This window comes from Coptis chinensis, chromosome 2 (genome assembly GCF_015680905.1).
Source record: "Coptis chinensis isolate HL-2020 chromosome 2, ASM1568090v1, whole genome shotgun sequence".
In the NCBI taxonomy this organism is placed as follows: Eukaryota; Viridiplantae; Streptophyta; class Magnoliopsida; order Ranunculales; family Ranunculaceae; genus Coptis; species Coptis chinensis.
This window is the reverse complement of record NC_141457.1, coordinates 9057204-9118151: the sequence shown is the minus strand read 5'-3', so window position 1 is coordinate 9118151 and position 60948 is coordinate 9057204. Positions and strand designations below refer to the sequence as shown.

The following is a 60948-nucleotide window of genomic DNA, read 5'->3' as shown; positions in this document are numbered from 1 at the left end:
TTTATTTAGTTTTTATATGTTTGATTTTTAGAAAAACAAAAAAAAATTACGATAAAGAAATAAAAATGAAACTCACTCCATAGAGAAACACTACTCAATCCACGAGAAAAAGTGCAAGAGATAAATGCGTGAGACACATGAAACGTAGACTAAGAATCCGACACTTACAACCACTCACTCCAAAAGGAGGGTCCGGTTGCCTTAATGGTGCACTCCCATAACATAAGATTGGAATGGAGTTCACCGAAGAATAAAATGAGTCTTTTATAGTCAGATACTCGAGACTTTATCTAATATATATGTATTAAAATGCAGTTTACCATATATCAACAATCGAAAAAGTTGTGGGTGGGTCTTTCCACAAATAATTAACATGGAATGCACCATCAAACAGAATTAAGCACCAAGATTTCCTATGACGTAGCTTAGTGGAATGAGAGCAAAGCCTTATAGATCTAAAACCTAATCGAGCATACATTTTCTTCTTTGTCCTCCCCTACGAAGGGATGCCAAGTAAATGAGCGGAGAAAATTGATGGTTGTGGAAGATAACGTAGGATGTGGATAATTTTGAGAAGGAAAAATGGAAAAAATGAAAAAGTGTCGGTGGCTTGTACTTGGGTGTTACTTCTTCACCAGTTGGTTTTAGATAGTTATGAAGCATAGGAGAAACGCCAAGGTCAAGTACAAACTCAATGGTTCTTTGAAAAGGTAGAGGGCGAGGAACATTCGTGATGGAAGGTGAATGAGTGACATGAGGATGTGAGGTGGGTGAATGGTATTCAACTAGTGTTCTTAGGTCTATATCATCAGAGGCCTTGAGATATGCAAGACATTCCTCAATAGGTGGGTAAGAAGAATCAATTTGGGATAGAGGGCGAAAAATTCTTCTTCCGTCATGGCGTCAAGAGATGAATGGATGTCAATAGGAGAGAACTCGCGAGGCGGCAAAGAAGGATTGCAAAAGAGTCGAAGGAAATCCTCCTTGATGTTATCTACGTCTAGGGAGTAGAAATTGTGATCCTTGTCTTCTTCCATAAGAGGGGTATCTACTAGTGTGGGAACTAAAGTGTCAGCCGCACTAATGTGAGGTACAAAGCTCTCAATGGACTTCACTTCCCCCCTCTAGTGCAAACCTAGTTGTCCCTATTTTTGTCTAAACATGTTAACTTCTACAGAAAGATTTCCAAAAGAAAGAGTCATTGAGCCATCCCGACAATTGATTTGGGCATTAGCGGTAGCCAAGAAAGGACGCCCTAAGATGATGGGAATGGAATCATGAGCAACTTCTATGTCAAGAATAACAAAGTCGGTTGGATAGTAAAAATCCTGAACTTTAACGAGAATATTTTCAACTACACCCTTGGGATACTTAATAGAACGATCTGCTAACTGCAAAGTCATTTTGGTTGGTTGAAGTTTTGTTAGACCTAGTTGTTTATATAAATAAAAAGGGAGTAAGTTAACACTCGCCCCGTGTCTAATAAAGCGGTTGTTATGAAGGTATCACCTAAGGTGCATCAGACAAAGAGGGCGACCGGGGTCCTTGTACTTAACAATTCCGTTATGTTCGGATAAAGAGGGATATTGTTCGAGTTAAGAATGCTTCGTGGGGTATGTTGGTTTTCCTCTTCTTGGTGCACAACTCTTTTAGAAACTTAGCGTGTCCAGGTAGACTTTTTATAGCTTCTAGAAAAGGTAGGTTTATAGTCAAATTTTTAAACACTTCCCTAATCTCATCAAAATTCTCGTCCTTTTTAAACACAACTAGTCTTTGGGGATATGGTGCTTTATCGCTATTTTTAACAGAAGGGATAAAAGTATTATTAGTCTTTGCTTTATCTCTATCCGTTTTCCATCTAGGTATCTATATTGGAACCTCTACAGGTGTAGGGTCTTCACTTTCTATTATTGGGTCTTGTAATGTTTGCCCTTTTGGTTGTGGTTTAACTGGTACTTCTACAGTTGTAGGGTCTTCAGTTTCTATTATAGTATTTGGTATGGTATCATTTTTAGTTTGTGGGTAATCTTTAGGCATAGTCACTTGGTTATCATCTACTCGCTCTGAAAGAAGGGTAGTGACTGTCTGTAGGTCCCCTTGGTTTATATTACCATTACACTGAATACTTTTTATTTCGAAGGCGGTGTTTGTTGACTTAGGATTAGGTAATCGCTTGACACGGAAACACGCCGGGTTTGGTTATTATTTTTTGGTTAGAAGACATGTCAATAACCTTTTGGCACAAAGACCGCATCATTTGCATCGTTTGTTTCATCATATTAGAGTTTTGATTATCCGATCTTTCATCAAGTTGGAGTTTTGTTGCATAATTTGATTTTGTTTCTCCAACAAGGTCACTACTACTTTGTCTGTAGATGGTTGTATTAGAATTAAAGCTTGTTGAGCGTTCATGTTTTGATGTTGATAGTTCTGAGTAATGGGTACTAAACCTCTATTCTGGTCACCTAAGTTCCCTTGTCCTTGATGTTGAGTTAACTGGTTGAAGTGTGATGGTTGTGGTGGTGTTTGTGCATAGACAAAAGGACAATAGAAGTCGGAATGCTCAAGACTACAACAGACATTACAATGAGTAGAGTTAATGTTCATGACTGGAGTAGGTTGTTGTTGAACAGAGATGGCATCTACCTTTTTAGTGAGAGCATCGATAAGAGTTTTAAACTTGGGATCATATTTAACCTCAAGAGAAGAAGGAGAGGAGCGGGAGGAATCGTTACCTCCCCAATTGTTGTTCTTCTTAGATTGATCTTCTAAGAATTTATAAGCCTCCAAGGCTCCTTTACTAAGAAAACTACCGATACCATGATATCTAGAACCTCCTTATGACGATGTAAAATCCCCTTGAAGAAGGCACGAACAAGCGTGTCTTTCGCAAGATTATGATGCGGGCATTCAATGAGAAGATCAGTGAAACGATTCCAGGCCTCTGAAAAGGATTCATGAGTATTCGGCGGAAGAAATGAATCTTTTGAAGCATTTTTCATCTGTCTTTAGTGGTGGGTAAAATTGTTCCATGAACGATTGAACAAGTTGAGCCCATGAGTCCACAGAGTTTGGCGTTTGGGTAGTTAACCAAGACGCTGCCTTATCGGCTAAGGTGAAAGAGAATACCCTCAGTTTAATTTGTTCCGCACCAACCGTAGGATGGTGGAATGTTGTTAGGACTTGTTCAATCCCTACGATGTAGCCGATAAGGTTTTCATGGTCTAAACCATGAAAAACGGGTAACAAATTAAAAATATTTGGGGGGATTCGGAAATCCCCCACTGGGTCTGCTAGAACGATGCAAGATTTGGGGCTATCGCTCAAGGCTTTGTAGAAGTCAAAGAGAGGAGTCTCTCTTTCTTCAGCCATTATATCAGGTGGTGTGTGTGGAATAGTAGCTAGAGGTGTAATGGGTGGTATACTAGATAGACGTATTTGTCGACGTTGCCGTGTAATTACGTTAGTTGTTTTTCTTCGACCAGACCTTAATCTCATGCAAGACTAAGTCGAACTTAACTAAACATGCAACACTCCAAACAATTCTGATATACTAGTAGAAACCTCTAACTGGAGATGGGAGGTGTGGAAGAAAGGAATACCTGATTGCGTCCTTGCTTCGCTTATAAATAGTGTCTTGTTCACGCGTGTTCAGTGTATATAACAAGTTAGAACACTGAAAAACTTGAAAATTGAAAATTTGAATCAAAACTGTGGAAAGCCGACAAAATCAGCTGAGAGCGCGGGTGCGCTTCACTTGGGCGCAGGTGCGCTCAGTGCAAATTCGAGTTCCAGTGTTTTCAGCGCAGGTGTGCTTGCTTAGGGCGCGGGTCACACCTTAGGGTTTTCCAAATTTAGGCCTTTTATCTTACTCCAAAAAATTTAAATTTTTTACAGTAGTTTTCTAAGATGTCTATCAAGTAGCCTGTAAAATTTCAGATCAATCGGAGCTATGAAAGTCCCTCTACTGCCTTGCAAAGTTTGCAAAACAGTTTTCGGACACAATACAAACAACCGAATGGTTAACCCATAAAAACAAAGCCAAAAATTGCCAAAGTTTTACTGGAGACTCCTGACAGATCCTATTTGTTCCTGTAAAAATTTTAGAGCAATTGAAGTTCTACAACCTCTCCTTATCGGCTGGTGTTCCAGATATTAAGTGTTTGCAATACTGCAGAAACACACTGGAAACACTCTACTATTTAGGAGGTCAAAACAAATCAAAATCTCGTAAAATTTTTACTACAAACTCCTGACTTAGGATAGATACTCCTGTAAAAATTATAGAATTTTGAGAACTCCCTAAGTAACCTTACTCGTCTGTTTTTCAAGAACATACGGTGTGAAAACTGAAATGCAGCATTGTAAAGATCGTATTTTTTTTTTCCACAAGGTAAACCAACTTTGAAAAATCTGAAAATATTCCAATAAATCAACAACACATTAAATATTATGTCTGAAAATTTTCAGAATTTTCGAAAATTTAGAAATACCTTCACCGTAGTGTTTTTCTCTGTGAATCCGCAGCCCCTATGCCTAAAATAGTGAACAGTTCCGAAAATTCAAGAAATAAGAATGACAAATTAAAAGGGTGGGTGGGTAGAGAATGGGGGATTGCCCCTTGGATTCAAGCAATTGAATTCTTGTCTAGAACGAGATTAAGATGGCAGCGGCGCCATTTGATAACCCGTAACAATAATAGAATCCTAAATATTAATGTTAACAACACTAATACGTAATCCTACCGTTCTTACGTTTTAATCAATTCTTCTTACTCTCAAAACATAATCATGCAATATAATGAGTAAGGATTCATCCACTCTTAACTCTTAAGACTTAAACAAATTCAACTAATCAAACCCAAAAAGGAACAATGGTGAGAGTAATGATTTGATGTGAAATTTCTATACTACCATTCCCAACACAAGAACAATAATAACAATAAGACATAATTAAATTAAACTGAAATTAAAACTAATTTAGAACTAAGATTGTGAATAACTAATTATGAATTTAAGACAACTAAATCTAAATAAGAATTTAAGCAATAATCTAAATTGAAATGAAGAACTAATACTTTATTCTAAAAACTAAAATATGATTCTAAACTAACTAATTGAATGAATGTAAAAAACTAGATCTAGATCTAAAAACTAATCTAGATCTATCTTTTTCTAACCCTAAACTCCATTAACATTAGCTTCCTAACCTAACTGCCATTAACAAAGAGTCAAGCTTTTGTTTTTATACTTTCAGATCCAAAAATCGTGCATGGGCTTGGAGCCATGTTTTGGGCCGGAAAATCAGGCCCAAAACCCAATTTCTTTAGTCCAAAATGGGCTCTTCAGCTGTAGTTGGCTTCGACAGATGTTTCGTCCACTTCTGCTCCTTTGATTGGGCCAATCCTTAGACCATTGGAAAGCTCTTTTCGAGCTGGTCGTTTTGACATAGGGTAGGACCAATTCCGAGGTCTGAGTCCAAAGATATGGTCTTCGGAAGTTCTGCTGACTTTGTGCACTATTTCTGCCCGCGTGGACTTTGACTTTTCAGCTTTTGACCGGGCTTTACAAAGGCTTTGTCTTCTTGAAAATTGGCCTTCAATCACAGAACTCCTTAGCAACCGACCTTTTTTCCTTTATCACTAAAGTGGCACATTTCTGCACATAATGGACTTTGAAGCCTAAAATGCATAAAAACACGTAATCAATATTAACTTTTACTTATTATTCACATAATTGGTCTAAAAGTACGATTGTTAAGGGGTTAAAACTACAGTTTTGGCTCTTATCAGTACACACTTATCTTTTTATTTCTAAGATATTTATGATACATCTAACCTAATAGAAAGAAAGTTATGGGAGAATATATTCTAAAACATAAGAGAAACTCCACACTTGAGACTAACAATCAACAGTCAACAGAGCTTGCAAACGGGGCACGCCTTAGCTCCCCTCATATCATTGACCGAAATAATGGTCTACTCCATAGATTGAGCTTTGCCTTTAAAGTGTCTCCTGTTCCTCGCTAGCCAGAGGCCCCATATAAAAGCAAATGGAATGACCTCAAACTGTTAAAAGATGACTGTTTGCACGACTTATTATCCTCATAAACTTATTTACCTACACCAACTCTGATATTCATGTTGATAATTGAATCAGTGAAATAGGATTGGTTTATTTGACTCGACACAGTCAGGCGTGACAATAGAACTTTTCTGTTTCACTTGCAAGCTTAGGTACCCATTTAAATTTTATACTTAAACAGTTAACTCGGATAAACAATGAAAGAAATGCATGTACTGAACACTACTACAGAGTGTCCAACACACTTACCCTGATAAACCTAATACACAAATTCTATTGCAGTTTATTTCCAAGCAACAGAAAGTAATATAACTTGGCCAGCGGGTCACCTGGCAAGACCCTGGTCGAGGTTCCAAGAAATTTGAACTTCGAGCACATACATTGAAAGGGAAAAGTTGAAATAGGAATTCAGAAAAAGCTTAATTTTCAATTTTTTTAAAACACAGGGTACATAGAGTGTCTAACATGCATTCCTAAAAGATGGAGTTTTGCCACATCATGCATCATACATATGAGCCCGTTGACCACAACTCCCATAAATAGATTTTGTCGTGTAACTCCACAACTTCTAAGAAGAGTGGTGAAAGTAACAACATTTTGGTTCCAATCCAAGTTTCAAAACAGCAAAACCAAAATCCCCGCGACCCACATAACAGTAGCAATTGAATACAGTGTTAAGTGTAACAGTAATGGGTTCAATTCCTACAGAACTGACAATTTGGACAAATCCAATACGGTAAACTGGTAAAGTTGTGTTAGAAAATGACCCAATTCCTCATCAAGCACATGGGTCCCTGTTTTGCAGCTATTCTCTCACTATTTTCACTAATTGAATAGTGTTATCAAAATAAATAAACATAAAGAAGAAAATAATGGCGAAAGTAATGACCTCTAATTGATTCCACACCTGAGTGCTGACTGACTGGTGAGTGAGTTGGGTGCATTCTTGAGCGCAAACAGCCGCTGATTTTATTAGGCTTTGGATAATTCGATGGCAAATGTTGTGCAACACTCACAGTCAACTACTATTATATCTCGCACCCACTTGCTTTAAGACTTTAACCATTCCCGTTTACAAATAATCGGCAGTGGAGTAGAAAGGGGATCTCCGTTTTTTTTTTTTTTTTTTTGGCTTTGATCTTTTTTAAGAGAGAGAATGAGGGGAGATTTCTTTTTTGATAACTAAATGAGGGGAGATTTGAGAGAGATAAAACTCATATAAGAGAAAAGAGAAAGACATCTGGGATATGTTTTTTTTTGTTTTTTTGGCTTTTAGCTTTTAAGAGAGAGAGAAATGGGCGCATAAGAAGAGAAGAAGATGAAGAGAGAGACGGCTGGTTTCTTTTCATTTAAATTCGGTATAAATGGTAATAATTTGGCAATTAATGTAAGGCTAAGTCGCAAACAATTGAATAGTGGCGTATAGGGGTGATAATTTGGCCCTTAACCCAGCCCTCAAAAATGCGCGTCAAAACCCTCAAAAGTTGGCCCTCACAGATTTGACAGGCGGGCTGGCCTGGCCCTCATGCTTGTTAGGGGCGGGCTAGGGTCTAGGTTCTGGAGCATAGGCCCGGCCCGCATTTGGCCCTTCCAAACCCTCACTTGGCCCTCAGTATTTTTTTTTTCTGATAAGATATATTTTATTTTTTTACATTATATATGTAGGGTACCACAATTATCCCTATTTGAACTAAATATTTTCACTACAAATGATGTTTAATAATAATAGTTTACCACATATCATATGGGGTATTTTGTAATTTGAGTAAAAGAGGTCAAATATAAAAAGAAAAGTGAACTATGATTATTTTGTGTAAACCCAAAATAGGTGATAATTTATGTATTATACTATAATTATCTAAATTATATAAAATAATCATTAAATTAGTTTTTAATAGAAAATAAATTATAACATAATATAATATATGCACTTTTGTAATTGATTTAATGATATGTATATAAGTCATATATAAAGCAAATCCAACCTAACAACATAGTTAAGTATGAAAAATGTAGATGTTTTAAGAATATCATCTCTTCCACCATCTCTATCTATTTTTTTCTAAATATATAAGAATTAGTTTTGTATACTTATATACATATCATTAAATCAATTAAAAAAAATCACAAAAAAAAATAGTAAACTAGTGAAGTATAATTAGACCGGGCCTGACCCAGCCCTCATTTGGCCCTAAAAAATGAGGGTCGAGGGGCGGGTTAAGGGCTTGAGTTTTCATGCTTGACCCTACTCGACCCAGCCCTCAATATCAAATAGGGGTGGGCTGACCCGACCCTCAATCATGAGGGCTTTTATGGTTTGAGGGGAGGGCAAGCCAGGGCCGGCCCTTTTACACCCCTAGTGGCGTGTAGTTGATTTCCGACTTGAATTTATACATACGTCCTTAAAGTACTATGTAATCTTAAGGGTATAAATGGTAGTAAATTTTGAAATGACGAAGTAGTCCTTTTTAAAGGCATTGAATAATTTGTTTGAATATTTTATCAAGGGTATTTAGTGGTAGAAAAAAGGTTGTCCAATTTAAATGTCCATGTTAATTATGGCATACTCTACTAATTGAGATAAAGAGGTTATTGTAGTTAATTTCATTCAACACAAGAGAGCTTCTAGCTCAATTGGTTATGTACATCTCTCCTCATGGGAGATAGGGGTTGCGAGTTCGAATCCCACCAAATGTTGGTTGGGATTTCTTTCTCGTGTAATTATGTGATGGGCCTTTGGGCTAGAAACTGGGTGCTGCTACGAGTATGGGTGGACTGAGAAACGAAAGCAAGTCTTTATGGACAAAGTGGAGGCGGTTGGGTCTACTCAAAATGGTGTATTGGTGAGAGCCTTCGGGCTAGGTTCCCTTCGGGATCGATGAGGCTTCGGGCAACGTAATCCCTCGGGCTAAGAGGCCTTCAATGTTACAACATTGCAAACATTGACAGTCAAGTAACAGAAGTAGGACCAAAACATAATATTTCAACATTTCTATACCAAAGTCTAATTACCATAGTAATAGTAGGACCAATGTCTAAAAAACCCTATTAATTTCAAATAGTACTCTTCAAGAAAAAGATTTTACATAAATACATACCCTATTTTAAAAAAAAAAATTATTCTTTAAACTAGAAAGTAGATACACACCGGCACTTTTAAAAACTTGTTCAACAATTATAACTATACATATAGAATTTCTTTTAACAAATCGTTATTCTTGTTAGCATCGCTAACCCATTTTAATTTCCTGGAAGTTATAATTTCCATTTTTTGGGCTGATACATACTATATAGCATGCTGTTGAGCACCAAGTTTAGATCTGCCAAAGTATGGATGGTACATACTATGTAGCATCCCCTCTTGGGCCTCGAAGAAGATCTGAACGACATCGTCACATCGTTTGGCTCATAGACACGCGATCTGAGAAGGTCGTTAAGGCCCGTTTCGTCTGTTTTGGATGGTATATAATATGTAACATCCATTTTTTGGGATGATACATAGTATATAACATCCTGTTGAGCACAAATTTTTGGATATGCCAAAGTATTGATGGTACATACTATGTATCATCCATAGCTAGTGATAAGAGCCCAAAATTGTAGTTTTAACCCTATAACAGTCATACTTTTAGACCAATTATGTGAGTAATAATTAAGAGTTAACACCGACACGTGTTTTATGCATTCAGGGCTTCAAAGTCCATTATGTGCAGAAATGTGCCATTTTAGCGAGATAAAGGAGCAAAGGTCGGTTACTAAGGAGTTCCGTGATTAAAGGCCAAGATTCAAGAAGACAAAGCCTTTCTAAAGCCCGGTCAAAAGCTAAAAAGTCGATGCGAGCAGAAACAGCACACAAAGTCAGCAGAACTTTCGAAGGCCGTATCTTTGGACTCAGACCTTGGAATGGGGCCTACCTTATGTTAAAACGACCGGCTCGGAAAGAGCTTTCCAATGGTCTAAGCCTTGACCCAATCAGAGGAGCAGAAGTGGACGAAAAGTCTGTTGAAGCCAAGTGCAGCTGAAGAGGCCTTTTTGGACTGAAAGAATTAGGTTTTGGGCCTGATTCTCTGGCCCAAAACATGGCTCCAAGCCCATGCACGATTTTTGGATCTGAAAGTATAAAAACAAGAGCTTGACTCTTTGTTAATGGTAGCTAGTTAGACCTAAAACAATAGATAATTCTAGATCTAGTTTTTATTTAATTAAATTAAGTTTAGTTTATATTCAATTCTTGTTTTAGATTAAACTCTGAGAATCATTGTTCTTAATTAGTTTGATAAATAAAATAGCTATTTGTCAATTTCGATTCTTGTCATTTACAATTGTTAGATCTAATTTCATTTATTACTTGTTATTCAATTCTTAGTTATTAATTAGAATTTAATTATTGTTTAATTTAGATTAGTAAAATTCAATTCTTTATATTATGTTTAGTTATAATTTAGTCGGAAATGATTGCGTCATGATTCTCGGCTAAACCTCCATTAGAGGGGGTTGAGAAGCCTTGATGAAAGCTTGATTCCGAATATCGTAGAGTCGTCGTAATTTCCCTTCCACTCTAGAAACGATTAGTTCACCATGAGAATGGGTGTAATCGTTCACATGCTAGTTATGAATTGGTAGAAATGCCACGTGTAATTAGGGATTAGGAGTAACCAGATTATTCTCATGGGCAGCTTTAATTCGATTCGGATTCTGACGATTAATTCGTCGTTAGTAGGATTAAGTCGAGTTAAGGTGGAATCAGTCCCCCCTCTAACTCCTTATCATAGAATCGACGTAGCATTCCCATAGTTGTTCTAATAGTCGACTAGTTGCATCTCATGGGTAGTTGCATCGTAGTCTAGTTGCCATTTCATAAATCTCTCATTAGACTTAGAGTAGATTACTTATACGTAGAGAACACAGCATGCGGAAGGACTAGGAGTGGAACGAATCATCTACTCCACTATATCTCATAGGATTGAGAGTAGAATCTTTGATAAAATATAGGCACATAAAATAGTTTAGTTTACTTACGTTTTGAGTTTTGAGTTTTGAGTTTTATCGTTCATTTCGTAGGTAAACTATCATTTTTATCGTTTATCAAATGGCGCCGCGCCGCTGCCATCTTAGTTTCACTTTCGCATTGTTTTCGTAGTATAAGTACTTTTCTTAAAGTCCCATTTCACCCACCCACCCTTGTTTGATTCATACTGTGGTTGTTCGTTTGAAAAGTTCCGCAAAATTACACCGAAGCATTCGCCAGCGCAAACGGAGCGCACTCGCTACCAAAAGCTCGAACCTTGAGCGCGACCCGCCCTAAATCACTGTAACTTGAAGTTACACGGAGCGCGACCGCGCCCTAGGCGAGCGCACCCCGCACCCTAAGCTAAATTTTTCCGGATTTCTACAGTTTTGATTCGAACTTTGATTTTTCAAGTCTTTCGTTGTTCTAACTTGTTATATACACGAACACGCCGCGAAACAAGACGCTTATTCATAAGCGAAGCAAGGGCCTTAATCAGGTATTCCTTTCTTCCACACCTCGATCTCCCGTTAGAGGTTTATACTAGTATATCGATTTGCTTGGAGTGTTGATGTGTTTAGCTAAGTTTGGTCTTAGCCTTGTATGAGATTAAGGTCCGGTGGGAACAAAACACCGAACGTAATTACATAACAACGCCAACAAACAAGTCTATCTAGTATACCACCCACTACACCTCTAGCTACTATTTCACACACACAACCTGATATAATGCCTGAAGACGAAGAGACTCCTCTCTCTGACTTCTACAAAGCCTTGAGCTATAGCCCAAAATCTTGCATCGTTCTAGCAGACCCAGTGGGGGATTTCTGAATCCCCCCAAATATTTTTAATTTGTTACCCGTTTTTCATGGTTTAGACCATGAAAAACCTTATCAGCACATGCGTAGGATTGAACAAGTCCTAACAACATTCCACCATCCTACGGTTGGTGCGGAAAAAATTAAACTAAGGGTATTCCCTTTCACCTTAGCCAATAAGGCGGTGTCTTGGTTAACTGCCCAATCGCCTAATTCTGTGGACTCGTGGGCTAAACTTGTTCAGCTGTTTATGGAACATTTTTACCTACCCCTAAAGACAGATGAGATGCTTTCCAAGATTCATTTCTTTCGAAAAAATCCTCATGAATCATTTTCAGAGGCTTGGAATCGTTTCACCGATCTCCTTATAGAGTGTCCACATCATAACTTAGCGAAAGACACTTTAGTTCGTGCCTTTTTCAAAGGACTTCTACACCACCATAAAGAAGTCCTTGACATAATGAATGGGGGTAGTTTCTTAAGCAAAGGAGCCTCGGAGGCTTATAAATTTTAGAGGATCAAACTAAAGCTTAAATAACAACTGGGGGTAGTGACTATATCCACCGCTCCGCTAGTTCTTCTAATACAGTTAAGGCCGCCGGTATGTTTGAAATTAAACACGATCCCGAGCTTAAAACTCTAATTGAATCACTCACTAAAAAGGTAGAGGCCATTTCTATTCAACAAAAGCCTATCCCCGTCATGAATGTAAATTCAAATTCATGTAGTTTCTGTTGGAGCCCTCAGCATCCCGACTCAATCGCCCTATAGCCTATGAACAGGCTTGTTCCATTAATAGTGAACCTAAGGCCCCTTGGAGACAAAATCCCAACTTCGGTTGGAGAAATAACCAACACGTCACAACTCCAGGGTACAATAATCAATATATTAGGCCAACGCATAGTTTTAACCAAGCTCCACCACGACAAGGATAGGGTCAGGGTAATTTTAATAATTATAACAACCAAGTGCAACCTCGACAAGGTCAAGGTAGTTATAATAATTATAATGCTAATAGAGGTATCGTTCCGGTAAATAATAATTATCAAAATCCACCCATAAATAATTCCACGGAAATAGTTCCATCCACACCACCCGTGACTACTACACCCACACAACCGGATCGTCTTGACACCTTCATACAAGTGAGCCAAAAACTTTTCCAAACCATGGCTCAATCTAACCAACAACTTCTTCAATCCGTTAATAATTTAACCCAACAGTTGGCCCAAGATAAAGCCCAACCCAAAGGTGTGTTGCCAGGTCACGCAATACCTAATCCTAAAACAACAAACACAGCCTTTGAGGTAATCGATAATACTAGTAATGAATATGAAAATGTAGGTGAGCTAAATGCCATCACCACTCTCCATTCTGGCAGAGTGGTTGATAACAAAGTAACTATGCCTATAGTTACCCCACCAGTAGCCCCTACACCTGTTATTTTACTAGATACCGAAATAGAAACTGAAGAGCCTACCACTGTAAAGGTACCAGTTAGAACACAACCTAAGAAACAGAAAGCCACGGTTAAACATCCAGGTGATACCATTGCTAAATATAGACAGAAACCACCGTTTCCACAAAAATTAGCCATGTTAACTAGGGATACAAATTATGAGGAGATTAGGGACGTTTTCAAGAATCTAACTATAAACCTTCCCTTCCTCGAAGCTATTAAAAAGCTACCACACCATGCTAAGTTTCTTAAGAAGTTGTGTACCACTAGGCGTAAGACCAATATACCAAAAGACGCCTTTTTAACAGAATAATTCCCAACTTTATCTGAACATAATGGAATTGTTAAGTACAAGGACCCTGGTCGTCCTATTGTACAATGCACATTAGGAGATTCCTATACGACGACCGCGTTATTAGACCTGGGGGATAGTGTTAACTTACTCCCATTTTATTTGTATAAACAAATAGGTCTAGACGAGATGCAACCCACTAAAATGACGTTGCAATTAGCTGATCGGTCTATTAAGTATCCTAAGGGTGTGGTCGAAAATGTGCTGGTAAAACTTCAGGATTTCTACTATCCGGCTGATTTTGAAATCCTCGATACAGAAGTCGCTAACGACTCTGTCCCGATCATCTTAGGGCGTCCTTTCCTGGCAACTGCCAATGCGCTCATTAATTGCCGCGATGGTTCAATGTCCATGTCTTTTGGCCATCTTGCTGTGAAGTAAATGTTTTTAAAAAAAAGACACATGTACCCGATTCGTCTATGGATGGAGAGGTTAGCATGATCGAGAGTTTCGCTCGAGACTATTTCAACAACACGTTCCCTGATAATCATATGCCCAAATTTCTTTCCTTTGGAAGTTCAGACTCCAACATTTTCATCCCTACACTAGTCGATATACATATTGTGGATGAGGACGAGATAGATGACTTTCTCAAAGATATAGAGGACTATCATAGTAATGTGGATATGACCAACCTAGATGAGGAATTCAATGAGTTTCTTAGAGCAGGTGATGATTCACCCTATCAAGAACTACTTTGCACAACATCCACCTCGACTTCCCTCCTTCCACCCTTTCAAAGGAATCTCGAGTTTGCACTCGATCCTTTTGTTTCTCCTGTGCTTCATAATTTTTTAAATCCACCTAGTAAACAAATACTTTAGAAGGACAAACCATTTGACACCTTCATTTTCAGACTTGAGACAGTCTCTACCTACACTATGAATGAGTTTTGTGCTAAACCCACATCCTCATTTTTTCCGTGCTTTCCTTTTACAACTTATCCATATCCACTATATTCTCCACAACCATTCACTTTTCCACACTTATTCACTAGGACACCCTCTCGTTCAAAAATGAAAAGGAAGGTGCATGTTAGGTTGCGTTATAGGGTTATCCGTCTTCGCTTTCAGTTTACTAGGTTGCGTCATAGGAAATCTTGGTGCTTGATTGTGTTTGGATATGTTTTCTGTGATATTTATTTATGGAATGATCCTCAACTATTTCGGTTGTTGATATATGATAAACTGGATGTTCATACATATGTTTAGATAAAGTCGAAAGTATATCGACTATAAACGACTCATCTTTTGTGTTTGGTGCATTTCCTTTCATTTCTGTATATTGGTGAGTGCACCATTAAGGTAACCGGGCCCTCCCTATGGAGTGTGTGGTTGTAAGTACCGGATCCTAAGTCCACGTTTAACATAATTCACGTTTTCCACTCTTGCATGTTTTCTCGGATTTTTGAGTCATGTTTCTCTATGGGGTGAATTATGTCTTTCTTGCTTATTATTTTTCCTTATAAAAGTAAATATATATATATATATATATATATATATATATATATATATATATATATATATATTAAATAATAAACATAGTAATCTAGGGAGTCTCGGGAATCTGACTTTAAAAGACCCACTATTAAAAAAAAAAAAAAAAAAAAAACAAATTTTCTAAACTTTGTTGTAAAAAATTTATTTGGGGATGGGGTGTTCGTGTTTCCGTCCTAGAATGTTTTATGTCCCATTAGAGTTGCTTAGGCCGTTTAATTGTAATTTGATTCGGGTTGACATAATCTATGAATTTAGAGTTGATCGTTAAGATAACGTCGTCGCCGCACACGACTTTGAGGCATTTTCCACTATCTTATATGTCATCCACGGTCGGAATAGAGTGTTTTATGGATAATTGGATTGGAAATTCTCTCCTGATCATTTCCATATCTCATTCGCAAAAATCGGACCGGTAACGAAACGGCAATTTTAGTTTGAAGTTTCGCGAAAAATCGAAAAATTCAAAAATTTCGCATTGGGCTTGGGCCCAACCCGCGCGCACCGGCAGCGCACCCGCGCCATTACCTTTGCCCCAACAATCGCGTTCATCCTTCCAAACCACCATTAACGCCCACCAAAGCTCCAAAACCTAAAAAAAAAAAAAAAATTAAAAAGAAACCTAAACTAACCCACGCCAACCATCAAAAATCCACTTCAAATCTTCTCTAAAACCAAACTACCACCAAATCCACCAACTTACATCACCAAAAACCACCAAAAATTACAAAAATCAAGTTGCCGCTACCACCACCACCTGGTTGTTTCATTTGGTTGACTTAAATTCCAACCCCACATCCCATTTAAACCCCCACTACATTCCAAACAAGTCAATGGCTCAACAACGCCGAATTTTGCCGAGCAAGCATTTATGGCGACCACTTTCTACCGTTTTACGGTGACGAAATGATTAGTAGAGACTGGAATAGCTTGTGGTACTTTCGACCCAAGCCTTTTACCATTTAAGACTTAGTCCGACGGTTCTACAACACGAGGGAGTTGGAGGGGACTAGAATTTTGTTATGGTGGCTAAGAGGAGGAAGGAAGTAACCACTTGGGTTGTTGTTGAGATTCTAGGCATTCCGCCTAGAATCCATCCGATGTCACGTTATAGGAGTCCCAATATAATGGGGTAGAGCCGTTGATGAACGCGGCGGTTACGCATCGAAGTGGAACTACAATGCGAGATCGCATTGTGTTCGCCAGGCATCCCTCAGAACCAACCAGCTAGCTGCAGCTCAGTGGATTGGTCGAAACGTCCTGGGGAAGGAGAAGGTCAGCGACATCGGTCTGAACTGCCTCCACATTTTATGGATACTCCAGGAGCAGATACGAGTTCTGTAACTTGGAGTTTTTGCTTAGCATGATTAGGGGAGTGGGAAAGTTGATGGCACCTCTCCCTGTTTTAATAATCAAGATCATGCTGAAGTTGAGAGCAGCTCCGGCGTTTGATAGGATTTACATCACCCTACACCGAAATCCTCGGATCTATAAGGATTGTGTCCAAGGAGTTTGGAGGTTACCTGAGGATAGAGAAGAGGACGAGGAGGATGGTGGAAATGAGAATGACGAGGAGGATGGGGGAAATGGGAATGACTCGGAGGATGAGGAGGATTTGACTTGTTTTGATGCGGATGCCTTGGAGAGGTGCTGGTCAAATGCAGAACGCATGGCTGTGAACGCATGGCTGTGTTTACTGGTTTGCTCACGTGAAGGGGTTAACAAGAGAGATGAAGTCCGATCAAGAAATACATCAACTATCCGGTGTGGTTGCCAAGCTAGAATTCGTATTAAGAAAAGAATGCATGAAGAGATATATGAGGTCAGCATTGCTCATAATGACCATAGTCACGGTCTGGTGACCCCATCGAAGAGAATTTGCATGAAAACTAACAAATATATGCCTGAAGCAGCGAAGTGCTTGACCGAGATATTTAGTGATAACAGTTTATCTGTTGGGAAAGTGGCATCTATTTTCCATGGAGAGGAAGTTGGGTTTACACAGAAAGATTGTTGGAACCATTATTATGGTTTGACCAGAAAGATGCCTAAAGAAGGTGATGCAACTGCCGTGCTGCAATATTTTATGCGTAAGAGGCCGAGGATCCCGGTTCTACTACGCTTATTGATTTAGATGAAAATGGGACTGCGGTGAACTTTTTCGGGTTCATGGGAGGTCTCGATGCCAGTATGACTATTCCGGGGATGTTGTGTCTTTTGATACCACATATCGTACCAATGCATATTCCATGCCTTTTGCCCCTTTTACTGGACTCAACCATCATTATCAGTCGATTTAGTTTGGTTGCGCATTGTTGCTTGATGAGACAGAAGATACATTCATATGGCTATTTAAGGCCTGGCTTGCAGCCATGGGTGGTCGTGCGCCAACTGCAATCATCACTGACCAGGATAGAGTGATGACTGCAGCCATTGCCAAAGTGTTTCCTAATACTCCTCATCGTTACTGTCTTTGGCATATTATGCAGAAATTCCAAGAGATGATGTTATTTACCAAATTTGAGACATTGGTAACTGAGTTGAAGAACACTATTTCTTTTTCGTATAGGATTGTTGATTTTGAGAGAAGATGGTGTACAATCATTGAGAAGTATGAGTTGTCTGAAAATCCTTGGTTGTGAGAGATATATTCAATGCGGGAGAAATGGGTTCCTTGTTATCTCGGTGGCACCTTTTTGCTGGTATGCACACGACTGGTCGAAGTGAATCGATGAATGCTCATTATGACCAGTTTGTCAATTCGACGACTACGCTTATGCAGTTTGTACATGGTAATGAGAAGTCTTTGGCATTGCTTCCTAGGAAAGAAAGAGATTCTGATTACCGCACCGAGCATAGTTCACGGATTGTGCCTAATGATGCTTTCCTCCTTATGCATGCCGCGAAGGTCTATACGATCTCAATATTCAATAAATTTAAAGAGCAACTAGAAAAGGCAAAGATGGAGTACAAAATTGATGGGGAACAGATTGATAGGTGTGGAACCGGAAGCTACATGGTGAAATGGAGAGACCCGCTGAAGAATTCTGTTTGGAGAGTGAGTTTCGATAGAGGAACCTTAGAGGGAGACTGCGAATGCAAGTACTTTCAGTTTATGGGTTTGCTTTGTGGTCATACCTTAAAGGTTTTTATGCGCTACGAGATTAAAGAGATTCCAAACCATTTTAGATTGACGCGGTGGATGCAAAAGGCTAACACTTATAGAGCGGAGTTTGATACTGGATTTGTGGTCGGGAATGTCTCAAATGAACCTTTGAGAGTGGCTCATTCTATCAAGGTTGCTTCTCAAGTGGCTTACGATGTGTCGCATACTTTTGAGGGTTATTCATATTTTATTGAAAAGATTGGTGAAATGGCTATTGAAATTTCAAAGTTTAATGAGACTTCCTACAAAAGGACGCCTTGCAGAGCAGAGCCTCGATTCAGAGCCTCTCGATACCTTCGGTTAATACATCACGTGTTTTTTTATTTGAGTGTTTAATTTGATATAAATTTAGTGTTTAATTCGGTGTTTAATTTGATATAAATATTTATTTTAATTCGGTCTTTATTTCAGCTATTGATTTTGAATCCCAACATTTCTCAAATAAAAGGGAGGGGAAGAAGAAAGCGGATAGATGGAAATCCCCAAAGAGATAGCCCTAAACAATTCAGGAAGAAAGTGTCACAGATGTGGACAGATTGCTAACCATGACTCGAGAAATTGTCCGGAGAAAAAAATAATAATCAATCGCCGATTGTAAGTATAGCTTTATTCAAAACTCTTTGATTCTAAATGTTCACTAGTTCTAATGATATTTTATATCTGGCGTCATGGACTTCATTGATGTCCGGACTTGTTAAGAGTGGTTTAGATATGGCAGCCTTGTTAGAGTTTTATCAAGTGTTGTTAAGTTGAACTGCGGTCGAGGGTTGTGTTCTATTGCATCATTATGTCCATTGGATAGTATCTAATGTTTGTCCGCTAGGCTCTAGATAGGAAATATCATAATGATAGACCGGTGCTTTTTTGATAACTTCTTTCTCCTTTTTATTTTCAAAGTTCAATATTGCTGGTTTAGGTTACATTTGGGGAGTTTAATTAGACCGAGTTCTAATCTCATTGATGTTGTAGAAAAGAGAAGTATGGCTCAAGGAGAAATGGAGACTCGGAGGCAAAGCTTTGCTTTAGGTAAAAATACGCCTACTCATCTTTTCGTTTTGCAGCCCCTCGACTTTGCATCGGTCGATCTTGATCTTTTCATCATTTCTCATGGGTTATGTTTCGATCGCCACAGTTCCACAAGATGCCACAAGATCACCGCCACCTTGACTATGCACCATTCAAGAAAGTGCATCAAAATTGAGTTATTAGCTACAACGGGAGAAATTGTCGTGGAAAGAGCTTGAGAGAGAAGAAGCGAAGTGTTGAAAGAAGGTGGAGAAGTTGAAGAGAGCTGAAACTTGGAGTGAAAGGCTTGAACAAGCCAAAGCTAGGTGCAGCAAAGCAGGCTATACTTGTTGCTAATTCATTCCGATGTGCTTAAATGTTGTAATACAGAACAATAATATTTGGGATTGCATAAAGCATTTTGATGTGCTTATTATAAATGTTACTGTTGTTACACAAGCGCGCCCACTTGCAATTTTGTTCCGTAAGTTGATATAATGTATTGATGCAGATACTATACCACCAGTATAATGCCAAGGTTTGTCAACAACAAATTTACCTCAACTCATATGATCATCAATCAACATCAACACAAACAAACCAAACTGATAAATTGCCAAAACATCAACATCAACGATATGGACTTAGTACGGCCATATCGTTTGGATTTGAACTTGGATAAAAATGGCGTGATTCTGTTTGGACTTAGTCCCAAACGGTGTGGCCACACTGTTTGGACTTAGTCCCAAACGGCATGGCCATACCGTTTGGTACTAAGGCCAAACGGTATGGCCATGCCGTTTGGGACTAATTCCAAACGACACACCATTTTTTCAAGTTCAAAGTCCAAACGATATGGCCACACTGTTTGGACTTAGTCCCAAATGGTGTGGCCATGCCGTTTGGAACTAAGTCCAAACGGTGTGTCCATATCATTTGGATTTGAACTTGGATAAAAAAAAATGGTGTGTCTGTTTGGACTTTGTCCCAAACGGCATGGCCACACCGTTTGGCCTTAGTACCAAACGGTGTGGCCAAACGGTTTGGGACTAAGGCCACACCGTTTGGACTTAGTTCCAATGGCCACACCGTTTGGCCTTAGTACCAAACGGTGTGGCCAAACGGTTTGGGACTAAGGACACACCATTTTTTTTTTCAAGTTCAAATCCAAAGGATGTGGCCACACCGTTTGGACTTAGTTCCAAACGGCATGGCCACACCGTTTGAGACTAAGTCCAAACGGTATGGCCATATCGTTTGGACTTTGAACTTGCAAAAAAAATGGCGTGTCTGTTTGGACTTTGTCCCAAACGGCATGGCCACACCGTTTGGACTTAGTCCCAAATGACATGGCCACACCGTTTGGTACTAAGGCCAAACGGTGTGGCCATGCCGTTTGGGACAAAGTCCAAACAGACACGCCATTTTTTTATTCAAGTTCAAATCCAAAGGATACGGCCACACCGTTTGGACTTAGTCCCAGACGGTGTGGCCATGCCGTTTGGAACTAAGTCCAAACGGTGTGGCCATATCCTTTGGATTTGAACTTGGATAAAAAAACGGTGTGTCTGTTTGGACTTTGTCCCAAACGGCATGATGGTTGGCACCGTTTGGCCTTAGTACCAAACCGCGGTGTGGCCGTTTGGGACTAAGGCCAAACGGTGTGGCCATGCCGTTTGGGGACAAAGTCCAAATAGACACACCATTTTTTTATTCAAGTTCAAATCCAAAGGATATGGCCACACCGTTTGGACTTAGTTCCAAACAACATGGCTGCACCGTTTGGGACTAAGTCCCAACGGTATGGCCATATCCTTTGGACTTTGAACTTGCAAAAAAATGGCGTGTCTGTTTGGACTTTGTCCCAAACGGCATGGCCACACCATTTGGCCTTAGTACCAAACGGTGTGGCCATGCCGTTTGGGACTAAGTCCAAACAGACACGCCATGCCGTTTGGGACAAAGTCCAAATAGACACGCCATTTTTTTTGCAAGTTCAAATCCAAACGATATGGCCACACCGTTTGGACTAAGTCCGTTACGGTGTGACCACACCGTTCAAGAGGCAAAAAAACAGATCTTTTGTGTTTTGGCAAAAACATTGCGTACTGCATTAGATTTTTGTGTTTTGGTAAATAACATTGGGATTTTTGTGTTCTGCATTAGATTATTAATAGAGATACTTCGCTATGACAAATTAAAATGCGCAAATTGTCGGAGAGCACAAGAAGAGCCATTGAATGGATATAAACTGAGATCTAAGCAAAGCACATACGCCAAAGCCCCGTAAGTAGTATAACTGCTTTTTACTCTAATCGACAGCCACGCCCTATTAAAATCAATGCACGCTTTAATAGCATAAACATAACCAAAGGCAATGTGACATGAAATACATGAAACCCTAGGATCTTAGGTGAACATGAAAAGAATGACAAGTCCAAAGCAAGATCACTATCATTTCATATTTCAACAATGTGACACCATGTGAAATACATTGTCCGAAGATATCGAACATAAAGCTAAGTTGCTACATATCAACAACTTGCACTTACAAAAGAGTCATAACATAACATTTTTGACTACAAAGAGATTTCCAATCTAACTTTCTGAATTTTAGTTGTATATCTAACTCTTTGTTCTTTATCTCCTTCCTGCAAAAAACAAAAAAATTGAATAAACAGATCGGTCAAGCAAAGTTAAATCAAACCGCTTTATTAAGGTCCGACAAAAAAAACTAACCTCTCCACTTGCTTCCTCATGTTCACCATCTTCCGCCACCACCATTTGCCTAATTACCCCAATAAAAACACATGAATCAAGTATAAATACTACCACATATGTCAAATCCAACACCAAATCTAGAAACCTCATTGATTGGAAAACTCTTGAACTTAAGTCATGATCAACTCTCAAAAGAACAAAGAAAGACAAATGCCAATAAACACTCCCCGCGATCATCTCAACTAACACAAACTGAAAAGTAAAGCAAAACCAAAGATCATCTCAAATGCCAATAAACAAATCATCTCAACTAACACAAACTGAAAAGTAAAAAGCAAAACCAAAGATCATCTCAAATGCCAATAAACACTCCCGCGATCATCTCAACTAACACAAACAAACCATTTCCATTTCCAACACTCGTCCCAACACAAGATAAAAGGAGGTAAACTAACCAAACTAACCACTAAACCCTAAACTAACCAAACTCAACATACCTAAATCCTATGCTCCTTCACGATATCGTCCTCCAATGAACTTGCACCGGGTCAAATTGTATGCCTCCATGAACTCATTTCGTGCATCGTCTGCGGAATCGCATCCCACCCAATTGCAGGCCTTGATTGAGCAAGTTTAGAAATTTCATCGATGACGGGTGCTGTCAAAATTAAAACAAAAACTACATTAGTATATACATTTACATTTATAAAATACCAAAACAAAACAAAACAAAAATTAACGTTGTAAGATATTAACTCACCGTGATTATGATATGGAAGACTCTCGTAGGGAGTAGTGACTAAGATGATCGGGGTTTATCATTCGAATATGACTATTGTTTTCGCATTACCAACTCATGTATCTACTACTAACACTCCCATGGATAAGACGGAATGGGTCCTCATTGTTCAAGTTGAATCAAGTGATTCCGCCAATTACTCCGATAGGAAGACGAATATTAAATTTCACATCATACCCCGGCGTCCGAAGTAGTTCGCGTCAAGGTCTTTGGTTTTGGGGATCCGAGGGTACAAACTGCATATGACCTAACCGACGACAACCCTCGCGAACATTGTAATCGCTTTCGACATTATCAAGAAAGCATATAAATCCCTCGAAAAATGTTATTTCATCCACCGGCCGTGTAGCTCGGACTTCAACATAGGGATACCATTCAACCTTTGTCAAATAGCATATGATCGAGGAAATTAATCATTAATCACATACTAATAATATCAATTAATAAATAAAACTATTTACATACAAAAATGCTTACATCGGTACAAGTCATATTATCAATGGTGGCTCGGTATACTTCAATGCAGGCTGTTGTGCTAGCATAAAAGATCGAGTAATCGAAAGTACCTATGAGCACGGGACATGCTCAAATGATAGTCCTCATTTGGGTATGGCCTGAACACTGGGAAGTACTCATAAATCCATGCCTACATTAATATAGACACCGAGTTAATATTGTAATAGATAGATAAAATTGACATTGAAAAGAAAAACAAAAAAACTAATACCTGTAGGAGAGTGAAATAGCCTGAAACACCCTTCACCTTGGCACTTGTGGCAGTCCCAAGACCCCTGTACAAGTAAGCCAGTAAGGCTGCACCCCACGCGTAGTCTCTGATCTCGGCAAATTTTGAAAGCAGTCTTAGATAACAAACGGGAACTGCAGTTCCAGACGTGTCGGTGAAGGCGGTACATCCAAAGAAAAATAACAGATAAGCTCTCACAGCAAACTGCACCTCTTTTTGGGTTGACGCCTTCTTCACAACAACCCCATTTTCATCACATAAATCTTCATCTGTTACCTTCCCAGCAAATTGCTTCATCAAGAAATCCATCCTAACTTTGGAAGTGAACTTATTGGATTTCATCTCCGCATCTATCTTATCCATGGGTATGCCAGGATTTTTGTGGAGGAGTCTTTTTGTCTGTTCCAAGGTCAAATCAGTGTCCCCACTCACTGCTTTGCCTCTGATCGGAACTCCTAAGAGTTGGGAAACATCGTCCAACGTGATTGTCATCTCGCCCCACGACATATGAAACGTGTTGGTCTCTGGATGCCACCTCTCCACAAATGCAGAGACCAACAGAGGATCCTGATGCCTGTATACACCTAAGACCAGAGCACATAAGCCGGTCCTTTGAAGCTCCACGTGAAAAGTAGAACAGTCTGAACACTCTCCGATGATATCCCATTGTACCAACTTGTTTAGGTGCCCATGGCACTTCAACACCCCTCGCTCGCCTAAAACAACAAAAACTTAGTATTAATGTATGCACAAGTTTCAGTAATACAAAATTTAAATACTAATAGACACTATATGATAATATTACCTGCCCTCCCAAACATCGCGAGCCCACCTTTGCAATCTGCATAGTCATACAACAGATGTGACACACAAGGGCCACCTCCATAAACACCTCTCTTGAACTCCAAGTCATTGTTAGACTTTCTCACAATATTCACCGGAGGTACAGTACATGGACTTCCTCGTCATCCTCCTCCTCCTCCTCCCCCGTCCTCTTCCTCCTCGTCGATCTCCTCTTCGCATCATCAACACCCTCTTCTTCACTATCGGATGACTTAGAACTACACTCTTCCCACGATCCATATTTACGCCATCGCCATCTACATCTACATCTACATCTACATCTCCATCACATAACTGTCCCCTTTCTTCTCTTTTGATTTCCTAACTCTACACCACTTACAACATTACCGGGATCATCCGCTTTCCGATCCCTCTACTTAACCGATGCGAAGTGGTTGTTCTCCTTCCTATCTTTTTTCTCGGGCTCCTCATCGCGACCCGAACTACTACTCCCCCACCTAACAACTTCTTAGCACCCGCGGAAAACACTTTTGCTGCATTCTTCACATTCACATTCTTTGTTTGAGGCATTGCTACAAAATAAATAGGAGTTAAAAATAAGACATTCAACTAATTCAAATTGTTGCAATACCAACGTGAAAAAACAAAGAACGAAATAAGGTGGTGTGCATGCCAATCTATATCTAAGGTGTGCATGTATCTAGGCAAACTATACTCCTCTATTAAATCCCCCCTCCACACACTAACAAAAAAAACCCAATCTAATTCAAGCATGCGAAATCAACTAGGAAAACTTTGCGAGAACGACTCATGTAAAACTTTAAAGCCGCCATGGAGATAATGAACATCGAAAAAAGAAGCACATTTGTAAAACGAAAATAGTCGACGCGGCATAAGAGAAAGACAATATAAGAGCTGAAGCTCGATGGGGAAAATGAAAGGGCCATAATCTCACGAGTGGAGGAACGAAGAAAGACCAACATCAAAGGTAGGGCTGGTCATGAGACTCGGTGCTCGGTTCGTTTTGAGATCGGCTCGTGCTCGCTCATGAAAAAATATGAGTCAAATATGAGCTTAGTTTTAGGCTCGTTTCGAGTTCGAGTACGAGTCAAGTAGCTCGCGAGCTACTCGCTATTTTATTAATTTTTTTTTTCTATATATCATTATATATCATATGTGATCCAGAAAAATACCCAGGCCCATAAACATATTAACCTAAAATGTAAAACCCTAAAAAATAGCCGCATTATCTCAAAAGTTAAAAACACATTCCAAAGCACCAAAATTTAATGGCGGTTCTCAGAAACCTTATAATTCAAACACCACCAACACCGTCTCAAAGCTAATCATTAATCAACTCATATCAAAACTAATGAACTTCAATTTCATCATTCTCATAGTTGTTTTTATCTGGTAAATTTCACTTCTTTTCATATTCTTTTTGTAATTAAACTTTGTTACCATCATCACTTACAACTTCATTATGGTTTTTGTTATGTTAGGGTTTCTTAGATTGTGATTCGAACTAGAAATTCTGAATTGTATGTTTAATATTTGATATTTAGTTTAGTTCCATGTGTTTTTCTTGGTTTTATTTTCTTAAAATCTTATAATTTCAATGTTGGTTTTAACTAGATATGCTCGAGCAAATGGCTTCAAATTCTGTTCCTCCTTCAACGGCTAGTAGCGTCATTGATGCCGAAAATGTTATTAACGTAAGTGGTGATGATGGAACTGATCATGTTGAATCTGCAAAGACTACAAACAAGAGGAAGACGTCGACAGCATGGGAAGATTTTTCAGAAGTAAATGAGGATGGACAAAAGAAGGCTAAGTGTAACCATTGTTTTAAAAAGCTTGTTGTTGTTACAGGATCCACCACTAGCCTTCTTAGGCACCAAAAGACATGCGTGATTCGGAAAACTAGCAAGTCAGGTAACCTCTTTTAGTTTGTACGCGTGTGAGTTGAAGTTTTACAACATCTAAACTTTAAAGAATTTCTTAGGCCATAAGCTTTTATTAAGGGGTGGGACTTTTTCACAGCCTTTAAAGCTTTTTGGTGGAATACTGCTGCTAGCAATCAAGGTATGTCATCAAGCATCAATAAACCAACTTTGAAAGCCTCAAGGGCGAAGTTCATTTATTTCGTGGAAGGCTTACATGAACATGGGCTCCCACTAAGGCCACTATTGCTTTGAGAATGCATAAATGAAACCCAATGTGCCCCTTATGCAAGAAGGAAGTGAAACTATTTCACATATCCTTCTCTACTATTCATTCTCTAGCAGATTGTGGTATGCATCTCGATCATGCATCAAACCGCCTACTTGGACTTGAAGAGAATGGGTGGATTGGGTGGTACTTTCGGTTCCGTGCCTTAAAAGCATGAAAAGAGAGCTTTATCAAATATAAAGCTATTCTGATCCGGGAAATAATGAGGCATAGAAATGATGTTGTCTTTGATCGATCTAAACTAAACCCCTTCGTAATCCTCGAGAACACTTCGAATTATGTGGACGGATATTTAGAACTTTGGTGCAGGCAACATATATAAACCTATTAAGAAATCTAATGGAGGTGTTGTAGGTTGGTGTCCTCTCGAATTCATTGGGTCAAAGTGCATTTTGATGCAGCAGCTCGTGTTATCAATGGCAAAGGGTAGTCTTTGCTTTGTAGGCAGAGCGGAGGATGGCAGTTTGATAGCGGCTAGAGCTAAGCCTTTCTTAGTCAGATCTAGTGAGGAGCCTGAGTTGAAGGCTGCAGAATGGGTCTGTAACAAGCAGATCCTTTTCATTATTTATTGTTGCCTTTCAACAATTTGTTTTCATGTCTAACCTCTTTTAGTTTGTACGCATGTGAGTTGAAGTTTTACAACATCTAAACTTAAAAGAATTTCTTAGGTAACGTTTATTTGATTTTGGAGCATATCAATTTTAGTAACTAGACATGTGATTAGCGTATTATTATTATTATTGTAGGTTTTCTTTTTGGGTGTGCCATAGTTGATACTCATGGTGGCAATGAGAAGTTAAAGTGTTATGGACTTCCAAAGCAAATGTAGAAGCAATTGAACCAAACAAGAGTGTTGCAGACCAATAAAGTTAGAAAATAGAGATATGGAAAAGTGATTTTTGTCATAATTTTGGCTATCTATTTTATAAGTGTTGGTATGTAATAGCTTTTGTAATGTTTTTGGATGTTGATGGTAGTTTGGATCGCTTCCTACATTGTGAAAACTGAAATGTAATACGTTTTTGGAATTTTTGTACTTAAATCATACAAAAATGGGGTTTATTCAACAATTTTGAGTATATATGCCATTGTTTCCGGATGCAAGCTCATGACCTCACGAGTCTCGAAGCTCGGCGGTCGAGCTTCACTCGAGCTTCGTTTTGTAAAAAACGAAGTCGAGTCAAGCTCGAGCTAATTATAATTCAAATCGAAGTTGAGTTTGAGCACAAAGTGGAGCTCGACATTGAGTTTGACCTCGGCTCGAACTCGACTTCGAAAACTCACGAGCGAATCTGAGCATGCCAATACAAACTCGCTTTCGACTCGATGACCACCCCTAATCAAAGGGGAACAACTGTCGATACTTTCGATCTTAAGTCTCTAACTCAAAACTAAATTGATTTATCAAGTATACAATATTTTTATTTTTATTATTTTTGGGTAAATTTTATCAAGAATTCAAGTATACATGAGTATGTACTGTTTTGCTATTGATGTTGTTCCAAAGGATGTGTAAGCTAATAAATCAAAGGAACACTTATATGAAGCTCAACAACATAGAGTTACTCATGACTTTTGGCGAGGATGATCTACACATCGTGGGTCGTGGAGGAGATTAAGTAGCAAAACTTATTACTTACCTTGTTTTGACCTGAAAGGTGTCAGTACTATTAACATGAATTCTATAAGAATTATCTGTACTTATATTATATATTTTTCTTGTAATAAAAGAACAGATTGGATGACATGGATTCTATAATAAAAGATACCATCTTGGTATCTTCCATATTCCAATCATTAACGACTTTCATAGAGTTCAACCACCAAGAACATAACTAGTTGAACTTGGATAAGTGAGAGCAAAAGTAAGAGTCAATTGAAGCTCGCATATCATTGTTTATTATATATTTTCTTAATAATCAGAAATTAGATGTTACTTGGGTTGTGACAAACCGCCTCCGTCCACATTACATCCTTTCTTGTGAAGTGTGATTTGGAACACTACTAATAAAGTTCCCAGGGAAAGTGCAACATGAAAGCCCTATAACTTAATGGAGACTATGGGCACCCAGTAAAGGGATTATGGGGATGGATGTGGATCTTACGGGCGATATCTATATATATCCACTATACTTGCGAAAATATAAATTTTGTTATACTTTCGAAATCTTGTGAAACTTGTGTTAGATGGATGACCACTAGCTAGGTTCAACTTTATTTTTGGTTTTCATGCATTCTTAACTTCATTTTAAGAATGGGTGATATCAATAGGAAAGTACAAAATGGGTGTCTAGAATTCAAAAGAATTAAATCAAACATAACATTATATATATATTAAAAAAAAAATAAAAAAAAATAGAAAGATAGGTTACGAAGCGAGCTATATATTTATTTTGAATCAAAAAAGCGATACTCGGTCGATATGGCCTCAAATAAAAATCTAGTGATATCAGCAGGGAGAGACAATAAGTTCATAACTTCATTGTTTGATTTAATGATTTATTTATTTTGAACTTGGATAAACATAACATTGATGTCTCTGTCTCCATTTCTATAAATCAAAAAATTAAAAATATAAATAACTTAAACAGTCAAAAATCCCAATGTACATAAAACTTTAAACATGTAAATAAGCAAACATCAAAACTCGGCGAGTTCACGAATATGTTACTTCACCGAACTTCGACAGAGTTCACCAAATATGCTAGTTCACGAACTCTAGTTCAAAAGAGTTCAAAACTCGATAGAGTTCACGAACTCTCGACGAGTTCACCGAATATGCTAGTTCATCGAACTCGACAGAGTTCAAAACTCGAAAGAGTTCGAACGGCGAGGGTTCAAAACTCGATAGAGTTCAAAACCGAGTTCACCGAATATGCTAGTTCACCGAAGTCTGAAAGAGTTCAAAACTCTGATAGAGTTCACCGAACTCTGACAGAGTTCAAAACTCTGATAGAATTCAAAACTCTGACAGAGTTCACCGAATATGCTAGTTCACCGAACTCTGACAGAGTTCAAAACTCTGATAGAGTTCATCGAAGTTCAAAACTTCGAGTTCAAAACTCGACGAGTTCAAAACTCTAGAAAGAGTTCAAAACTCGACAGAGTTCAAACTCGATAGAGTTCACCGAACGATAGAATTCAAAACTCGATAGAGTTCACCGAATATGCTAGTTCACGAACTCTAACGAGTTCAAAACTCGATAGAGTTCAAAACTCGAAAGAGTTCAAAACTTTGATAGAGTTCACCGAACTCGACAGAGTTCAAAACTCGATAGAGTTCACGAGTTCACCGAATATGCTAGTTCACGAACTCTAAAAGAGTTCAAAACTCGATAGAGGGAGTTCACGAACTCAGTTCAAAACGAGTTCAGTTCCGAATATGCTAGTTCATCGAACTTCGACAGAAGTTCAAAACTCGATAGAGTTCACGAACTCGACGAGTTCAAAACTCGATAAATTCAAAACTCGGCGAGTTCACCGAATATGCTAGTTCACCGAACTCAAAAAAAGAGTTCAAAACTCGATAGAGTTCACGAAGTTCGAATATGAGTTCAAAACTCGATAAAATTCAAAACTTCGGACAGAGTTCACCGAATATGCTAGTTCACCGAACTCGACAGAGTTCGAAAAGAGTTCAAAACTCTGATAGAGTTCAAAAACTCGAATTTAAAACTCGGCAGAGTTCACCGAATATGCTAGTTCACGAACTCTAACAGAGTTCAAAACTCGATAGAGTTCACCAAATATGGTACTTCACCGAACTCGACAGAGTTCGACGATAGAGTTCAAAACTCTTCGAAGAATCGGCAAAATGAAGAATATTTTTTCGGCAATTTATGATTTTGATTGCATAGCAGAAAAGGTTTTCCCAGCATAGATATATGATGAACGAAAGTTATCATGCTTATGTTGGTTGTCGTTCTATTAACTTTGGTGGTTGCCCAAAGCAAGCGTATGTCTCTCTTGAACATAGTGGATCCAATGGTCCGACACTCCGACTCTAAATTGTATATATGGTTCTCCTTCTTTAGAACCCCAGTTTGCATACACGAGAACTGTCTAGAAGAGGAATCAACTCCAAGGGTACCTCTACCATGTTGTATGCTTACTGCTTAGGCACCAATCAAATGTGCCACATTTGCTACCATATAAGCATATAGGTAGATTGGCTGCAATTTCTTTTCCTCATCGACTGCTAATGTTCCTCAAAATCTTAGTTATTACTTACTACTACGGATGTTCACTATTGCAGTTTGATGGACAAATACTCGTCAAAATCATCTATCCGCTTAGTATACTCAACAGGAAAAAAAATGGTTACTCCAGCTCCTCAAAACAGACAAGTCCGAGTCGTACTTTACAAGTTTACAAGGACTAAAATAGTACAAGATACAACGCACTTTTTTCTGAACCAATTGATACAATGTACATCAAGTAACTAACCAATTTATACAAATACGATTTCAGGCCAAAATAGAGAATAAAATGTGTTAATGGAAGCATACCTTAATTGGAACTCGAGAGAGAGTGAAGTTTAGAGAGCTCAGGTGGTCGTTAATGGCGATGGAAATATGTAATTACTATAGTCGATCCCTTTTTTTTTTTTGCTAGATCTGTTTTTTTAGGTGGTCGTTAATGGCGATGGAATTGGGTTCTGATAAAGTCGATCCCTCTTTTTTTTTTGTTAGATCGGTTTTTTTTTCTTTTTTTGAGAAGATGATGAAGAAAATATGTTTTTACCCTCATTGAGATCTTCAGATCTTGAGGGCGAGATCCGACGGCTCAAGAGAAGAGTGAGATAAGAGTGTCACTATAAGAGTGGCACTCTAGACAAACTGATATATATATATATATATATATATATCGGTTTGGCTAGGGTGACATCCTAACTATGACATCCTTATTGTACATCCTATCAAAAAGTGCATTTCAATAATGAATTAATGTATGATTTTTTGTAGATATAATATGCTCTTCATGGATTAGATCTCTACAAAAAATTAGCTCAATTTGATATTTCTAGCCTTGTCAAACTTAAAATTATTTCTAGACCGTTAGATAAAATTGCAAACTTAAACACTGGCAGATGACAAAGTTCCACATATTGGATTGAGCTAATTTTTTGTAGAGATCTAATCCATGAAGAGTAAATTATATCTACAAAAAATCATACACTAATTCATTGTTGAAATGCACTTTTTGATAGGATGTACAATAAGGATGTCACAGTTAGGATGTCACCCTAGCCAAACCGTATATATATATAACACAATGGTGTGGGGCCTGTAGGGCCTCCATCCAATGGTTGTCATTGTGTTTTAGCAAGTTGTGACATGGCTGTTTCAAGCTATCGTAAGTGGTGTGCTATTCTCTAACTTTAGGTACAGTTCCACAATATCATTTTCTTCTATAATATAGGGTAAAAACTTTTAGGTTCTCTTCTCTTTCTTCTCTTCTCAGATCTGCAGCTGCCACTCTCGGACCCATGTCAGGTATGCTACTCTGGTTTGACTTGCAAATGTTGCAAATTCTTGCGAGGATTGTTTCGCAGCTTCATAGGGACACGTTCGTATTTGCTTGCAAGAACCTGTTAATGATATGCTTGTATCAATTATGTCATTTTTGTTTGATGCAGATTGAGAAAGCAAATAAGATTACACTTTCTAAGTTTGTTCAAGTCTAATGGCACATCCTGGTCCTATAGATATATTATCCTCAGATAGTGAAAGTGAAATAGAAGTTTGTGTGGAAAATGGAACATCCTTAGCAATAGAATCTCTGCACATTCATTGGAATTCGGGAAGCTTCCATCATGGGCATCTCTTGTGAGCACCAGTCAAATGGTAGAGTATCAACATTCAAAACTGCTTCATGTTTCATTGTAATGGCTTACTCAAGTATTATGTTGTTGCGTGAATGCGCAGGTTACAATGGGTCATCACAAAATCACCAATTGCCTCAAAGAGTATCTCCTTCGGCGAAATGGCACTCAAATCATAACCACTCTTCACAAGTAAAATTACAGAAACACCCAAGCTCTACCTACAGAGATCATATGACCTTTGTTGATCGTCCAGTAAATAATTTTCATGTTGAGGATGTTGATGGGAGTGTCAGCTCTCACCACAAAGACATATGTGAAGAGATGTCTTCCACAATCTCTTCAATCACCTGCATCAACTTCCAAAGCTAAATCTTCAATGGAAAATGGGGGTGTTATTCAGGTTTCTGATGCTCTCAACAAATCTTACCTGCCATTTGCTTCAAATATTATTGATCCCAAAGTTTATCCAAAAGATAATTTAGGCAGGAAAGCCAACGATGTAAGTAGTAGGTACGAACACACTGGAGGTAGGCTCCTACCTTCATCTTTGGCGCATGGAAAGCTTCTTCCCAATGTACAATCTGCTGGCTCAAGTGCCCCTGCACATCTTTCTGGAATAGAAGAAAGACCAGAAGAAAATGACGAGAGGATCATCTTTCAAGCTGCATTGTAGGTATACTCTCTGGTCCTTTATAACTGCTGAAAGAGATGGATAAGAATAGATCAATTATTTTGTATTTTCTGCTAGAATTGACATTCTGTGTTATAAGCTGTCGTAATACTTGTCTGATGTGATGCATTGATAGAAGTCTGAAATTTGTTGTTGTTCAAGAAATGTTTTACTTGGGATCTGACGTTGTAACTTTGAAAAAAAATTCTTAACTATTTTGCATGTAGTTTCCCTTTTCCAAAATGCTGAGACCGGTTGCCAATTGACTTATTCCACTTTCTCGTGGAACCTTTCTTTCTTACGATTTCTTTGCGTATTCCTTACGATTTCTTTGTGTATTACGAAGCCCAATATTCTTTCTTATGACCGTAGGGAGTGGTGTTACAGCTTCGGGTTTTTTCACCTGGATCGACTTTCATGAACAGATGATTTGGTTTTGAGAGGATTGGATCCTTTCTGTCCTTTGTTCACAGGAAAACGTGCATATTTAAACCAGGACCAAAATGCAATTCTCTTACCATTTCAAATTTTTTCAAGGATTGAAGGTTGCCTCTCTCCAAGGTGCCCTTATTCACCAGGTGTTGTATCCTTGGTTGTTGTCGATAATCTTGCCATCTTGGGCAAACATGTCGGATAACGTGCTCCCTTTGTCCTAATATTTTATGATTACCAATCAATTTGTCAGATAACTTTGCTTATGATTACCAATTAATGGCCTGATGCATTGTCCATGAAGTGTTTCTTTGCCATTTATTTTTTACACACACTTTCGTGCTTATATACATATAACGTTGTCATAAAATCTTGCTGTTATGTTATGTTCATAGTATCTATCAAGTTTAAATTATGCTTCATAGATATACATCAATCTATTTATTAATAATTGACCCATTTCGGCTTTTTGCTTTTGTTTTTTTGTCTTCACTTTGTTTTTTATTTCATATTTTCATACTATCTATTTTGACTTACCAATTATGCTTCATAGATATATGTTTATTGTGTTGGATTTGGACATATACTTCTTTATAGATATACATATACGTTCTCCTAACACTCTTTAAATTGAACTTCTTTAGCGTTTTTGAACTCTCTTAATTTCAAAATATTTGGTTTATATAGATTGCAATGCGACAAATTCTCAACAAAGGGAAACGCCATATGCACCTTTATGTCAAACCTTCAAAGCAGAATATAGGTACTTTTGTTGCCCCCAAGATAGGCTCAATCTTCAACCGGCCTCTTGGCTTCCCGGTATTTCTTGCTTACAATTATTATTGCTTACAACTGCTATTGCATTGCCAATCCAAGGGGTATTTATTTCTTCTTTTGTTTCAGGAATTCATTGTTGATGCATTGGCTGCCATTGAACAAAATAGATTGCGGTACTACATATTCATACAGTATTATAGAGAGCATGAAGTTGATAATATGGATGTGGTTCTATACAATCCTTATATTTTTAAAATGATTGACTGCGCTGGGATACGTTGTGTTAAATACATTGACAAGTACATATTCAAAAGACACGACAAAACAACAATAGTGTTGAATTTAGCTTCTATTGGTAAGTCATTTGCTCCATACTTCTTGGGTCAACACTAACAGACGCAAGTTCTTCTCAAAATATCTTAGTGTAAACTAATTTCCCAAGAAGTTGTTTAGAAAATTATGAATTTTGTGTTGTGATGTGTTGTTGTTGTTATCCTCTTTCTTCTATAAGCAATTAAATGATTTTCAATTAGTTTGATGTGTTTAGTAATTCTTAGTATGTTGTTGTCAGAATGTGTGGCATTGATGACAAAGGATGTGACAATTGTCAATTTGAATGCTCCCTTCGCTGTACTCAAAGATATAATTGTCATTTTTAGCTATACTTTTTATACTTTAGTTTTTTTGTTTATTGGGTACAAGTTTTTCAGTGTTAGTGGATTAGTAGAATCCTAAAGTTGAAACTATTTAACCAATTTGATTGGTTAATATCAAATTTTCGTTTAACAGTTACTAATATTGGATCGAGTCTCATTTTTTAACTTCACTCTCATGTACTCAGTATAGTAAAGAGTCAATGAGGCTGATTGTGGTTAGATATTTGTTGCATGTTAGCTATTATCGTCATTCTGGGTTTTCAATCTCAGTTAGATGATGGTGTTCTCTTTTGGGAGTGTCCGAACCTCATGCTTTTGCCTTTCGAATAATTTTTTAATCCCTTAAGTTGGATCTTCCCTAGCTTGCTCATCTCTTTTATTTGCCAACTTATTCATGCTTTCTATTTATTGGCAACAGGTTCAAGATCACGGATTTAAGTGGAAATCTCATGCATATATTGCAGCTAAATAGTTATTCAACCATATTTGCTCGAGAAATGTGTTCAAGTTTACTGCCTCACTTGAAAATGTGAACTGCGAAATCCAAATTGAATATATAGTTTTCATGATGCAATTCGACGGTGTTGTAATCATAGTACAAAATATCCTGATATATCGCGATATTTGGGGATATCTATCCGGATTTCAGAAAAAGATATATAAATATCATGATATGTTCAGAGATATATACAACTGTAAATATCGGTGATATTTTAACGATATTTGTTATATTTGGAGATATTTTGTGATATTTGGAGATATTTGGCGATATTTTATGTATATAACAATTTTATTTAATATTTACCATTATATTTCAATAAATATAAATAATGTATCATGATATATCAAGAAATATTCATAATATCTACGATATTTGTCGATATTTTGGATATATCCATGATATTTGCATGTGAAACAATGTCAAATATCCCCAAAGAGGGGGATATATCCACGATACATATCCAGAAATTGAATATCGATAAATACCCATATCCTGATATTTTGTACTATGGTTGTAATTATTTGACTTTGTTGAATTGTCAGTTATTTTGTTGCTTCAATTCGTAGGCAAACCAGATTGTGCCTATAATAGAACCTATATGAGCACACTTTTCAGTTGTGCTAGCTTCTTTTTTCTTTTGTGTTACTTCTCAGTTAATCATAATTATATCGTTATTCAAATGCTACGTAAGTGGGTAGATTCTTATGAAATTTTATTTGGATATTGTTTAAATTTTAAGAATGGTATAATTTTGTCCAATATTGTAATTTTGTCCACGTCTGGAGGAGATGACACATGTAATTAGAAGATAAGATCATCCAATTTGTGGCTCCAGGTATGTGTATCTCACTAGGGTAGCTCGAGGTGAGCTAAGCTTTTGCCTCTGGGGGAGTTTAGTATGTACTAATCTTTGGTTTTTAAGATAGTGCCAAAGGTGTGCTGAGGTTATCAGTGCTTGCAAGACGGGCAAATCCTAATATATATATATATATATATATATATATATATATATATATATATATATATATATAAAAGCTCGTGCACATTCTCTCTCTTCACCATATTGCGTTATTTTGCACTCCGAACAATATGATTGGTTCCTAAAAAAGAGGATGGGCTGATAATTAGAAACACCTCCCTATATTTGCTTAAATCTCCTTTATTTTTGTCAAAATTATAATCACCTCCTTAAAGTCCAAAAAATCGAATGACCATTTCGAAAATGGTCAAATTAGCAATGGAAGTTGGAGTCTTTTGAGGCTGATTCTAAGATTAAGATTATTAAAGAAGTGAGAAGTTTTACTGCGTTGGGATTAAAGGAGGCTAAAGATTCAGTCACTGAGAAAGCACCCGCTGTGATTAAAGGCAAGGGGAACAGATTGTAGACTCTATTCAAGATCAGACCTTGGAGAGATAGCTGTGAGGAAGATGATAGATTCTAAATGATGATCTGTTGGTGAGTCAAAGTTTTGATATTTTTGGTGAACTTTGGGTTTGATTTGCTGAATGAATATTTGACTTTTTGGTTTTGATTTGATTTGTTGCAACAGGACATTCAGTTGATTAGATTTGCTTATTATTTCAGTTGGGCTTTTGCTTTTTCTACGGTTAAGAATGATGAATTTCCTTGGATTAAAATGCTTAAGGAATCAACAGTTGCGAAATTGGCTGATGTGAGTTGAGGTTTTGATTTTTTATTCTTTGAATTAACATTGTTATGAATTGGTTTTGAGTAATAGACTACGTAGTCAAAAAATTGAGTTTCTATAAGCTCCCCACCTACCTAATTTGTTTCTTCCAACGTTTTAAATACCAGTAGTGTTCGACTTTCAAGTTGTTGAATATCTAATTCCACTCTCTTTCTCTTTGGCGATTCTACTCAAATTGATAATGGAGATTTGATGATCCTCAAATTCGACAATGGAGATTTACTGATCCTTTTGCAATGCGTGATTATTCAACAGTGAATCGACAATGGAGAAGAAAGGTATTTTCATTGTGCCACTTTGAACTCTTAAGTATTATCATATGAATTTGTGCATGATAGTATTTAGAGAAAAATCTCAATCTCTTTAGTGGACTGTTTCAGTTTGTGGATAACTTGGAATGTTTACGAGTTCTGCAATTATTGTTTCAGTTTTAGTGTTAAAATTGTTTATTTTGCTTAGTTTGGTCAGATTGAGTTTGATTTTATCTTAACAGGTTTACAACATCATCTAAAATGTTGGAATGTCAGTAGAACAAGGAAGGCTATGCCAAAATTATTAGAGGATGGTGTTCAGTGGGGGATTCATTGCCTTTTAAAAATATTACTTTGGGAAATCTGTTCATGATGCATTGTGCACCATCTGCTACTACATTTCCCCTTCAATGCATCAATGTTCTTGCAGATTAAGTGAGCAAATGGTCTTGGCTTCTTGTAGTACTAAACTAACTCAACCAAAGGAGTCAATAATATCCTTCCACAGGCAAGTAAATTTATTGACGTGTCATAAAATTTCACTCTTTGATAGGTGTTATGGTACTGCCTTCCTTGATATGTAACTAGGAGTTAAAATTATGGAAAGGTTGTCGACGTTAAGGGTGAGATTATCCTCTTCTTGACGTTAAGGGTGGTTATGACAATATGGATATGAAGATAGATGACCAGAGTTTAGTTTTGTTGCCATAAGCAACTACTAAAATTTTATTATTAGCCATCACTCGCATTCACAAGCGTAAATTAGAACACCAATGGTCAATCAAATATTTTAATTTTGATAATTAAAATATACTTTTAGTTGTAAATAAGTTATACTTTCCATTCATTCGCTTATTTTGAAATAATCCATCTTGATCTTCTTTTGTAGGCTCAAAAGTGTGGGTTCGAATAGTACGAACATATTAAGTGGGAGAAAAATGGCAACCAAGTTATTGAGACTTAAGAGTGAGTCGTCTTATATCTTATTTTTCATTTTTTTTAAGTAATATGGTTTTTTTCATGAGCTTATAACATCCAAATTGAATTGTAATGCTGCTGCAATATTATTTTTAATTTAAGTAAGTTGAATTGTAATGGTAAATAAGTAAAATTTGAAAATGGTGAGATTGTCTTAAGGTGTCATAATGAAATCCTTTTATCAGTGATTACAAATCCGTTCTATACTAAAATGTGTTGATTTGGCTTTGTGTAGGTTGATATGACTGATAGCGAAGCAAGCCATAGCTAGACATCTGAAGATGATTTTTCTTCAAGCTATGAACAGGTGAATAGTTTTTGGAACGTGCACTGGGTGCTACTAGGACTGAAGCCAATTACTCTTTTCACCATCACAATAACAATGGATTTGATAGACCCTTTTCTCCTTCATGATAACGGTGAATTTGATCAACTCTTTTCTAGGACTGAAACTAATATTTCTGATCTTTGATGATGCATATATAGAAAGTTTTGATTCTGTGTACCTATTAATAGGTATTCATAAGACATAAATAGGATAGCAGGCCTTAAGGTGACAACACATTTAATGGAAACTATACATAATATTTGTGTTTTACATTTAGAAATCAACTCACCTTTTGTTAGACTTTGCTAAGAAGATTGTGAGCACCTATTATAGTTTGACAACGAATTTTTGTGAGTAGCGGCTTTGTAGGATTGTGGCTGGGATGCACTCTCATGTCTTACACAACTCAATGAGTGTTTTAGTTCTTATGCTACCAAATTATAAGGGTATTAATGGTGTTTGTAATTATAAGGGTTGGCACAGTGTTCACTTTTTAACCATTTCCATCAATAATTTTTTTAATTAAATAGTGCCTTCCCACCTTTATATTTGTCTTTATATATACTTTTCACGTTCTAATAGAGATTTCCCGATTAAAAGGAATCCATACAAAGGTAATGCTTTTTGTACAAGCAGTGAAACCTATGGTAGCTTCCATGTAAGGGATTACCTTGAATGATGAAACAACGGACACTGCCTATTTTTAACCTATTGTATTAGTAAAGTAAATAGATTATATTAGATGCATCATCTTATGACATATCTGTGCAGGTATTCAGATGCAAATTCATTAGCACATCGATTGCTTTTGTGTAGTGCTCCCAAACCTCCTTCTTAGTCATTTAATCACTTAATTTTCTTTTATTAAGATTTGAAGGAACAAATAGATCGAGTGGAACAAGCTAGAAAAGTGATTGGCAAGCACAAGATGAAAGAAAATTATTAAGAAATTAGATTGACATCAATGTTGTGTACTATTGTTGCAACATTTTATTATCTTATATTATTATTTTATTTATTTGATTATAAGGTGGTGTTCCAGATTTAAATGTAGTTGTTGTATGACTAAATCATTTACATGTTGAGAATGTGTTGACATTGATGAATGAGTAAGATCTAAAGTTGTGGAGGTAGAACTGATACTAAGGATTTTGTTCATTTGTTTCCTAATGATTAAAAGGCAAGGGGAACATATTGTAGACTCTATTTAAGATCGGACCTTGGAGAGATAGGCTGTGAGGAAGATGATAGATTCTAAATGATGATCTGTTGGTGAGTCAAAGTTTTGATATTTTTGGTGAACTTTGGGTTTGATTTGCTGAATGAATATTTGACTTTTTGGTTTTGATTTGATTTGTTGCAACAGGACATTCGAGTTGATTAGATTTGCTTATTATTTCAGTTGGGCTTTTGCTTTTTCTACGGTTAAGAATGATGAATTTCCTTGGATTAAAATGCTTAAGGAATCAACAGTTGCGAAATTGGCTGATGTGAGTTGAGGTTTTGATTTTTTATTCTTTGAATTAACATTGTTATGAATTGGTTTTGAGTAATAGACTACTGTGATCAAAAATTGAGTTTCTATAAGCTCCCCACCTACCTAATTTGTTTCTTCCATGTTTTAAATACCAGTAGTGTTCGACTTTCAAGTTGTTGAATATCTAATTGAGACCGCTATGGTTATGTATTTCCAAACCGTAGAAATGGTTCTTTGATGGGTATTTCATTGGCTTCAACTATCGTCTATCGTTATTGTCATTTAAGCAAAGTTAGAAGTATTGTATACTGCCAAAGACAAAATTGATTTTTTTTAAGAGAAGTATTGTATATTGCAAAAGATATACTTTACATTTGATTTTTTTTTTTCATTATACTTTACATCATAGTTTAGACATTGAATGCAGGTAAGTTTTTCACGTAGATATAATTCTTTTAGAACCGTTAGAATTTTGAACTTTAATATGTGAGGGCTTTAGTTTTATAGTATTTTCATGGTAAGAACATCGAGCAGTAACAAATCAAGGCTCAACTATTGTCTATGGGAACCTATGAAAGATTAGATGATCTCTGGCGGTATACAATACATGTGAGTGTGTGACACAAATGGGGAGTTGCATTTTCGGACGTGGCCTTCCTTAACGACCTTTAGCTTAAGGGAAAAAGTTGACGAATGTTTCATTGTAGTATGTATATAACCAAATCATTTGGAGGACTTCTATTTTTTTCTATATTTATTTTCTTAACTACACATAGATACAACTTCCTGTTGTGAAATGTAAAACATTTTTTGTGATAACTAATTCTATCGTGAGTAATATATATTGCATATTTTTATATCTAAATTGTTGGTTTGGGTATTGTTATTGTAGGTTGCTCTTACCTACTGGAGCGGGTGAACCGGAGCTATGAGAACCCAAAACACAAGATTACTGCTGGCCCAACAAAATGGTGTGCAACATTTTAGGTAATAAGATAATTTATTAATAAAATAATATGTCAAATATTGTTAGTATCTCTTGAAAAGAATATATAAGCTACAAACCATTGTATATCAGTTTTGTAGTATCAAAGTTTATATACCACAGTATCCATTAAGTCTGACTGTTTTAGCTATATTGAAGTATAGGTTGTGTTGGATTTATCTTTCCTGATTAGTGCTTTGTAACATGACCTTAAGCATAATTTTCATTTGCTAGCTAGACATATGTTCCTATTCACTACTATCATTTGTCATTCTATCATGAGAGGTACATGTTGTACTTGCTAAAGCACAACCAACATCAAAATGGGTTTATCTGCTTTTAGAAGTCGTTAAAATGAGGTTTGTAGTCCCAGAGTCTTTGATTGCGATGCTTTTAGTTTTTTATGTCATAATGACAACAGGAATTCCATATCATATAGATTATTGGTTCTTTATTGTTTGCATTGAGGCTAATTCCAAGTACTTTGCAATTTTGCAGGCAACAAGTAATAGCTAGGCAATAGATTGAAGCCTTTGGTCAAATTGCCAAAAAAGGTAACTAATGTACCCACTTTCGACAATATTATCTTTGAAATTAGTTAGCTTTGCACAAAATTTATCTTCATATATTTCTTTGTTATAGGGCACAAAAGTGCTGCTCCCTAGCACTCGATGTCAGACTTACTCCTTATGACTATGAGAACGTCCACATCAGTGTACATGAGATCACATGATGCAACATTCTTTTATATTTTTAAATTATTGTAATTTATTAAAAGTATCACTCGCATTTGCAAACATAGAATATTGGAACACCGATATAATGTCAATCACATATTTTAATTTTGATGATAAAATATAATTTTCATTGTAAACGAGTTATACTTTCCATTCATTCGCATATTATGTATTGCTTTGTATTCTACCATGATCTATAGGCGACTCTGAACTAATAGGGAATTGCATGTCTTAGCAAAACTTAAACCATTAGGTGTGATGACATCATATCATTTGGATTTCTCTTATTGCAATTTTATAGATAGATTAGACCAACAAGAAGCAATAACAAATACAGGTGGTTAAGTCTGGATGGAAGATAACAACTTTAGCAATGATAGAATGGACACTTATGCTAAGATATTAGGCTATTAATCATACTAAATCGTAGGCCCATCTTTTTTTGGTGCTTCATTTAAATATCGACAACTCTCTTAATTGATAATCCACTTTCTTAGTGACCCATTAAATTTAAATATCACATTAGTCTAAGTTATGCCACGTTGAGCTGCACTTCATGTAAGTATCTTCACTGACATTTGTATGGGGTACGGTTCTATTTGCATGCTAGCTTGAACAGGATAGCTGTAGTAGTGCTTTGAAAAAAAAAAGTCACACACTGCACATAACAAGTAAATTGTTTTTCATATTTTCATCTACAAGCTTTTGCCCTAGACCAATTATTTTCAATGTTTTCCCATTTGCATTTAATTTAAGATGCTTCATTGATTTCATCTTTTTTTTTTAGGATGTGATTTTGATGAAGAAACAATTTGAATAGTTCAAAGTGTTAAAGAGCTTCCTGCTTGCAAACCAATTCTAACTCCAGGATGGGTAAGTTATGGTTCTATTTACTCAAGCATGACTTTTAAATATAATTCTAATGAGTTAATTGGAGGTAAAATTTATGTTGAAATCATTAGTATAAAGAAGTTTTAGAAACTAAATAGAGACCTGTTTATTAATACACACGCATTTTATGTAGGTGTTCTACATGCATTTGACTGTTTGGTATCTTGATGTGATCTGACATGCCTAGGCTTGGTGTTAAATAGTTTTTTTCTGCCTTCAAATCCTTCATCAGAAACTGAAGATTGCATGCTTCAATACAATCTACTATCAACAATAATTGGACCGTTAGTGGAAGCATCAAGCATGGACACTCAATGAAGAAATCTTAACATGGATATATGTAGACAAAGAAGAATTTTTATTATAACAATGAAAAATTCATATTGTTATGAAGTAGAAAGTCATTGATACAACAACGTGTATCCAAGACTTATTTGTTGATAACTTTATACTTGCAGTTATTTGTGTCTAAGCCATCAGACACTACTTCTTAGTTTGACATACTTTACAAATCTATGAGGAATCAATGGAAGTATTTCCAATGCAGATCTCATAGCATGAGTTAGCGCAACTTTCCACCCGCCTCTTTTCCTACATCTCATTCGTTATCTGGTAATCTATCTTACACGCCAATTCATCATTATAATAATTTCTATTGAACTGAATTGATGTATGTGTTTATGAGTTTTCCGTTTAACCCCATTCAAATATTTTAGTTTTCAGGCCTTCTAAATGCGGTGGTTTTTGTATCTGTCAATTTATTCTTCAAATAGTTGCAGCTAATCTATTTTGGTGTAAAACTCCATGACAAAGCATTGATACGATTTTTAGTTGATTTTTTTCCAAAAGATCCCCTTGAGTGATATACGACTGCTCTATTTCTAAAACATAGAAGTGATCAAACAGTTCTAAACAAGCTCGGACAATGAAGGTATCATATTTTCTTTTGCTTTAGTGATTCCCAACTTTATTATTTACTAAATTTTTGTCATGTACTTAATATCAATCTGAAAAATTATTAGACTCCACTAGCCTTTTAATGATGATAGTTTGGTAGACATATCCATGTGTACAGTGATCTAAAAATTAGAGAACAATCACAAAAAGGAAAAACAAAATTGCACAAGATGATTGTTTTTTTGCGTTTTGTCTTATGAATAGGACATTCACCATGGTCGTGTGAACATGATGGCGTGCTACCAGAACCCGAATGATGTTTTACTCTGATTACATTATTATTTTGGTGCAATTTATTTTTGATTCATCAAGTGTTTTAGAAAACAAGTGGACTATTTAAAGTTCATCCAATTACTTAGAGATCTGTAGTTATGGATTTTACCAACAAAATGCAAAAAAAGTTTTATCTTATTTGTTAAAGCGGTTGAAACAACCAATGCTTATTACAATGATGTTTAGCTTATAGTGATTCTTCCCAATATGTCCACTATATGAGTTGTTGGATGTCATGTGTTTTCTTTGCAATTAGAGTATGATACGACTTTGAGACTTTATGTTTGTTTGAAGTGGCTGGTCAGGAACTTGGATTCTATAATTTAAGATTTTGCTACTTACCGACCAAGTTTGCTACGAAGCTTAGTTGTTAGTGTTCATACTTTCTTCTCCACTGACTTATTTATAAAAGTGTTTTCGACTAATCTGTAAGGGATGCATCTTCTTAGCTTGCATGAATGACAAATAGTTTTAGGAGTTCTGATATTGAGGATATTAGTAGTGCATGCCAAGTTAAGTGATAAATATTTGATATCGTATATGAGTGTCTATAATATGATACTTTCGGGATGAGAGTGGTATATCGGTGGTGAAACACTTCATGATACACACTCTATTCTAACATTTTGGCTTTTCAAGGCGGTTCATTAACCAAATACACACATATTTTTGCTTTTATTTGAAAACTCTATTATAATATTTTTTTTGTTTTCAACATCTGACTTTCTTCCTCTTCTATGTATTTTTACTCTCTTCTTGGTAGGAACACTCCTTACAAATATGGTTTTATCAAATGGTTAGATACTCAATTAAACCATGGACACAACATGATTTTCAAGTTTATGGGTTAACTAATTAAAACCTATAATCAATAGCAATTTCAGTTTCAACAGCAGTAATAATGAAAATGAGTGAAAACCAATACCTCTTTGTCTTCTTTTTTCGCTTTAGAATTCAGTGTGGGCTTTTTCCTCTAAAACTTGAATTTCAATGGAGAAGCTGAGAATGAATGGAGAAGGAAACGATACATTAGCTTGAGCTTGGAACGCCATGAATGCTGAAACTTAAAGAGTCATGACGTTTCAAAAAATAGAGAATGAATTTTCATGGATAGAGGTGTTGTTGGAGCAATTTAGTGTGAAAAAGAGGTAGCAAGTCAAATTTGAATAAAATTTGAAATACAATACCCGCTTAAAACATATGGTATCAAATTTTTTGGGAATAGGCCCAACAGTAATAGTAAACTTAGAGGTTTCTAAAACCCAAAAGCTTCTACATAATTAAAAAAAAAATCTAATTTAAAATAAGGTGATTTAGCTTTAGGTCGTCCCAATAATATGGGTATTTGCGTTTGACCCACATTTTTACATTTCTTAGCTTTAGGTAACCCTATCGTTAGTTAACCATCATTTACCAAGTTTGACCGTCTATTGTGGTGTGTCTGGTGTTATGCCCTTTCAAAATGCCACAACTACACCTCACACGTTTTGCACGTGCCCACACCATAAAATTCAAAATCTACATTTCAAATAACCCAACACGTGTTATAATCGTGGGTCCTAATAGAGTGGAGGCTGCAAAAAAGGAGAAGCTCGCTGTTCCAAAATATCAAAATTTAAGATATATACAAAACTAGAATCCTACAAAAAGTGAACTTCTAATCACTTAGTAAAACATAATCTATTAACCTAAAAAAAAAACAATTGAACTACACATATCGAAAAACCAGGTAGCCTATTTTCTTCCTCTTCTCCATTATTTACAATTATTTATTGACTTCATTTTATTATGTCTATTGCAGATAATGGTATTATGAAAATTACAGCTTATGTAAAAAAAAAATTGCTAAAGGAAATTCTAGAAACAAGGACTTAACATTCAACAAGATCCGGTCTACAATACAAAATTTAGAGAGCAGGCGATTCAAAAGCACTGTAACATTAAAGGTACCGAAAGACTTATTCTTTAACAATGAAGACATCATAGTTAAAGAAATTGATGGAAGCACCACATATTCTGTTGCAAAAGCAGAGGATTCAGCAACTTTTCACGCAATACAGTTTATAAAGAATGAACGTGATATGGAAATTGAAGACTTCAATTTCAAAGAACTTATGAAGAAAAGAATAGAAGTTGAAGAGAAACAGAATCAACTCAACATCCTCAAAAATATTATGCTAGATTATTTGGTTGATGATAAACACAACAAAGATAAAATATATTATCTCGAAGAAAAAATTAAAGGAATGAAGGGCATGGAGAGTTCCATAATAAAGAAAGAAAACCATGAGAATTAGTACTTGAATACCAAAATTTTATTATGTTGGTCACATAGTATTTTTTCTGTTAAACGCTTATTTTAAACTTTAGATATGCATTAATTTCATTTATTTACTTCATTTGTAGCAAAATAATGTTGTTTTTGAAATATATTTGTAGTTAATGTGCTATTCGAACTGTAGCATTACAAAATAAGTCTTCTGATTTCATTGAAGTTCATGCCTGAAACGAATGAACCTAAAAATAGACGAACATTAATCCAAATTTATTGGAGGAAGCATTGAAAAAATAAATCTTATAACGAGTAGTTAAGTGGGTCAAACAACGCATACTTGAGGATTCCGAACATCATCTCCCAATAATTAAAAAAAAAACATATTTAGAAATATATATGGGCCTAAAATAATGCCTAAAGATCAAGAATAGTGCTCTTTTATCTGTTTCGTCTTCAAAGATCCTGAGCAAACCATTTTCCATATACTTTACCAGTAACCAAGCTATATCCAATAATATAAGCATATGCCATGGTATAAGTTTTTTTCAAACTTGCAAAGTATCAAGACATATTACATTTCAAAACATAAAAAAGTGCCCTCCAAAAACATAAAAACTAACACCAACTTTTTAAAACTAACAAAAGAGCAATTAGTATTTCTTAACAATATCCAAAACTAGCATATGTGCTTCAGCATTGGACTTTGCTATCCATTTTTGTGTTTGCAAAGCCACACAGTTGTCTTCCAAATCCATAATCTGAAATATTACTCCTAATGCAAGTCCACTACTAAACCTGTCAAATCAAACATAAAATATTCAATTCAGTCAAAACATAAATTAGGATAAAGATAACACCCAAGTCCCCAACACATGCATATATACAACTTAACCCATTTTGTTTCTTAAGTATCTTAAGCAATTGGACTAAAATAATATTTGACTAAAGAAACTTACCCATCCATGGCATCTACGGTAGTAAATAAATAAGACTACAAAAAGATGATTAATTGTTTGGTATAAACTTCTATTAAGCATAACTTTCACATTTACTAACAAGCAAAAAAAAAAATGAAATAGATGCCACCACACTCACTCGAACTTGCTGAGACAATGCACTTAGTTCAAAATCTGAGACTTTAAGAGCTCCGTTAGAATCAAGTAGCAGATTCTCCGGCTGCAATAACCAAATAATGGAAAAGATGTCTAACTCTGTTCCAACTAATCAAGTTTGTGAAAGGGAGGATCACAAGAACAAAACAAGGGCTTATTATGAACTTGGCAATGAACTAATGATGAGATCTCCGTTTTATGAGAACCACAAATTAAATATCTATAAAATCCAAGTTTCAATATAGTAGTCTGGAAGTAAGATTTTTGATACATAATAATAAAATTAAAAAATTATATAAAAACGGTCCCCGTTCGTTGAACGTGTCTGAAAATCTAGTGACACCCAAAATGAGTGGACTCCGAGTAAGAGTCTGTATAGGTGGTAGTATAACTGTCAAAATCTTTATATTTGAATAAATAATTCGGAATTTCCCGGAATTCCAACTCTAAGTGCCCTCAAATTCAGTCGCATCTCCTGCTCGTATATATATACTAGCCATTTGGCCCGGCCTATGGCCGGACTTGCTACATAGATAGCTAATGACTCAAAAGCCTAAAGTCCACTTAAATAAATAATATATATATATATATATATATTGACAGCTAATGATTCATTGCATACTTTGTTTGAAGAGTTTATGTTTTTATATATTTTTTAAGAGATTGCAAGCTCTCAAACCATGATATAGTACGTGTAATGCATACATTATTTCTGGCTGATGCATCAACAGTAGCGAAAGAGAAATCGATGTCAATTTCAAATCTAGATAAATATCATGATATAGGTGACAATGAATGTTTGTTTGTACACTATATTGCACCATTTGCAATATTGAAGTATTGAGACAAATAATAGTTATCACAACAAAAATGTAATTTCGTTAGATTTCCAAGTCAATATGATCATTCAGGTTACCTGCTTTGGAGATTGACATTTGCTTCATCAATTCCTTGTACTTAGGACTACTTCAGGAAACTGTTATACATGATAGCTGAATTCTATAGTCTTTCGAAGTAGATACAACTTTAAGAGCTTGTCTTTGAGGCAGTTATTTTCGAGACCGGATTGTGCTAAGATAAGTCACATTTGCACCACACAAATATTTGCCATCTGAATATAATTGTAGTTGTGATATTATTCTCTAGTCACTTGGAAGGGTATGTTGTTATGAATACCGTCTCATTTATCTATAGTGTATATGTTGTAATTTGCATTTGACGGACCTTACTACCCATTTTTCATATAAGTTAGTTTGTTGATATTTATGGTTTCATCTGTCGTTCTTCATCCTTATGCACATAATTTTCATTCTTGCAATCAAATAAGAGGCACGTTGAACGGATGGGTTTCGTGATTACTTCATGTGGAGATGAAATTATTTAATTCGAAGATGCCTTACTACTTCCTTTTTCCTCAATGCAGCTTCTAAACAGCCGGATGGTTCTTACAGTGTCGAACTTCACATGACCTTATGTAATTTGACAACCGAGTAATATTAACCAACACCTCGTGACTTATGATTTATCCCATATATATGTTGCTTGTTACTTGATGAAGCGAAATGCTTCTCTCGAGCTCTTTTATGCGCTCTTATTAATTATTTCTAATATGTCAACCTCATATTTCTTCGTGCTGTGGTATGTGGCCGGTGGTCGATAGTGCGGATTCATCCTTCTTCGGTGTTATTCGGACAAAGGCAGAATGCATAATATTCAATGAACTGGGTTCGAACAAATGATGATTACATCCGCAACATAACAATAATAGATCAATTGTGGTTACCCGAAGTTGGCACCTCAATACTATGCTCCACGTAATTAAGATATATGGTATAGTGGAACAGGTAAGAAGCGACCCTTGATAGAGCAACATGGTTTCTTGCATATTTTCTTTCATCATCTTTAGATTCCCATAGTATAGTGTCTATTTAGATCACCGCAGCTAAAGTGCACGGTCACACATTCGACAAAGAAAATAATCATTAGAGAAAAAAAATGGAAAGAAATAAGAAGAGACAGAACTTTGACTACCTAAAGCTATCCGCTAAAAAAAATGTGATGGTATGAGTTATAAATTCTTGGCTTATGTAGTAAACATGGTTATTTGATCCGACAAACATTTCGGGATCGTTGATGGCTAAGATTGCTTATTTTGTTCAGACTTGCACTTCTTCAATATAGTAAATATATTTCATCGGTTTCATGTGCGGCTTTCATTGTCGATATGGCGTAAACTCAATTTGGCTTATCACTAAATTCTTTGGCATGCTATTCAATTCCTGAATCCAAGGTTTAATGGCAAGTACTTAGATCATAATGCTAATTCGGACACTCATAAACAAAACAATGACCATATATCACTAATCAAAATTCAAGTCGTCATACCAACCCACCAATCTTGGCCTAAAAAGTAACAACAATTCATGACATCCACTAAATCAAACAATATAACACATAGAAGCACACAAGAAAGAATAATAACAAAAATATAAAACTTTCCGAATTATAAAGAAAGTCAGAATCCTCGAGGGAAAGTACTCTTTCTCTCGTGAGCCTCTCGCAAGAGCAAAAGCAAAAGGGTACAATTCCGCTTTTTTACAATATAGGTGTGGTAAATGCACATAAATTGAAATAACGATTAACTCACCTTTGGATGGGAAACTGATGAGATAGGAGAATGGAGGACGCCTATACTTGAAAGCACGAAATCATTTTTATATGAATGAAGGAATGGCATTCTTGAATGCGTTTCTCCGCTTTTGAGATAGGAATGAAACTATGCATTTGTGACGTGGAGTTGTCTTTCACGTGTATTTCCCAAACTGAACTAAAGCTAACTATCAAAACTAAGGCTTCTTTGGGTTTGTTGTTGCCAATCTGCCCAAATGTTAAACCAACGATGGTAGCTATAGGAGTCTTGTGATTGAATATTGTTATGTATACAGGTGATGCTAAACTTTATTCTCTAAGAGATTTATAACAGCAGGGAAAGTACCCAGCAAGGTGAGTAGGTGACGGCAAGTAACATCCTGATAATTGCCTCCATTACTTTCACACAAAGATATGGGTGATTAAGAATTTGTGAGTGCACAGTTGCACACAAATATAAGCCCGTAGAAATTAAAACACATGTAAGCTAAAAATAACTAACCATCCATTCAAACAATGTGTTGTTACAACAACTTCCCGTCCCACAAAGCGTAGAGGTGTCCTCTTGTTTCCCTGCTTCCAATTCTTTCAGTTGCTACAGGTCAACTTTTATAAGACAAAGCAAGCATACATACTTAAATCTGAACAACATACCTTGATAACTACTCTGTCAGTAACTGCAAAAGGAAATTGAACACCTTTACCACTTTGAGGCTCAACCCTTGACTCGGCATACATGTCCCTAGTTTCACCCTTGAAATCTCTGTTATCTACTTTGGGATCGATAAACTGGATGCATGGGTGACCTCCTATCGACATCACGGGATTCAGTTCTAGGCACTTTGGCTGACCTCCCATCTTGCCCTGATTCAAATGGCAATTGATGGTGGTATTAAGTAGCCAATTGTTTCAATTTTCCAGAATGATTATTACTATGAGACAGGTTCGCATTTTCAATCACATGTTTTGAAGCCGAAGAATGACTTACCTCTTCATGCAGTCTCTTTGGAGTGCCACTTATTATGTTCTAGGCTTCCGATTCACTCACTTCCTATCAAAACTTGTCGTCTTTCACAAATAAAAAACATTCGCTTTGAGTACAACCTGAAAACCAAAGCAATAATGCTTTTCAATCAGTTTAGTGTATAAATAAAATTAGCAGAAGATAAAATTAAACAATATATTTCAAAACCCCAGTGATTGATCCAACCTGAAAATAAGATGGAAAGTGAAAATGAAATAAGGATAGAAGACCGTTTTGCAAAAGATCAATTTGTAAACAAAAAAACAGAAAAAACACCTTCCACTCACATCATAAAAATTATTGAAAAACCATTCCAAAGATTTGACCCGCCCGGGGTTTACACTACATCATCTCGGTACCATGTACCCGCGACCGAACTTTTTATGTTTCTATAATGATTTAGAGTATCGATTGTTGGTTATTAGGTAGTTTCATAAAACAAAAGCTACCATTAACCTATTTTATAATTGAGAATTTTACCAAACACGCCGAGGAGGTGTTTCTAGCAATGGAGGCTCGCTAGAAAGGCGCCCGGCAGGGGGTGTGAACCTTATGTGCCGAGCTCCCATGCTCTGGAACCACAGAATAAAGGGAAACCTCAAGAGCAGCAATTTCTCTCAGCTCATCTTCAAGTTTCTTGATTCTCGATTCCATCTCTTCAAAATTTAGGCTCGCTCTTCATCCAAACCATTCTCCTCAACATCAACTCTTTCATCCTCACTTCCAACGCTTTGAGAACTATTTGGGCCCCTCATCCATGAGATCTATGTCCTTTTACCTGTTCGTTCATGAGCACATGAAACTTCGTCATTTACATCTATGTTTGAACAAATAGATGAAGAGACTTCTCTTCACTCCCTTGAATGATTCTCGATAATGGTTTTGGATGGACTTACTTTCAATAAGAGGGATTTTTAGTCTGTTCCTTTAGCAAGCTCGCCATTGACTTTTGCAGATTTTTTTGGAGTACTATGTGACGCCTTAATTTGTTTCTTATCTGTTGAGAATAAGAGAGAGATTATCATGAATAATATGTTTACCCATCCTTTCTCTTGCCTTCACAATTCGTGTAAGATTGCTTGAAGATTCACGTTAAGCCTTTGATTTGAAACACGGTACTAAAATGAAAAAGAAGGAGATAAGATTTAAGAACGGCTTAAGAATGGAGATAAAATTTAAGAATTGAGATAAGATTTAAGAAAGGTTTTTATCTACTTATCTATGGGCTACGAACAATTGAAATCGCAAAAAAAGGGCGTAAATATGGGCGTAGAATTCATTTTTTTAGGTAAAATCTGCTGTGTCAATCCCAGAGAAAAAAGAGGGGCTGATGTGGGTCACTTGGAGCATTCTCAACTACTCAGTATTAATGGTCTTTGATATAGGGGAGAGAGTCACTGTAGCCACATTATATCAACAGTCTATCCCAGCTCTTCGTCTGTTTTAATCCTACGGTCAAGACAAGACGAAAAGTATAATCTCCAGTTTTCACTTAGAAATAAAAGGAGGGTATTTTCGGAATAAAAGTTTAACTCAAGATAAAACCCATTTTCTCTCCAAAATTTGGTACGATCTTTTTCTAAAAAAAATTTCCTTCTTCTTCAATGAAACGCCGGCTCCTCTCTCTCCAAAATTAGGCACCTCACATAGGTAACTTTCCAACTCCTACTTAGGACGAAAAGGAGAACGAAGACACACATGATGACGAAGAAGATTGAAATTGTTTGAGCTTGTGTTTCTCTTTTCCAGAGTGTTAATTATGGGATATTTTGTGACTGTTAGTGTTATGGGATCTTTTGTAGTTCACTTGTTTGTTTAAAGTAGTGAAGTTGTTTGAAGCTTGAATTTTTGCGTTTTGTCACTAGTTTCTCTTTTGTGACTGTTGAAGCTTGTGTTTTTAGAATTTGTATTGTTGGAAAGTAATTGTGTGTTGACTGGTTCATGTTATGGGATATTTTGTAGCTCACAAACATGTTTAAGGCAATGAATTTTTCAATTCTCTTTTGTTCACTGTCTTATGGTTGCACTAATTTATATCACTCCAGAATAGTCATTGTTACTTCTTGCCTATATTAATTTAGAGACAAATTAGTGCAGATTGTGTTACTTGTATTGCTCTTTTTGTTGTTCAAGATTCATTTGGCAGAAAAAGAAGTGCGATGCGCTTTAACGTACCGTAAAATACTTTTTGGGAGTCGGCCAAAATGTTTAGCTTGATGTTTACATTATTACAATTTTAAAATTTTACAGTTAAATTAGATTACAGAGAGTTATTGGGCCTAAAATGAGCTTGTACAGAGTACAGACTACATAGAGTTCAGGGCCGGCCCTGGGGACAGTCCACACAGGCAGCTGGTTGCCCCCCGAAACTTGGCCCAAAATAAGGGCCCCCAAGTCGACAATCAGTTGGGATCTACTGTTCTTTTCGGTCCAAAAATTCGGCTCTAAATTTGGCCCAATATGAAGTCTTTAACAAATAATAAGCCCGCCTGCTCTTTTTTCGGCCCAACTTTGGACTCAAAATTTGGCAAGCCTTCAACAAATAAAAGGCCAATAAAGCCCAAAAACCACAATAAAGTAAAATCATCGCGACTCAATCCTATTCTAAGTAGCGGACTTGATTAAACTACTAAACGCCTAAACCGTGACGGTTATTCTTCTCTCTCAATTCTCTAACAGGCTCTCACTCCTCTTTCTCATATTGTTTTGAACCGTGTAACTCTCAAGTAACAAATCAAAGACTATTATTTTGTTTACTTAATAAATATTAATTGTTTCATACTTTAAGTCTATTTGTTTGCAAAAACACTTAATAGGCAAAATGTACAACGTACTATACATTTTTTTTTTTACATATTAGGTATTATATATATATATATATATATATTTTGCACTGCAGTACATTATACAATTAGGTTTATTGCACTTTGAGACTATGACTCAATTTTGGTCGATCCAATGCAGATGTGGCCACGGAATACACAAGCGTGTCCGTTCATTTCATTAATTAGGTGGCACAAATAATACATGTGAGAAGCACGTGATGTTGGTTTTTATTTCTTTCTTTTTTCTAAAAACTAAAAATTAAATACCAAAATTCAAATCCAACACTCAAAACCAAAAATCACAACTTCTTCTCTACAAAACCAAAAACAAATTCAACAATTTCTTAGGTGATAAAAAAACACAAACTTTTTGGAATGAGACTTGGTCAACAAATTGGTGGGTGTCGAAATGGGGTTGGAATTATTATTTAAAAGTTCTTTATACAATTTCTTGATTTATGAAAGTTTTTGAAGATGAGAAACTGCAGTGCGATTAGTGGATTTGATGTTTTGAAGAATGAATGGAGAATGGAAAGTTTGTAATTGAAGATAAGAAGATTCGAAAGATGAAATTGTAATAAAAAGAGAGGAAATTAGGTTTGGGTAATTGGGATTTGTTTGTTTTGGTGAGTGGAATTGGGTTTAAGTACTACAACTTATTAGTTGTTAGTGATAATTTCTTCTTCTGAAGGAGAAAGTGTTTGGAACTTGTTGTTTTCAAGTGATGATTTTTCTTCTTCGGCAAAGAATTTAATTGTTTCGACTTTGAATGCTATGCCAAAAGCTTGAGATATTTATGAAATTTGGGAAAAATGGGGAAGGAGAATAAAAATGGGGTCACATGCCTCATGGGTTATTTTTAGCTGTTGTGGCATACCAAACAGTCGTGACGCCACATTAGCAAGCAAAAATGACATGTCAGCATTTCTTGACTGGAATTTGGCCCATAGTCGTTACCTGAAAGAAAATTCATTGTACAATGTACTGGTAGTGCAAAAAAAAAAAAGTATCTAAATTGCAAAAAAATGTATAATACATTGTATATTTTGCCTATTAAGTGTTTGCAAAAAATATGGCTTATTTATAAATTTTGTTATCCTTCATCGATAAGGGCCACACTTTAGGAACTCGCCTAGGCCCCCCCAAAACTCAGGGCCGCCCCTGATAGAGTTGCTTCGAAAAACAGATAACTTTTCATTAGATTTCAACAATACAATACAATATAGAGCACTTTTACATACTACAGAGAGTTGGCTCAAAAAAAAAAAAAGAAGACAGATAATTCTCATTGAAATGTGAAAAGCTAGATATAATTCCAAATTCACTTCTTTGCTTCTGCCAAAGATGGAAGAGGTTGAATGCTTTGTTCATTTCTAAAGAAGTCATCGGGATCAACTTTTGTCTTCACAGTTACCAATCTATCAAAATTATTGATGAAATACTCACTACGTCATGTAATTGTAAAGTTTTATGATCCAACTTGCATGCCCTTTTCTCTGCCTCTTCCCTTATTCTTTCCTTTTCTATGTGGAAAAACAATTGCTAATCCTTCAATCTCATTCGTCCTTCCATCTACAAGAATATACATAACACTTATAAAATCCAACCAAACGTTAATCTACAAAATGTTCCATGCTCTCATGGAAGCTTAAAGTGTGAATGGTCTCCGTGTGGGCAATATAATTTCCCAATGACCAGGATTTGGAGGTAGGAATGCCCTCAAAGGTAACCTCCTTTATAATTTATATAGACTGTTGTTTTTGTAAGAGGATGCCATTTCTTACCATTAAGGGGGAATGAGCACTTTGGAATATGAATACAAGGGCACTAGGCATGTAATACTTAAAAAATTGATGATCTTTACAAAGCTCTTTACAACATTGATAATGCTATTGTTTCAACCTTTAAACAAACATACGTATTACCTGTTTTTCGTCGCTGCTGTGTTGTTTTCACTGTCGACAAGTCACCTTTGCTGCTACTGCGATTAGTGCTATTATTCACAGTATGTTTTAGTAAAGGTCCTTTACTAGAAGCTACTTTCTGGATGTTTTGGCTATCAACAAGGACTGTTTTAATCGAAGCGAAAGTATCATGTCCTGATGGTTTACTCTCACACGGAGTTGATAGAGATCAAGAAGCAGAATTTTCATTCTGCGAAGGTCGTTTCCTTGTGTTCTTTTTGTGATCTTTCAAAAGTTGGTGCTTCTACAGGAATGGTAGAATATATTGGAAAATTTGATGCAAACAGCTACCAATAAGATGGAATAACAGGAAGTAGAATCAATAACTAACCAAAGCCTCAATGAAAAATTTGAACCTTCTAGGCTTCAAGTGAAGCTTTGAGGCTTTGCAGCTATACTTTTCCAGCAAGGACCACCTGCGTATATGAAATCAAAAGAGAGTTTAATACATGGATGTAATTTCATGCCCTTTTTGAGTTGATACTTGTATCATTGAATTACTTTAAAGTTGTTTACAAAGTATAATGTGCAGCATAGCAGCAGATAAATAAAAGTAGAACATAGCAATAGCAGGGAAAAGATTTAGAGTTACATCATATCCCTATATAGCCAAGTTCAATAGCAACCGCCAATATAGATATAACTAGCTCAAGTAGCAGTGATCATACAGATTGTAAACAATACAGCTCTTGCATTTCTATAAACATGCCTTGTTAAATTTGAAAAAAAAAATTGAGTTGGCATAAATGCCAACACGCATACATTTTTCATATGAAACAAATATAAAAATAGATATAACCAACTAGTATAACAATAAATATTTTAGTATCTAGAGCAAGTTGTGAGGAAAGCAGTTGCAAGACTAGTTTTTTTGGACCTTGTTTCCTTGTGTTGTCTTGCTTTTTAGGTAATATCTTCCTCAGTCAAAGCGGTTTGACAAAATTTATGCCTAAATAACTGAAATTTCGAAGATGAACAATATCTACAGATGGGTCGTATGAAAACTAGAACATTACAATCAAAATCCTATATGCTGAAAAACTGACATTAGGTCTCTAGATAGTGTTTTCACAAATCCAACTTCCAAAATCCAACGTTGGTTTGAAAGCAAACAGTCGATATTAAAAACCAACTAAACAAATGTAGGCAAACCGTTGCAACAATTACAAAAAATACAAAAAACCAACCAAACTCATCTCCGTTTGAAAATAATTCCAACAAATCCTATCGATTTAATCAACCTAACAAACTCGAAATAAACTAATCGATTTAATGAGACATAGAAATTAAAGAGAGAGAGGTGGGAGCTTGACAGTTACCTACATGAGGCGTCTGATTTTGGAGAGAGAGGAGTCGACGTTTCAGTGAAGAAGGGTTTTTGAGAAATAGATCGAACCAAATTTTGGGGAGAAGAAGGTCGAACTGATTTTGGGAGAAAATGGGTTTTGGGCTTTGGTAAATTTTGCTTTCCAAAAATACCCTCCTTTTATTTCTAAGTGAAAACTGGAGATTACACTTTTCGTCATGACCATTAGATTAAAATAGATGGAGAGCTAGGATAGACTGTTGCTATAATGTGGCTACAATACCTGTGGCCATATCCTTCCCCATATATATATACTAGCAAAAGACTCAAAAGCCTAAAGTCCACTTGAATAAATAATATATGTATATTGATAGCTAATGATTCATTGCATACTTTGTTTGAAGGATTTTTATTTTTTTATTTTTTTTTAAGAGATTGCAAGCTCTCAAACCTTGACCTAGTAAGTGTAATGTGTACATTTTTTCTGGCTGATGCATCAGTAGTAGCGAAAGATAAATCGATGTCAATTTCAAATCTAGATCAATATCATGATATATAGGTGATAATGAATGTTTGTTTGTACACCATATTGCACCATGTGCAATATTGAAGTATTGAGACAAATAATAGTTATCACAATAAAAATGTAATTTCTTTAGATTCCCAAGTCAATTTGATCATTTAGGTTACCTGCTTTGGAGATTGACATTTTCTCCATCAATTCCTTGTACTTAGGACTACTTCAGGAAACTGTTATACATGACAGCTGAATTCTATAGTCTTTCGAAGTAGATGCAACTTTAAGAGCTTGTCCTTGAGGCAGTTATTTTCGAGACCGGGTGGGCTAAGATAAGTCACATTTGCACCACACAAATGTTTGCCATGTGAATGTAATTGTAGTTGTGATATTATTCTCTAGTAACTTGGAAGGGTATGTTGTTGTGAATACCGTCTCATTTATCTATGGGGGTGTCAGAAAATTAGAGTTAGAGGCCGTTTGGTTTTTTAGCCTCTGAAATTTAGAGTTAGGGACTAGTTTGGTTTTTTTAGCTTCTGAATGCTGAAATCTGAATGTGCCCTTTCCTACCTCCGAAAGCCTTTGAATGCAAATGTCTGAATGTTGTAAACATGTTTGTTTTGTTTATGTCAACAGAACCTCTTAGTAAATGCCTGGTACAATGTATGATAACTAAAGAAGTTACACAATCGGATGTAACTAAATGAAATAAACAAAAACAGATAATAAACCTACAATGTAAAACTATTACAGTCTAAAAATAGAGATGAAGAAACAAAGTGCAAGGCTAAGATAAACAAAGTGCAAAGTTAAAAGAAAGGTACTGGAGCGTTAATAGCATGAAAAAGATATTACCTTGGCGCAGTTGACCCAAATGAAAGAGATGTGACTTCAAAGTTCTGCAATTGGCAATGAAATCATATTCACCTAAGTGGCCTAAAATGAGGGTACAATTCGTTAATCCTGTATAAATTTTAAAGGGATTACATAAAGGTATAATACTTCAAGTGTAATCAATGTCTACCTCAATGACATACCTGAAAGCCAAACAAAAATATTGACCAAATTGGTATAAATCTTAACACACATGATTATGTAATAAGAAATTAAGTTTATTACAGAGTCCAGGGAACAACATGGATTTATGAATTTCTTTTTTAGGAGGGGAAGGTATCAAAAGCTAAAAGAGAACAAAGTGATCGACATAGGTAGTTGGAGAATATTTCAATTCAATAGGAATGTATATGCAATATTAGTATAATGATACCACTTTGTAACGCCCCAAATCTCATGCAATTACATACCTAAGATATGTGACTTTTCTAGTAAAATTTCGACAGAGTCTCATTTGTATATTCGACATTTCATAAATATAAACCTGTCATAACCTAAAAATTTAATAATAATACATCCAAACCAAATATAAAACCTCATGCCTCAGAATTCAACTACTAAAAGATATACTGATTCGTAGAACCAGCTACTTAACCATCTCGACCAATGCCAGTTAAGTCAAGTAACCAATCCTCGAATAAGAAGAAAACTATAAATATACAAACATCCCAGAAACCCTAATACACGACTTATATAGTGCAACTAACATACATACATCTCCACGTTACAGATACATTCAAATCTCACCGGAAAAAAAAAAACATCACAGATTATAGATTGCGTTGAGCACAAATTACATTTGATTTCACTCACTAACTCACAGTTTTACTATTAAGATTGTGCTAGCAGTATCTGTATAGATTACTCTATAAATCAATTTCAAAGAGGAAGCAGATTCTCAGGTAGCAACGGCAATACCAGCCCCAACACTAACATTACTTCCAATGCCAATTCCAATACCTCCATCGCCAATGGCAATGTGAGAGGTGTAACAGTCCAGTGAATATATTTGATAATAGTATGCTAAAGTACAGAAGTCAGAACCAGCGACCACTAAAATTAAAACAGACGACTCCTAAACATACACAATAAATGCATAATTTTAGACTGTTAGATGAAAACAATATATAGACTAAGTAGCAGTCAAAGGTGTAACATATATCAATTTATTAACTGTACCTATATTGCTAGCATTATAGCTATCAAGGATCGGGAACAAATGCAACAAAATATAAGTTACTTGGTCAAGCGGTTTGATCTACAAATCGTGTAAAGCATAATAACTGTTTATATGTATTTGTGGATCCTACAAAGAGTTTTTAGTTTTATCAAATTATGTGCAAATTTGAAGAATATAAATGGAATCTTAAGTCAGTTTGGCCTTCTCAAAATACATACACAATTTGAATGAACAACTAAGGAGGCATCACAACAAAGAAAAGATGGAGTTTAATGGAAATAAGCTACAAGGAACAATTTTTGAAGGAACAAAATGTGTTTCAGGTTTTGGCGGACAGTGAAGAAGAGATTGAGGATGATATTTCTGAAGGAAATCCTGTAGAATTCTTCATAGATCATGAGCCAGTTAAGGAAGTGGTGGTGAAAGCTAAAACAAGGGCACAAAAAAGAGCAGAAATCAATGAGATAAACAATGAGGTTGGAAGTACAGTTCAGAGTAAGCAAGATCAGGTCTCTGAGAGGAAGAAGAAAGGTAGGTCAGGTAGTAAGAAACATTAAGCATAATGATTAAGATTGGTACATGGAACATCAGGGGGCTAAATGATATAAAAAAAGTGAATGAAGTTAATAAATTCATTTTTAAGAATAATCTTTGTTTGCTGGGTCTTCTGGAAATGAAAGTTAAGGAGGATAAGAGGAAAAGCATTAGTGATATATGTGCTCCGAATTGGAATTTTGAGAGTAATTATAGTAGTAATCCTAGGTGTAGAATATGGATCCTTTGGAACCCAAATTTTGTGTATGTGAGTAAGATTCAAGAAACAGCTCAGTTTGTACACTACAGGGTGACAATTCTTCTTAACTCAGCTAGTTTTCTATCAATGCTTATCTATGTAAGTAATAATAGCCAGGAGAGATTAGGGTTGTGGCAGGACTTGCGGCAACTTCACAGTAGTTTTACAGGACCATGGTGTGTGCATGGAGACTTCAATAATGTTCTTTATTCTCATGAGAGGATATGGGAGTTGGTCTATCCTTGAGAAACAATTCCTTTTAGTGACTGCC

General features: G+C 36.2%; 1 protein-coding gene and 1 long non-coding RNA gene across 2 annotated transcripts; both read right to left on the bottom strand.

The window, feature by feature from the left end:
- Positions 1-23192: 23192 nt before the first annotated feature.
- On the bottom strand, positions 23193-24230 carry LOC147514733 (protein MAINTENANCE OF MERISTEMS-like). The gene is made up of 3 exons (XM_086594400.1): positions 23635-24230; positions 23474-23553; positions 23193-23287 (listed from the first exon to the last, which is right to left on the bottom strand). Exons 1-3 carry the CDS (start codon positions 24157-24159, stop codon positions 23233-23235), a joined length of 660 nt encoding a protein of 219 aa, XP_086450526.1. The 5' UTR covers positions 24160-24230; the 3' UTR covers positions 23193-23232.
- Positions 24231-56116: 31886 nt separating this feature from the next.
- Positions 56117-57438, bottom strand: LOC147514732 (uncharacterized). The gene is made up of 3 exons (XR_015213275.1): positions 57307-57438; positions 56319-56403; positions 56117-56231 (listed from the first exon to the last, which is right to left on the bottom strand). It is a non-coding gene; the product is annotated as an uncharacterized LOC147514732 (long non-coding RNA).
- Positions 57439-60948: the final 3510 nt, after the last annotated feature.

Coding starts and splice junctions, on each gene's coding strand:
- LOC147514733 (XM_086594400.1), bottom strand. CDS start 24,159: ATGTCGTGGGGCGAGATGACAATCACGTTGGACGATGTTTCCCAACTC. Junction 23,554..23,634: donor GCTATTTCACTCTCCTACAG/GTATTAGTTTTT, acceptor ATATTAATGTAG/GCATGGATTTATGAGTACTT. Junction 23,288..23,473: donor AGCATGTCCCGTGCTCATAG/GTACTTTCGATT, acceptor TATTTGACAAAG/GTTGAATGGTATCCCTATGT.